This window comes from Podarcis pityusensis (assembly GCF_964106645.2).
Source record: "Podarcis pityusensis genome assembly, chromosome: 3".
In the NCBI taxonomy this organism is placed as follows: domain Eukaryota; kingdom Metazoa; phylum Chordata; class Lepidosauria; order Squamata; family Lacertidae; genus Podarcis; species Podarcis pityusensis.
The window spans coordinates 112,416,685-112,488,773 of NC_138026.1; the positions used below are offsets into that span (position 1 = coordinate 112,416,685).

Sequence of the window (72,089 nt, forward strand, 5' to 3'; positions counted from 1 at the left end):
ACGCTGCTCTGGTTTGCCAGAAGCGGCTTAGTTATGCTGGCCACATGACCCGGAAGCTGTACGCTGGCTCCCTCGGCCAGTAAAGTGAGATGAGCACTGCAACTCCAGAGTCATCTGCGACTGGACCTAATGATCAGGGGTCCCTTTACCTTTACAGGAGGGGATATTGCTCTTGTGCTCAGGTCCTGGCATCTGGTTGGCCACTGTGAGAATAGGATGCTTGACTAGAAAGGCCATTGGGACAATGGAAAATAGATTTTCCATGCCCTAAACGTGACCAAGCGATTGATATTGAGGAATTGGAAAAATAAAGATAGGATGCCCTTCAATCAATGGACTGACAATATGACATCACTGGCAATTGATGAATGAACTGCTTACGGGAGCAGACTCTGTATGGATAAATGCTATAACATTTGGAATGAGCTTATACAAACTATAGTAGGCTTTTAACATTTACATAAGCACTAGAACAAGAAGACTATACCAATTTATACAAGAATGTATGGGAATATCGTATATTGCTCTGTCTTATTTTGCATATTTTTGCTTTTATAGGTATCTTTGTTGTTGTTTTTCTCCCTCTCACTTTTCCTTCTTTTTTTCTGAATCACTTTATTTATTTTAACTGAAATCACCTTAATAAAATATAAATATTGGATAGGCCATGGGCCTGATCCCGCAAACTCTTCTGACCATGTACTCCTGGGGGGGGGGGGAGAATAAATTTCGCACACACAACTATGGAGTTCTTACCTGGAGAATAAAGACAATGACAGCCATTGGCCATCGAGATGTGAATCCCAGCACCAGCCCACGGGCCTGAATTCCATGCTGGGTACTGAATTTCCCCCAGGAATACTAAGTGCCAATTGCAGGAGCCTAATTGGTTCCATCCTCCAAAGTTTGCATTTGAAAGCAAAGCAATCTTCCCTCCACCTCTCTTCAACACACACACTGTGCCCTCCTGCAGGAGATTCCCAGGGGCATTAGAAGAACTATTTGCAATGCACAAAGTGTACAGGAGCCAGCTTGCTGGCAGGTGTTCAGCTGAGCGGTGCACTTCCACTTTTAAAGTTGGAAAAGAAAGGGAACAAACAAGAAAGAAGCCCTTTGCGCATCTTGAGATATAATGTGCAAATTCTAGTGGTCCCTTTCTAAACATTCTTCTTCTTTCTTCTTCTTTGGAGATCCCTTGTAGCAGAGTAAGATTGTCTTCCATGAACATGGTCTTAACAGTGAGTCTGCAAGTGACTGTGGAGGCCAATTCTGGGTCCACACATCCTTCCACAGTGGGGACATTGGTTTCCGGGTGAGAGTTGATCATGGTGAGGGTTTGCCAAGCATGCCTTCCTTTTAGCACGTTTCTCCCTTTTGTCCTGAGTTCGAGTGTCTTCAAAACCCCTGACACCTTTACCAAAGGCTGCTCTCCAATTGGAGCACTCACAGGCAAGTGTTTCCCAGTTGTTGTTTCCATTTTTTATTTTTTTTTAGATTTGCCTGGTGTTTATAGATTGTTGGTGTTTATACTACATTTTTTAAGATTTGTCTTGAGACAGTCTTTAAACCTCTTTTGTTGACCACCAGCATTACGCTTTCCATTTTTAAGTTCAGAATAGAGTACAGTCATACCTCGGGTTGAAGTAGCTTCGGGATGAGTATTTTTGGCTTGCGCTCTGCAGCGACCCGGAAGTAACAGAGTGCGTTACTTCCGAGTTTTGCCACTCGCGCATGTGCAGATGCTCACAATGACATCACGCGCATGTGCGGACTTGGCTTGTGTTCACTTCAGGATGGGAACGGGGCTCCGGAACGGATCCTGTTCACATCCAGAGGTACCACTGTAGTTGCTTTGGAAGACGATAACCAGGCATCTGCCCAACATGAGCAGTCCAGTGAATCTGATGTTGAAGAATCATTTCTTCAACACTGGTGATCTTTGCTTCTTCCAGTACACTGACATTAATTCACCTGTCTTCCCAAGTGATGTGTAATTTTCTTTGGAGTAACCGTTGATGGAATCTTTTGAGGAGTCGGTGATGGCATTTATAAGTGGTCCATGTTTCACAAGCATCTCAATGTTCACAACCCCCCAGCCTACACACCTACCTTCCTTCAGTATCTCCCATTATTTGGGTGTTTCTTTTTCAAGGACCTTCCCAAATGTTAAAAATCAAGGGAGATCAGGATTTGGATTAGCCCTAAGAAATGTTGCACCCTCTTCCAAGGCACAGCACAAACACATAGGAAACCCACTCTAAAGACGCAAAGAAGAAATTGCAGTTTGCAGCTGTTTCTGGAGAAGTAGCCATGCACTCTTCAATTCCATCACTCAGGAATCGAATTGAACTGAAACACAGGATTTTCAGCACATTGAATATTTGTTAATATTGCCAATTACCAATGACAGGATGCCTGTACCAGCAATACCTGTTTGGTGAATTACCACTGTTAAGTAATTTTCACTGCCTGTAATTTTCTGCATTTTATTTCCCTCTGATTTTGTTTTTTTCCTTCCCCAAACCATGCCTTTACATCTGATATGGTGAATTGTAGATTACAGAAGCTCATGCCATAATAAATTGGTTTGTCTTTAAAGTGCCCCAAGATGCTTTGTTGTTTTCAGCATACAGCCAGACGCTGGCGTGTTTTTTCTTGAGTCATTTCCATTTTTCCTCCCCAGCCTTCCTTTCCTCTTTTTTTCCCTGAGACATGCTGACGGTAGCATTTCTTGACATTTCAATGTCATATTGATGGCTGGAAGATTAAAGACTAGTTTGTATTGCTGGCAAATACAGACCTATGAAAACATCAGAGATATTATATTACAGGATGCAAACATTTAAGTGGGTTTTACAGTAGTGTACCTTCTCCTCTGACACGGCGATCCGCTGACAAGAGCACTTTTCAATTTTCAACAACATTTGAATGGCTGGGGGATAAATATCGGTTTGCATCACTGGCAAATATGGGCGTATTTTGAATATATCATTGGGGAGGGGGAAATGTAGTCTCAGGGTATGCACATAAAATGGTGCAGAACTTGAAGTATGCCACAAACAGTCTTCAACCTTGTGCGTTCCAGATGCTTCGGTCTACAATTCTGTGCTGGCTGTGGGTGATGGAAGCTGTTGGCATGACTGTGGGGTCAGACATACCTTCTTCAGAGGGTAATGTTGAGGAATTTGAGTCAGAGGGGCAATTGCACCTGGGGCTAGCGAGGTTTTCCAGCAGGGGGCTGGTCCACTGTCCCTCAGACCTTGTGGGGGGCCGGACTATATTTTGAAGAAAAAAAAAATGAACGAATTCCTATGCCCCACAAATAACCCAGAGATGCATTTTAAATAAAAGCAGTGTAAAAACACACTGATTCCCGGACTGTCCGCAGGCAGGATTTAGAAGGCTACTGGGCCAGACCCATGGGCTAGACCCAGAAGTTATCTCTGGTGAGTGCCCCCTGACTCACAGAGGATGTTGAATTGCTCAGAGGACTCCATCACAGTATCCAACCACACACAACCAAAGCCTATTCAGGTCTGTCAGAGTCAAAGATTGCTTGAAGTGGCACCTTTCAGCAAAGGCAGAGTTTTCTTTTTTTAATATATAAATGATTTTTATTGGTTTTACATATAATCACATTACGTAACATCGTACCCTTTTATTTTATCTCTTCAGCTCGACTGAGCCTAACGACTTCCCTCCCTCCCGTCTGATGGTTTACAAAATTAAACTTTACATCTTTACATTTCGCTTCGTTTCCTATCCTTGTTATATCATTACCTAAAATATTACATTACTCAACCTGAAGAGGTAGCAATTTCACCTTACAAATCTTCAGATAACCCTGCTGCTGATGTTAATTGCTTACAGTTGTCTTTCAGATATAATATAAATTTGTCCCAGTCCTTTTGGAATGCTTGTTCTCGCTGGTTCTGCATTCTTCCCGTCAGTTTCGCCAGTTCTGCAAAGTCCATCAGCTTCACCTGACCCTCTTCTTTTGTTGGTAACTCCTGTTGTTTTCATCTTTGGGCTAACAAAATTCTTGCCGCAGTTGTTGCATATAAGAATTTTTTTTTTAATCTTGTCTCCGTATTTCTCTACTCACTATACCCATTAAAAAAGCTTCTTCTTTTTTTCAACAAAAGTGGTTTTAAACATTTTCTTTAACTTATTATATATCATTTCCCAGAAAGCTTTCCCTCTTTACATGTCTACCACATATGGTCAAAAGTATCTTCCTTTTCCTTACATTTCCAACATTCATTTTTTGTTCTGTACATTTTGGCTAGCTTAACTGGTGTTAAAAGGTAAAGGTAAAGGGACCCCTGACCATTAGGTCCAGTCGTGACCGACTCTGGGGTTGCGGCGCTCATCTCGCTTTATTGGCTGAGGGAGCCGGCGTACAGCTTCTGGGTCATGTGGCCAGCATGACTAAGCCGCTTCTGGCGAACCAGAGCAGTGCACGGAAACGCTGTTTACCTTCCCGCTGGAGCGGCACCTATTTATCTACTTGCATTTTGACGTGCTTTTGAACTGCTAGGTTGGAGGAGCAGGGACCAAGCAACCTTCTGATTAGCAAGTTCTAGGCTCTGTGGTTTAACCCACAGCGCCACCCGTGTCCCTTAACTGGTGTTAAATACCACCTATACATTATTTTCATAAATTATTTTCATAAATTTTTCTTTAAGCGTACTGCATGTTGTAAAGTTAATACCTTCATTCCATAACCTTTCCCATTCTTCTAATTGTATATTATGTCCAATATATTTAGCCCAACATACCATTACTAATTTCACCTCCATTCCAATAATAGTGAAGGCAGAGTTTTCTTTTTTAAAAAAATATAATTTTTATTAACAGGCCAATCAAATCACATTAATTCCAAATCACATTAAATCCAAATTATACAGCCGGATTTTTAAAATTTTTGTTGGGGGTACCCATACTTCAAGTTCCGAAAGGGTTCAAAACATCACTCTTGCTGCTGCCTTGATCAAACAGTTCTATCCAGTTCTGTCCAGATAGTCTTTTTGTTATTTTCTTCATCTTCTTGTTGTTATCATATATTCCTTTCTTTGTGGTCTCTGATAATCTTCACAAGCGGGTGAAAGACAAACATCTCCTGTGTGGGTTTTACACTCTCCAAAAATCATATCACATAAAGGACAGACACCATTTCCACACCTCCATTAAAAACATTCCCACTGTCTGTCCATTGATTCACAAGCTTGCGAATCTATATCTCAGAGGGCTCTGCCAGGTCAAGATGGCGTTCCGATAACCATGCATTCACATTCCAATGACCCTGGTCCTCCTCCTTCTCGTCCACCTTAAGCAAGCCTGTCTTCATGAAACTCCATTTTTTAACTGCGTCATAAAACTTCCTTTCATTCCCCGGTATTTCCACCAGTCCTCTCTTCAATCAATAATTCACTCCCACACAGTTCTTAGTCTCCTGCTTGTGATTAATAATAGCAATGATTCTTCTCTCTATCTGGAGGGGAGGATTATTGGTACTCACATAAGGCAAAAAAAGAAAAGTTTTTTCCTCCCCTCCCTTTCCGTTTCACTCAACATACCAGTGTCTTGATGTTGATTCTTGACTTGATTTATTTTCACGCCCGTCGCTCCACTCACAGAGACCCCATTAATCAGCAGTCTTTACTCCTGATCTTCACTTGATGTATGTGCATTAGCTTCTTTCCAATTATATATTTCCAGTTAAATATTTCAAGCTAATGCGAACCAATGTGCTAACTGGAGACAGCGTCAGGAAGAGCCGACTTCACCGAGGGCTTCGTGCCAAGTGTCCACACCCCCTTCTTTCGAATCCGGGGGTGCATTATGGACACCGCTGGCAAGGCAGTCCCCCCCATCCCCTTGGGGGGGGCAAGGAAGGCTGCATACTTCCCATAGCAGCCTCTTAATTACCTCGTGTGGGTCGGAGAGATGTTATTGTCGGCCATCTTCCAATGCGCCCCCTGGTGCCTCCCCCGTGAAGGCAGAGTTTTCAGCTGGCGCCAAGCTTCTGCTCCTGGAGAGGGCTCAGTCTAAAGATGGCTGTTGCTGATGCAACATCAGATTTCTGCTCTGTGCCCCCCCAGAAGATAGCCCTGCCACACCTCGGCACAGAATCATTGCCGTCCAAAACATCTGGAAAGCTCCAAGTTGGAGAAGTCTGCATTATATAAAGTGAGGTGGTAAAGTATTTGGGGCTTTAAAGCCCTATACGGACCCTCGTACCTACGGGACCACCTCTCCTGGTATGTCCCACGGAGGACCTTACGGTCTTCAAACAAAAACATCTTGGAGGTCCCAGGTCACAGGGAGGTTAGGCTGGCCTCAACCAGAGCCAGGGCTTTTTCAGCTGTGGCCCCGATCTGGTGGCACTCTCTGTCACAAGAGACTAGGGCCCTGCGGGACTTGACATCTTTCCGCAGGGCCTGCAAGACAGAGCTGTTCCACTAGGCCTTCAACCAAGGCACAGCCTGACCCCCTCCTTTGGTAATCCTCATAGAACTCTAGCCCAATGGTTGCCATTAATCTGATTCTGAATTGATTTTAGAATGTATTTCAATTAATAGATTGTGATTTTATGTACACTGTGTTACTTTTACTGTTGTTAGCCGCTCTGAGCCCAGCTTTGGCTGGGGAGGGCGGGATATAAATAAATTATTATTATTTTTATTATTATTGGTTTGGGAAAATAAATGACTAAGGGACAGTACGTTAGCCGCTTTGCAGGATTCTGAATCATGTGGAGAAAACGACACACACAGGTCACAGTCACGCGAGACATTTAATGCACTGTCATGCCACCTTAAAGAGTCACGGCTTTCCCCAAGGGATTCTGGGAGCTGCAGGTTGTAGGCCAGAAAACAGGGAATTCTGGGAGTTGTAGTTTGTTAAGGCTGCTGAGAGTTGTGAGGAGGCCCCCATTCCTCCCCCCACATAACTACAATTCCCAGAGTTCCCCAGAAAGGGGCCAGGGAGGCAGCAGCTAATGCCTGTTGGCCATTGAGGTACTGCCCTCCAAGTGGGACCTCCAACTGGCTCATTCAAAGTTTCACTCTTTGGCAGGAAGGCTGCTCCTTAATACCGCCGTTGGAGGGGACTTCCCACAAAATGGCCGACAGGTGAGTGTGCTCTGACCACTGGGGATGAAGGTGGAGGAGTATGAGGGGCTGCAACTGTGGAAATGGTGAGCGGCCACTCTGGGAACATCTTCCCGGCCATTATTGTAAAACAGATGGTGATCTAGCATGGGTGGTAGAATCTGTCAGCAAGCATCTCCATTCTTAGGAACAAAACCCTCTCCTTCTCTCCCTCTCTCTTGGCATTTCAAGGAATAATCAATAAATATAATAACATTTTCAGTTCAGCATTGATAAAACGTAACCACCTGCCCAGTTGTAGCTGCTGATCTCTTTAGAAATGAGGGTAAAAGGAGAGGATTAAGGAGTATCTAGAGAACATCAAAAAGCTTCAAGTAATTGTCTTTTTTCAGGCAAAGAGAGTCAATACTAGGATGACAGTATACTGGAATCTGGCCTGTAAAGATTCCCCCCCTCCACCTTTCCATAATGTGGTAATGCTTAGTCAATAGTGACAAGATGACTCACGTTTGTAGGCCAGAAAACAAACAAAGGGAAATCAATCTTCTATTAGCCTATTTCCTTCATTGGACACATTGCATGCATTGCCAGCCTGGTTCTTCAGCAATTTAGAAATTAAAGCAACTGTGGGATACAAGAATAGCAAATTAAACCTCTGCCTCAGGACAAGCACCTTAACCTTGGGGCATTGCCGGACTTTGGCTACTTTGGGGTGGGATTCTTTACAGAGTGGCCAATTCAGGTTGCAGCGCACAGTTAAACTGTGGAACTCATCCTTGCAGGAGGTAGCGATGGCCACCAACTATTAAGCTGTGAGTGGGCATAGTTGACGACATAGAGATTTCTCCAAGTGGTTCTTTATAGTAAGCTGGAACTGAACTGAACAGCTCAGCCGGCCTGATTTTATAGGCAGCCGGCTGTCAACACTGTAACAACAACAGCCGAGGGTTTCCCACCTAAATTAACTGACGTGGACCTGAGTGAAAACTATATACAGTGGTACCTCAGGTTACATACGCTTCAGGTTACATACGCTTCAGGTTACAGACTCCGCTAACCCAGAAATAGTGCTTCAGGTTAAGAACTTTGCTTCAGGATGAGAACAGAAATCGTGCTCCGGCGGCACGGCGGCAGCAGGAGGCCCCCATTAGCTAAAGTGGTGCTTCAGGTTAAGAACAGTTTCAGGTTAAGTACGGACCTCTGGAACGAATTAAGTGCTTAACCTGAGGTACCACTGTACACAATACCCCTGGTGGCCAGGGTGAGAACTTCAATACATAACACCCCTCCCCACCAAGATAAGGCATTAGTTACAATCTAATGCCTTCCATTACATACAGCAATACCTTTATTGGTTTCTGTAAGGCACATAAGCATATCGATTCCAATATTACAAGTTCGCAGGCATAACTGTTTCACTATCAGCTATATCACCCGTAAGACTCACTATCAAATACTAATTTACCCTATTCACCATACAGCTTTACATGTGCAGTTTGTCCGATGAAAATAGTCTTTTAAATAAGCTGGGCGCTTGGAAACCCTTGCCAGACCGCCGAGGTCCAGTACCAGAGTCTGGGTGGCCGCCCGATTCTGGCTGCCACTGTGGTGTGACCAATTGTGGCGTTGAGCCCGAGTTCCCTGGCTCCTGTCGAAGGAACCGCCACAAGCGGACTCAGTGGATGGTCAGGCACGGCAGTGGTCCGAGTCCCTGGAGAGCCAGGCAGACCCATTGAAACGGCTCAGCTCCATGCCTGCAGTTTGTGAGGAAGATGTAGATGGAGCCTCGCCTTCCATTAGCGACCGCTCCTGAGCTGGGGCCACAGTTGGGGGCACAGCGGTAGTGTCCAAATCCCCAACCCTGTGCCTTAGCTGGTCTATGTAGCAGCGCCGCAAGCGTCCATTCTCGAGGGCCACCTGGTACAAATGGGGCCCCGTGACTCCCACTACCATGGCCGGCACCCAAGGAATGTCCCCCACAAGAGGGCGAGATGAATTCATGGAGGAGGGGGCTGTTGGGGGCTCCAACCCATGATGGCTATGCTCTTTGTCCATAGCTGGAGGCAGTAATACTTCTGAATAACAGTTGTGGGAAACCACAGGACATGAGAGTGCTCTTGTGCCCAGATCCTGCTCATGGCTTCCCAACATGCATCCGGTTGGCCATCGTGAAAAGGGAATGATGAATTAGATGTTCTTCCTTAGTGATCACTCGTAGCCGGATAAGATTGCCTTCCATGAATATGATCTTAACAGTGTGTTAGCAAGTGACTGTGGAGGATAATTCTCGATCTGGACATCCTTTAGTCAGATCCATCAAGGTAGTTCTTCTGTTCTTCTGTTCTATCGGCCTGGAGAAGTCCAGCATGCTCGGATCTATCCTTATGGAGTTGTTGTTGTTGTTTTAATGAAGAACTTTGTTCCTTCCACCAGGAGCTGTTTCCATGCAGGGTGTCTATACAGGAGCCTGGAATGGATCAGAAGGTAATTTTCCTCCAGGATCACATCCAAGTACAGATAGTCATCAGCTCAAATCTTTTTGTGAATTTATGCACCAGTGAGGTTTCTCTCCCTCTTGGTGACTTCGTTGCTCAGTAGCTACTACCAGAGTGAATTATGCCTGATCGCTTGATGTCATCCTTTCTGATGTTACACTTCAGGAACTCCAATTAGTACAAAATTTGAACTCTGGGAAGCTCTGGTAAGAGTCAGATCAGTATCTCACCCCCCCACACACTTGTTAGAAGCATGGGAATAGATTTGGTAAAGCACAGAAAAGGAAGGAGACGAAAGCTCTTCAGTGTCCAAGTGTTGTTGCTGTTCAGTCGTTTAGTTGTGTCTGACTCTTCGTGACCCCATGGACCAGAGCACGCCAGGCACCCCTATCTTCCACTGCCTCCCGCAGTTTGGTCAAACTCATGTTTGTAGCTTCGAGAACACTGTCCAACCATCTCATCCTCTGTCGTCCCCTTCTCCTTGTGTCCTCCATCTTTCCCAACATCAGGGTCTTTTCCAGGGAGTCTTCTCTTCTCATGAGGTGGCCAAAGTACTGGAGCCTCAGCTTCACGATCTGTCCTTCCAGTGAGCACTCAGGGCTGATTTCCTTTAGAATGGATAGGATTGATCTTACAGCAGTCCATGGGACTCTCAAGAGTCTCCTCCAGCACCAGAATTCAAAAGCATCAATTCTTCGGCGATCAGCCTTCTTTATGGTCCAGCTCTCACTTCCCTACATCACTACTGGGAAAACCATAGCTTTAACTATATGGAGCTTTGTTGGCAAGGTGATGTGTGGATCAGTTTTATAACAGTTGGACTTCCCCTAAAGAATTCTGGGAGCTGTAGTTTGGTGAGTGTGTTGAGAAGTAACTTAGAAGCCCCTCGCCCTGTCGCAGAATGGGACATTTGGAGCTCTTTAGCAGTCATGCCTCTTCTCAAAGAATCCTACGAACTGTAGTCTACCCCTCACAGTGCTACAATTCCCAGCACAGGTCCCAGGATTCTTTGGGGGAAGCCAGGCACTTTCAAATGTGTAGACATGACCCAAATTTATCAAGGTTTCCAGGATGGAGGAAATAACATTTAAACTAGTTGGGGTGTGTGACATCCTAAGTCTTACCTGGATTGAACCTGGAACCATTTGCAAGCAAAGAACTGATTCGTTGGTTGCTTGCATTTGTAGCCTGCCTTTCATCCAAGGAGTTCATGATGCTCTCGCTCCCATTTTACCCTAACAATAACCTTGTGAGGTAGATTAGGTGATGTAATAGAGGCTAGCCCAAAGTTTCCAACTGAGGTTCATGACTGAGTGGGGACTTGAATCTGGATCTCTGCAGCCCCAAAACCAAAAAATATAATCCAGAAACAATGGAAATGTTTAAATGATTATTTATGTAGACAAGGATTAAGTGTAAGGTATTGGCTGCGTTTAGAATAGATTTATGAAAGATTTAGAAAACTTATTGATTAGAATATTTGTATGAGATTGTATGGGAAAAATACGGAATGACAGATACAAATTTGCTTAAAATGTATATAAAAAGTGCAGTGTAAGCAATGGAAGTCAATCAATGAAATTTTATTATTGAGATATTCTTCCAATTTTTCTTCTTATTTTTTCATTTTCTTTTTCTTTTCTTCCTTTTTTCTTTTTTGTTGTTTTTTATATATGTGTGCTTATCTGAAAAATATATGTATGTATGTATTTGTATGTATTTTGCTTGTATTTTGTAATAATAAAATTTAACTTGTATAAAAAAAGAATCTGGATCTCTGCAGTCCTAGTTCAACACTTTAAGTACTACAGTACACCACACTGCTTCCCTATCAATGAGTTATGGCCCTCTCCTTAAATAATCCTCCGCTTTTATTTCCCTTAAAGAAATACATTGTTGAAGATATAGAATATATTATTTTAAGAGAGGGAAGGAGATGGAGACTTTGTGGCTCTGTGCTACTTACTGCTACAGTTTTTAAGCATGGTTCTGGAAAAATATGCATTAAAGATTATATTTTATTTAATGGTTCGACTGCATTACGCCAGGAAATATGCTAATGCTTCCTCCAGATATACAAACTGTATCAAAGTGCGGCTTTTATTGCAAAATTTTCATATTACACACAGGGGGAAATATACAGCCTTAGTGCTATCGCACAATAAACATACTTTGCTGATATGCAATCTCTGGGGCTTATGTTTGTGCAGTTGTAGGACATGGGCTACATTCATGCTTGTGGGGGGGTAGTTTTGTTCGAGCTGGAGATTATTTTATGCACAACACTCAATGGCATTCTCTAGATTTCGTTCATTGGAGCTTCCGCGTTGTACCTTAGCGATAGTGGCAATCTAGCTCTCATTGTGCGACTGATACAGAACTTCAATGCAATCCCATCAAATGTTGTGCACATAAATCTCCTGTTACCATAATGTCACACAATGTGGCAGAGAGGCTTGAAATACATGGCGAAATCTATATATATCCAAGGAATGCATTTGGAAAGGTTTATCTTCTTCTCTGCTGGCTTGGCAGCCATCCAAGATGGATGAAGGACACCCGTCTATCAGGACGGAAATGCTCTTCAATGAGACTCTGACGTGTGTTTGCATCCGATAGCTGACATTGTTAGAGGAAGATAAACAGTGAGAATAGAGGCTTAATAACTGGTATTAATTAGTGACAGCAACTGCAGCACTCTTTATGCTAACTGGAAAATGGTACTAGTGAAAAAGTCTGGCTTTATAAATGGAGAGTTGATGGTTCTTAACCCCTCCTCCTTTTAATGAAAGGCTGTACATCAAAGAAGATGCAATTCTTTTCCATTCATGGGGGTTGATCTATGTATTCCTGTGAGGAGGAGGAGGGCTTTATGTCTTCTTGAGATAATATTGTCTTATTTGTCAGGCAATTTGGAGGAAGAGAAATGCCCTCTGTTAGCATATCAAAAGCCGGTCTAAAATCATGATCGTAATAATAGCATCAATTGTCCTCCCTGCCAGCAGAGGGCGCTCCCAGTTGTTGTTGTTTAGTCGTTTAGTCGTGTCCGACTCTTCGTGACCCCATGGACCAGAGAACGCCAGGCACTCCTGTCTTCCACTGCCTCCCGCAGTTTGGTCAGGCTCATGTTTGTAGCTTCGAGAACACTGTCCAACCATCTCGTCCTCTGTCGTCCCCTTCTCCTTGTGCCCTCCATCTTTCCCAACATCAGGGTCTGTTCCAGGGAGTCTTCTCTTCTCATGAGGTAGCCAAAGTACTGGAGCCTCAGCTTCAGGATCTGTCCTTCCAGTGAGCACTCAGGGCTGATTTCCTTAAGAATGGATACGTTTGATCTTCTTGTAGTCCATGGGACTCTCAAGAGTCTCCTCCAGCACCAGAATTCAAAAGCATCAATTCTTCGGCGATCAGCCTTCTTGATGGTCCAGCTCTCACTTCCATACATCTGGCGCTCCCAGTATTACAGCGCAATTGAAATAGCTGACAAGCCAACAGAGGATGCTGGTCTGCAGTGAGAAAAGTCCCTTCATATCAGATTCCCTTCACACAGCTACACTTTCCAGAGTTCCTTGTGAAGAGGGATTGACTGTTAAACCACTCTGGGAATTGTAGCTCTGGGAGGGGAACAGGGGTCTGTTAACAACTCTCAGCAAGCTACAGCTCCCAGAATTCTTTGGGGGGAACCCATGACTGTTTAAAGTAGTATCACACTACTTACAATGTATGGTGTGGAAAGATACAGCTTGAGCAGACAATAGCGAAGTCCTAGTTGTGGCTGGAACTCAATCAGGCACACACATTGAATAAAAGATGTGCAATCTTCTAAACATCTTTCACATTTCCTTCTTCTTTTTCTGCCCACTGCTCATTATGTTTTCGGTTGGTGGAATCTCAGCCCACAATTTATGGAGAGTTCTTGATTCCATCCCCTGCCCCACAGTTGGATTTCCACATCAAATTTTGCAAGCAGAAGTCGCAAATTGGAAGAGAACTTTGCATCTGGATTTCTCTGCTGTACGTCAGTCGCAGTTAAGGAATGCAAATCTCATCTTCAAACATTCTTCTGTGTTCTAAATACCTCCCACTGCCCTGCTAAAACTACAGGCAATTATTATGATCCTCATCTTTAATACCCAGAGCTTTCTTCCCCAAACCCATGGCACACAGTTTGATTGTCTCATAAACAAGATTACAGATGAAACAGAAGCAAATATTCATCTATCACCTCCCGAGAGGAGATAGGGAAAAGCTGGCATTCAGATTCATTGTCAGTGGTTGATTGCTGAGATTTTATGAACTCATCTATCTCCTTCTCTCCATCTCTTACAGTACAATTGAAAATAATCTACAATGTAAAACTCATCCCTTGCAATCAGCTTGCTGATATGGCGTCACTAGACAGAAGATCTTAAAGGTGTCATTCTCAGTTATATTTACTTATTCAAGCCTGCCTGAGGAATTTGATTCTTTGCAGATTCTGATACCTGGTATCCTCATCTAATGTGTGGATCGTAACCTAGTTATCCATTAGCTTTCACACTTCCCAAATGTTCCACTGTAGTTGCAGGCTTTAAAAATATGTTTTGAAATGTATTTTTAAATGTGCATGTAAATGCTTTGTGTTGAAGGGGTTATTGCTTTGCTGTTTCTGTTTCAACTACTTATTTGTGCTTTCATCTTGCATTTTTGTCTTGTGAACTGCCCTGAGATCTTTTGATGAGTGGTCGTATATCAACCAACCAACCAACCAACCAACCAACCAACCAACCACTCAAACAACAGCAACAACAAAACAGATTAATGCAGGGAAGAGAAATAGTCTGATTTGACTATGCCTAGTCACAGTGAGCCTTTCAAAACCAAGGGAAATGGAGATTAGCCAAAAGGATGTTGTATAATAGGGACATGACTGTGGCACTTCAGAAAGGATTGGGAGGACTGTAAGTGTGAAGTCAGCCCCACATCAAAAGCCTGTCCCCAGCAGGTGGGAAACTTGCATATCAGAAAGAAAAGTAGACAAAAAGTCTTCTCTCTCCCCTTGTCTTTCTCTCTCTCCATCCAGAACCACATCTAAAATGGACCGTCTGAGATTTCTAACATGTTCTGTATATAAACTGAGCATTGCTGCTTCCAGCCACGGAGGCAGATTATAGCCATCGTAGCTAGTAGCCACCAATGCCTTTCTCCTCCGTGGATTGGTCTAAGTCCTTTCTTATAGGACTTAGCATCTAGATCAAGGGAAGTAATAGTGCCACTGTATTCTGCTCTGGTCAGACCTCACCTGGAGTACTGTGTCCAGTTCTGGGCACCACAGTTCAAGAAGGACACTGACAAACTGGAACGTGTCCAGAGGAGGGCAACCAAAATGGTCAAAGGCCTGGAAACGATGCCTTATGAGGAACGGCTAAGGGAGCTGGGCATGTTTAGCCTGGTGAAGAGGAGGTTAAGGGGTGATATGAGAGCCATGTTCAAATATATAAAAGGATGTCACATAGAGGAGGGAGAAAGGTTGTTTTCTGCTGCTCCAGAGAAGCGGACACGGAGCAATGGATCCAAACTACAAGAAAGAAGATTCCACCTAAACATTAGGAAGAACTTCCTGACAGTAAGAGCTGTTCGACAGTGGAATTTGCTGCCAAGGAGTGTGGTGGAGTCTCCTTCTTTGGAGGTCTTTAAGCAGAGGCTTGACAACCATATGTCAGGAGTGCTCTGATGGTGTTTCCTGCTTGGCAGGGGGTTGGACTCGATGGCCCTTGTGGTCTCTTCCAACTCTATGATTCTATGATTCTATGATTTTGTCTGCCCTGAATCGTCTAACATTCAGCTTCCTTGCATGTCCATGGGTTTTCGTGTGATGAGAGAGGAAGAGAAGCTTTTGCGTGACCAGGCGGCGACAGCCCCAGCCCCCAGGGATCATAAGGGAGGAATAAAGACTCTGACAACGTTATATGGAATTAAAATTAGGCCACAACTTTATTAAACTTCTGAATGTAGGAAGACCTTGGCTTAGGCCTTGGGCGTGTATCCCTCCCAGCCTCCCAGCCGGGGAGAACTGGGGCTCATCAGGGTAAATGGGATGTGGGGGTGCTCTGCGAGACGTAAGTGTAGCAGACAGCCAAGCCCATATCCTCACATACAGGTAGTTCACTGACAACCTTTCAGTGTATGGCCAGTGACGCTCATATATATAATCCCTTTAAGAGGAGGACCCTGGAATCGCAGCCACAGGGGGGTGAGTCATCACTTCACGCCCCCCCCCATAGGGAAGAAAAGTCTAAAGGATTCCACCCAAGGCCATAACCACCCAAGTTGTGACGAATTGCTACGGGGAAGACAAAACCTGCCAATGCGAGAAAATTTCTTCCCAGTCCTTCAACAGCAACCAGTCAAAGACCATAGCAGTGCCTGCTAAACAGGAAGAAAAAGTTAACCTTCAAACAAGAAAACATTAAACAAAGGGAGGGTAGGGAGGGTGAATCTCCAGAGGCGACTGCCTGGCTATTGTCGGCTCCACCCCCTATTTATAAATGGGGCTGGCCCCACCTCCCAGCAAGAAACTTGATTACTGAGGCTGGGCGTGAACCTCCAAAAATTAACACTGAGAGGCAGGCCAGTCCCTGTTTGCCAGTAAGTTCCCTGGGAATTGTAGCACCATGTGTGATCCCGCAAAGGGCACCCACAATGGAAAGTGTGAGTGCTCCTTATCTACCCAGCTTCTCCCTGACATTCATCATTTCACACACTTCTATTTGTTTCTCTGTTGGTGAAATATACTCAGAGTCGAGTGCGGATTTCATGCTCTTTATTCAGCTCATAGTAGTGAGGAATGAACCCCCAAAATATCTGCTTTATATACATTATTTACACAATGGGCCGCACGTGATTGGCTAATACTAGGATTCTCCCATGGGCCAATCAGGTTGAGGATTCATTTCCACCTGGAGCTGGATTGGGTGGCTCCTGCAGACCAATCATACTGCTGTATTGTTCTAGGACCAATCAGACTGCTGCATTCTGAATCCTATTGTTCTAGGACCAATCAAACTGCTGCATTTTGGATCCTATTGTTCTAGGACCAATCAGACTGCTGCCTTTTGGATCCTATTCAACTCAGTACATAACAGTTGGTCATCTCAAAACCGGTTTTGCTTTGAACTCCTCTTTCCTCCAAGTCTTCTTGGTGTTTGATTTCTCCCGCTGTTTCCCATAGTCAGCCTACTGCCAAGGCAAATCACTTCGTATCCATTTCTTCTGGGGACAAAGCCAATCCTCAGCGCAAGAAGATCTTCTCCCCCTTCCAATTCTATAAGTTCCCTTCTCATATATGAGCCCAATGTAGCCAGGCTTTTGCTCCTCATGGAGGTGTAGAGGGCCCCCAGATCTTGGGAAATTTGTGTGGGTGACTTGTAGGGTGCGACCATTAGGGGAGAACAGAAACCCCCCCCCCCCCAATGCAGAAGTAGTATACAGTCTGAAGATCTTTGGACCCAGCCCCAGCCAAGCATGTTTGGGAAAGATTGAGTGCTGTGCCAGCAGAGAAAATATGAACATCTTTGTCTGTTGACAGGAATAAAATGTAACTTGTCACACTGGCTGATATCCTGTATTGATGGCCCTTTGTAAGATACACAGATGCTACTGAGTCAGATACATAAATATTGATGGGATCATGCAGTGTTTCCTAGCTGTCTTATGATTCCTCCCCCCCTTTTTTTGATAAAAAAGAGGTAATTGTCTTCAGGGTTGAGAAATCTGAAAGCAGCTCTAGGTTCGCCACCTGGCAAACGGTGAGTGGAGAGTTTGTCAACACTTTTGTAGAACTTTAACCACAGACATCCTCTAGTCATACTGGGGTGGATTCAACTAGCCTGGCACACTAGCAGAAGCCAGTGCCATGAGTGTAATAGGACTTCCCCACCTTTTCTCCTAAATCAACTCAAGAGAAAACCCAGAACAGCATGTGTGAGGAGGGAAGGAAAGACTGTTCTATTTGGTAATAAAAAATGCTCACACCAACAGAATGATCAAAAGAGCACAACACTGATGTCTTCCCAAGTTTGTTTGTGTTTTTGGTTTTGTTATTATTATTTTAGCTATTCAGCAAGTTAGCTATTCAACAACAGTTAGCTATTCAACAAGTCATGGATTGTTGTTGTTTAGTCAATCAATTGTGTCCGACTCTGCGTGACCCCCTGGACCAGAGCATGCCAGGCACTCCTGTATTCCACTGCCTCCCGCAGTTTGGTCAAATTCATGTTGGTCACTTCTATAACACTGTCCAACCATCTCGTCCTCTGTCGTCCCCTTCTCCTTGTGCCCTCAATCTTACCCAACATCAGAGTTTTCCCCCAGAGAGTCTTCTCTTCTCAGAGAAGTCATGGATAAAGATAAAGGTAAAGGGACCCCTGACCATTAGGTCCAGTCATGGCCGACTCTGGGGTTGCTGCTCTCATCTCGCTTTATTGGCAGAGGGAGCCGGCGTACAGCTTCCGGGTCATGTGGCCAGCATGACTAAGCTGCTTCTGGCGAACCAGAGCAGCGCATGGAAACACCATTTACCTTCCCGCCGGAGGGGTACCTATTTATCTACTTGCACTTTGACGTGCTTTCGAACTGCTAGGTTGGCAGGAGCAGGAACCGAGCAACGGGAGCTCACCCTGTCATGGGGATTCGAACCACCGACCTTCTAATCGGCAAGTCCTAGGTTCTGTGGTTTAACCCACGGCGCCACCCTGTCATGGATACCTGATGATAAATATTCAGACTCATTTGAATATAAATGGGCTTTGATTTTCTGCCACAAAAGTGACTCTGCTATGTAGATTAGTGGTGGAGAGGCCCAAGACTGGACTCCCTTGTGGACAACCTTCCCCATGGCACTGGGGGGCGGGGACAGAGACAAAAGTGGGTGGAGCAACAGGTATGACTGTCATCTTTCCAGCCATGCAAATGCAAGAGGTTGAAACAAAGAGAACCTTTGCTCAATTTTGCACCTGGACCTGCCCACCCTTGTGATGTGGCTCCCATAATATTGTCCAGAAGGAAATGTGGCCCTTGACCTGAAAAAAGCTGGTGGGAAGAACAGGGCATGTGAAGGGAGGCAGTGTAAGGATTAAGGAGAATTTGGTTTGGTCCACATTTTAAAGCAAGCCAACCTGCTACATGATTCCTCAACTTATATGTGGATCATGACAGAGTTAATAATCAGACTGTGCACTTCTCCTAAATTTGTGAGAGAGCTTTGGTTTAAAAAATGGATGGAGATGTCTATTTTAATGGAGAAATGCATGCAAAAAATCAGATTTTAGGAGGAAACACATAGCGAAGCGGGTAAAAAACAGTATTTTGCAGGAGGGTGCATATAAAATGTGCGTTTTAGGGAACACTGCATACAAAATGTGTGCCACTTAAATGCATTTTTTGTGTTTTTTAAAAAGAAAAGTCCACAGAAAATAGGGTGGGATCAGACATGTGGATGAAAACATACAAGACTGACATGGAACACAAATGTGTTGAAGATCTTTCCGTTCCTCCTACCCTGCTCCCTCCCCCATGCTTTCATGGTTTTACCTGGGATGTTAAGAATAGAGTAACAAAGTTTGTATTTCTCTATCATTTTACCCCAGTCAAATGACCCACAGTATTTCCTGTCTGTTCGTGCCATATGCATTTAAATACCTTTCATAATATCTTGGAAGCATCCTACCAGCTGGTTCTGGTTCTATTCCAGTGCATGTTTCCTTAGCAGCAGGTAAAAAAGGGCGCAATGAAAAATTAATACGCATACAGCAAGAAAATCCATTTAAATCAGGAATGACATGGGACCAGCAAAGCCATCTTTGTCGGTAGATGTAATGGTCCAATTCTGTGTATATGTCTTGTAGTAGAAGTCAAGAGCTAGGGAAAAGCTTGACAGCCCTGTCCTTTCCATGTTTGGTAGGACGTAAGTACCACTGTACTCAATTGGATTTGCAGTGCAATCCTGTACCTGCCCAGAACATCATCCCAATGGATTGTAACTACTATTACCTGGTCAGAAATATCCGTTTTTAGGAAGGCGATTCAGAGGGTCATGGTGGAACAACTGTAGCCATTCTTGGTTGGAAGTGATGATCTGAATCCATGCCAGTCTGGGTTCTGGTAGGGGGAGTGAATCAGCCTTGATTGCCTTTATAGAGAGAAGGGAGTATGACCTACTCCTTTTTCTCAATATCTCATCTACTTTTGATACTATTGCCCATGGTATCCTCCTGGGCTGCTTGTGTGTGTCACTGTCCGGGTTACATGCAGTTGGAGTCCCGGCTTGGTACGTCAGGACCGGGGTAGAGGACGGGATGCAGGAATCTGCAGTCCAGGGTCAGCAGTCCAGGGGTCAGGAAGCCAAGAGTCCACGAATCAGGAAACCAGGAGTCAGGAAGCCAAAGCACAGCTAGGTGGGTAGCAAAGAGCCAGAGGGAAATGCTGGTCTTATATACCCCTCCTGGCCCTTGCCACCAGGTGCTACGCGTCTTCTGTCAAGCCTCACCTGTGCGGCCGTGCCTTGCCCTTCCAGGCCAAACTCAGGAAGGCCCCAGTCCTGCGAGGCCCTACCAGTCACAGGGCCTGGCTCCTGCATGCACTCCTGACAGTGTGGAGTGGGCATTGGTGGTTCTGTGCTATAGCAACTCAGTTTCTACCTCCAGGTTTGTGTCCAAAGAGTAGCTTTCATGTTTATGGAGTGCCACAAGCCGCTATTTTGTCCTTAGTGCCATTCAGAAGTATTGCTGCCTTCAGTTGTGAAGGAAGAGCATAGCCATCCCAGCTAGTAGCCATTGATAGCCCTTGCCTTCAGGAATTTGTGTCACCCTCTTTTAATCCCATCCAAGCTGGTGGCCATCACCACCTCCTCTGGGAGTGGGTTACTAAACAGCCTCTGCCCAGTATACCTGAAGGAGCGTCTCCACCCCCTTCGATCAGCCCGGACACTGAGGTCCAGCTCCAAGGGCCTTCTGGCTGTTCCCTCACTGCATGAAATGAGGTTGCAGGGAACCAGGCAGAGGGCCTTCTCGGTGGTGGTGCCCACCCTGTGGAACGCCTTCACATCATATGTCAAGGAAATAAACAACTATCTGACTTTTAGAAGACAGCTGAAGGCAGCCCTGTTTAGGGAAGTTTTTAATATTCAATGTTTTAGCCACTCAGAATGGCTGGGGAAACCCAGCCAGATGGGCGGGGTATAAATAAATAAATTATTATTATTATTATTATTATTATTATTATTATTATTATTATTTGCTTTCTTCTTCTTCATATTCTGTTGGGAGTTGCCCAGAGTGGCTGGAGAAACCCAGCTAGATGGGTGGGGTATAAATAAGAAGTTGTTGTTGTTGTTGTTGTTGTTGTTGTTGTTGTTGTTGTTGTGTGAAGAAGTCCTTTCTTTCATCTGTCCTGACAATCTTCCAACAATCAGCTTCATCAGATCTCCACAATTTCTAGTGTCATGAGAGAAGGAGAATAATTTTTCTTGATCCACATTCACCATGTCATCCACAATTTATCATGTCATCTCCAACTCACCTTTCCTCTAAACTAAAAAGTCCCAAACACTGCAACCGTTCCTCATAGGGTAGTCTCTCCACCCCCTAGGGAAAGTGGCTGACCTTGAGTCTACCACCTCCTTAGATACTTCATTGCTCTGTTGGACAGCTCTCTCCGTCAGAACGTTCTTCCTGATGTTTAGTAAGAATCTATTTTCTTGTAACTTGAATATATTGGTTGGGTTCCTACCATTTGCAGTGGCAGAAAATAAGCTTGCTCCATCTTCCATGTGAAAGCCCTTCAGATGCTTGCAGACAGCTGATGTGTTTTGCTAACGTGTTTGACATTCATCCAGTAAGGCTTTCTCAGCTATTGCACCTACACGCTTAAAGAGCTTTCCCTGCTGAAGTTCTGCTTGTCTTGTAGTAGTTCAAGGCAACTTTAACATCAAAAATGTGCTACACAACTGATTTGGGTACAAATCAAATCCAGCAGCCATTGCTAAACCTCCTCCTTGCAGTCTCCCTCATCACTTTGCACCACCTGTTCCCCCCCCCCCGATACAAATCAGATCCTTTTGTGTGCATTGTCTCTGCAATTAGTTTAATTGCATAACATCCATCAAAATTTCCTCCCCCGCAACTTGTGGATGCAAGGATTTTGCCATGCTTGCCTCCCGTTCAGGACATTTATCTGAGCCTTCTGTAGCAGCAGCAGCAGCAGCAGCAGCAGCAGCAGCAGCAGCAGCAAATATTCCATGTTCATATAAGGCTCATTCAGACTGCCTTTTGTGCTGTTTTTTAAGACACAGGTCTGGGTGGGATGTAAAGTCAGTGTCCAAGTTTTTATTTTTTTGCCCTGCTCTTTCCTCATGAAAACCCTGTGTTTTACCACTGAATCAGAGCAAACAGCCACAGATTGCCATTTGCTTGGATTCAGCAGTAAAACACAGGTTTCCCCAGGTAAAACGCCAGGAGGAAACAAAAAAACACACTTGGACACGGAGTTTTCAAGCGTGGACCTGTTCCTGGAAATTGTGGTGCAATTGCGGTATGTTTCTGAGCACAATTCAAAGTGTTGGTGCTGACCTTTAAAGCCCTAAATGGCCTCGGTCCTGTATACCTGAAGGAGCATCTCCACCCCCATTGTTCAGCCCGGACACTGAGATCCAGCGCCGAGGACCTTCTGGCGGTTCCCTCATTGCAAGAAGTAAGGTTACCGGGAACCAGACAGAGGGCCTTCTGGGTAGTGGCGCCCACCCTGTGGAACACCCTCCCTTCAGATGTGAAGGAAATAAGCAGCTATCCTATCTTTAAAAGACATCTGAAGGCAGCCCTGTTTAGGGAAGTTTTTAATATTTAATGCTGTACTGTTTTTAACACTTGATTGGGAGCCGCCCGGATGGGCGGGGTATAAATAATAAATTATTATTATTATTATTATTATTGTTATTATTATTATTGGAAGTCTGGTTGTGCCCTTCATGAGTAATAATCATGGATATTTGTAGCCTCAGCCTGAGGCTGACAGAAGTGGCAATATTTTCATCCATTTACCAAGTTGTTGTTCAAGAAGCAAAGACATTTGAAGAAGCTGAAAAGTGTCTGCTTCGTGATGCTTGAAAGAGGGGGAAAGCCATTACCTCTGTCACAAATCACAATACACTTCTGTTTTGAATCCGTCCTTTGAGAAACATATGGCCAGTTGGGAGTGTGCCAATTTGTGACAGAAAGAAATCAGAGCAATTATTAGGCTGGACAGGGGAAAAAGGTTTTGGCTTTGTGTGTATTAAGTGCCAGTCATTCCAGCAGCCCTTTGAATCCCTCTTGCTGATGTAAATTTGACAGTAGTGCAGTAGAGGTGCTTTATTATTCTCTCTGGATCACTTTTTCCTGTAAAGGGAAACAACAACAACAACAACCATCAGTTTTCTCCTCTGGAGGGATTGCAAGAAAGAAAGGCACCCACAGAAAAACACAAAGTCATAGAGAATTCAACCATCACTGTGAATACTTTTGACCCTTCTTCTTTGCTTTCTCCATCTTAAGTCATATGCACTTCATGTTGTGAAAGGCTCTCTGGCCCTGTGGCTCACATGCCTGCAATTAGAAGGCACACATTTCACTGTAGGAAGTTCCAAATTGTTACTAAAAGGCTATGAGACTTTTTAAATTCATCAGTTTATCAAATGTCTTTTAAATAATAAATACCGGTATACAAACCTAGACAGCATCTTAGAAAGCAGAGACATCACCTTGCCAACAAAAGTCCGTATAGTTAAAGCTATGGTTTTCCCAGTAGTGATGTATGGAAGTGAGAGCTAGACCATAAAGAAGGCTGATCGCTGAAGAATTGATGCTTTTGAATTATGGTGCTGGAGGAGACTCTTGAGAGTCTGCAAGAAGATCAAACGTATCCATTCTGTTGGAAATCAGCCCTGGGTGCTCACTGGAAGGACAGATCCTGAAGCTGAGGCTCCAATACTTTGGTCACCTCATGAGAAGAGATGACTCCCTGGAAAAGACCCTGATGTTGGGAAAGATGGAGGGCGCAAGGAGAAGGGGACAACAGAGGACGAGATGGTTGGACAGTGTTCTTGAAGCTACCAACATGAGTTTGACCAAACTGCGGGAGGCAGTGGAAGAGAGGAGTGCCTGGAGTGCTCTGGTCCATGGGGTCACGAAGAGTCGGACACAACTAAACGACTAAACAACAACAACATACAAGTGGGACTCATAGAATCAGGTCATCTACTCCAACCCCCTGTTTGCAATGCATGAATGACAGCTAAAGGATTCCATGGGATCCCTTCCAACACCACAACTCTTTGTGGTGCTGTAGGCTTGATAGGGAGGCTCCAGGGGACACACCTGACTCCTGGGCTGGTGGTTCTCCACTCCTGTTCTAGGCTCTTAGCTCAGTTCAGGACTCAAGTTGAAACCCTTCACTTTTCTGCTGCGGAGACATGAGGGAATAGGAGTCACGACTCACAGAAAGGGCGCATTGGCAAAAGCATGAACAACCTATAAAAAGAAATGGAGGCCTTTGCTGGCCTTTCATCTTTGATATTTATAACTGGAGCCCTCTTAAAACATATTAGTGGCTGTGAATCTCCAAACGCCTTGTTCAGTTCTGATTTATTGACGGAGCAAGTCACAACAAAATCCCGCTATAAAAATAATGCCTGCTATATTTCATTGCTTTCTGTTCAGGCTTTCCTTTCCTTCTGCTTTATTTACCTCGATTTTTAAAATGAAGACCTGAAGGTGACTAATAATTTGAGCCGGGACATGCTGTGCTGACAACCGAAGATCAGGTCCCTGAGTCAGCATTCCGTCTGGAGGCAACAGAAGGTTTCATTTAAATATGTAGGAGAAGAGCAGCATTGGGGAATGACTGCTTCCATTGTGAGAACTACCTCTTCCCATCGTGGTCAAAACAGAACACATGACCACAAATAATTTGCGGCCCTATTTAGGGAAGTTTTTAATTTCTGACGCTGCATTGTTTTTAATATTTGGTTGGAAGCCACCCAGAGTGGCTGGGGAAACCCAGCCAGATGGGTGGGGTATAAATAATGAATAATAAATTATTGTTATTGTTATTGTTGTTATTGTTATTTGCATGCAGCCCTATATATGCAGGAGGAGTGGGCAGGCTCAGTCTTTATTGACAGCAGAACTCCCACCCATGGCTGTGCCAGCCCATTGGCAAATTGCAATAACAAGGAACAACAGATATCAAACTTAAATATTTTTCAGTAAACCCAAAGTATTTCAGTGACAGCAATAGATAGCAGTGCAATTTGATTAGTTTTGCAATATAGTGGGGATGGGGAACCAGGCACCTTCAGATACAGTGGTACCTCGGGTTAAGTACTTAATTCGTTCCGGAGGTCTGTACTTAACCTGAAACTGTTCTTAACCTGAAGCACCACTTTAGCTAATGGGGCCTCCTGCTGCTGCTGTGCCGCTGGAGCACAATTTCTGTTCTCATCCTGAAGCAAAGTTTTTTACCTGAAGCACTGTTTCTGGGTTAGCGGAGTCTGTAACCTGAAGCATATGTAACCCGAGGTACCACTGTACTTCTGTAGTTCAACCTCCTAATTTTTCTTGGAGACTCCTAACACCAAGCTTGGCCTCATTGCATATGAATAAAACAGCCTGCATTGTGTGCCTGCTCGTTATTTCTTCCATGGAATAAACTAAAACCTAAATGTCCCTACAATATTTCCTCTTCCCCTTCCTCAATTTGAATGATTGGCCACACAGCTCCTTAACCATAGACTGAGACTCTGTGGTCCTACAGGTGTCTCTCAGACTACAACTCCCATCACCCCTGACCATTGACTGTGCTGGGTGGGGCTTGTGGCAGCTGGAATCCAACACAACCTTGGTCACGACATTGACAACCCATGATAAGGAAATACACGTATATTTAACATCCTTCACTTTGTAAACTTTTTTTTTTTCATTTCTGTTGTTGAAGTTTACAAATCTTTGTGGCTCCCAGATTTAAAGAGTGAGAGAGATGCAAGGAGAGAACAATAGATGAGGTATGAAACAATCTTAAGAAAGTACACCATTTAGATTAAGATGGAAGTTGTTCCTTTGATCACACAGTGTCACATGAAAATGTGAATTCACGATGGGAGGAAAGTGTTCCAGTGTGAGTGCTTCCCTCAGCAGAAGTGAGGTGTGGGTACCATGGACAGCTCCCTACAGGGTTGAGGCTAGAGATTTCACAAGAGCAGAGCTCAGATGTTGCTTCAGCAGCAGTTATTCTCAGGCTGAGCCTTAAGCAGGGGCAGCAACTCAGGGGCCAGATCTACCTTCACTGAGAGGAGTGTCTTTGTCTTAAAACCAGCAGTTGTTGACTTTGACAAGAGTAGGGGGGACTCTGGTTGCACTGGGGCTTCTGAGTTTGCTTCCTTGAGTTTAAAAGAGCACTTCTTATGGCTGGAAGGGTACTGGCACTGTATGCTCTTATTGTGGAAGTTCTTCCAGCTGGTGAGATACTTTTGGGGCTACTCCTCATCCCACACTGAATTTCCAGCCTCATTCGTTGAAGAAGATAAAGTCTGACATCAGGGTCATAACAAAAAGCTCTCATTACAGTGGTACCTCACGTTAAGAACTTAATTTCTTCTGGAGGTCCGATCTTAACCTGAAACTGTTCTTAACTTGAAGTACCACTTTAGCTAATGGGGTCTCCCACTGCTGCCGCACCACCGTCGTGCGATTTCTGTTCTCATCCTGAAGCAAAGTTCTTAACCCAAGGTACTATTTCTGGGTTGGCGGAGTCTGTAACCTGAAGCGTCTGTAACCTGAAGCATCTGTAACCCGAGGTACCGCTGTAGTGTCAATGGGGGCTTTCCTTCCACTGTGAATGTTGTTTAGTCGTGTCCAACTCTTCGCAACCCCATGGACCCGAGCACGCCAGGCACTTCTGTCTTCCACTGCCTCCTGCAATTTGGTCAAACTCATGCTGGTAGCTTCGAGAACACTATCCAGCCATCTCATCCTGTGTTGTCCCCTTCTCCTTGTGCCCTCCATCTTTCCCAACATCAGGGTCTTTTCCAGGGAGTCTTCTCTTCTCATGAGGTGGCCAAAGTACTGGAGCCTCAGCTTCATGATCTGTCCTTCCAGTGAGCACTCAGGGCTGATTTCCTTAAGAATGGATAGGTTTGATCTTCTTGCAGTCCATGGGACTCTCAAGAGTCTCCTCCAGCCCCATAATTCAAATAATCCACTGTGCATAGCTATTTTTAAATTTATTCTGATCAGGGGGCAAAGGCTTAATGCCCTATGATGGTCCCTATACAGCTCACCACCTCCCCCACACTGACTTTCTAAAAAATCCAGATGCAAACTATGTGACAGCAGTCTCTTCACAACTGGTCCTGAACTAGTTTTGGACACTGCTTACAGAGACAGGTAACCCTGAAAAGCAGCCCAAACAATTATGTACCTAAATATATAACGAAATACGTGCTTGGATTTCTGCCCTGCTCCCGGGCTCAGCTAGCTGCTTACCTGCAGCCAACCTGACAGGATCCAGGTCTTCCCACTCTGAATCTGACACCCAACCAGCTTCAAAACACAAGTTCTTCCAACTGAAGCAGATTGCTTCTAATTTGGAAACAATCAAAGCATACCTTCCCCAAATACTTAGCAGCCACTCACTCTCCTCTGGCTCTCCATCCTTCATAATGATGGATAACCCATCTTCTATTCTGTCACTCCTGACATTTGTTGCTCAGCAGCCCAGAGAAGCGAAAACAAACACAGGGAATGGCCCTTCTCACTCATCATGTGGTGCATATTTAGTGATGTGCCAATTCCCATGAGCATTATACAGAAATTAGCTTTCAGTATGGGGAGGCTAATTGTCGGGGAGGGGAGTATACCTTGCTTTGCCTTCCATCCAAATTCTAAACTTACTCATAGGGATGTTGAGCAATTCTGGGCATAAGGTGTTATGACAATGTGCATATCCCCCCCCCCCCCGGGTAAGAGATGCTTTGAGGAATTCAGTTTTCAGTACAAACTGACCCAATCCGCCCCTCCTGAACTAATGTGCAGATTGGAACTTAATTGTTCTTCGGATTCTGCATTTCTACGAATTTTGTAATACTGTTGTCAGCTCAGAAAAACAGAACAAATGGAAAAAATATATTTAAAGATGAGATATTGGGAGGAACCCAGGAAGTTGTTTTTATTTTTTATTTTATTATTATTATTATTATTATTACTATTATTATTATTATATTTTTTATTTCCGAAACCAAAAAATGAAAAATTACAAACATCAAATTCAAAATTACAAACATCAAATTCAACATCCATATTCATTTTCTAACATAAACCTATTACATAATTAACTAAATTAAAGTATACCTAATTACTCTAAACTTCTCTTTGCTGTATACAAATACAACACAGTTAAAAATTTTATGTTAAAGCTTTTATATTATAAATAATATTTCAAATTCCCCTGGGAGGAACCCAGGAAGTCATATCCCACTGTGTCAAACCATTGGCCCAACCAGTTTAGTGCTGTCTACACCAGAGGTGGTTAACCTGTATCCTCCTTTGATATTCTTGGACTGCTATTCCCATAGTCCTTGATTGTTGCCCATGCTGTCCCAGACTGATGGGAGATGGTGTCCCAAAAATCTGGAGGACCACAGGTTAGACACCCTTCATCTACATTGACTGGCATGGACTCTTCAGGGTTCCAGAGAAGGGACTTTTCCTTCCCAGCCATACCTGGAAATTGAACCTACATGCAAGACACGTGCTCTTTCACTGACCATTCCGAATATCCTCAGTCAAGACTAAAAACACCACTTTGGATCCCTGCCCTTGAATTTTTACTCATGATTCCAACCGGTCTCAGATTTATGATGATGTAGCAGAGTGCATTTTCAACGACCAGCCCTGAGATGGCATCTTTGACCATCGAATGACCTCTTTAGCTATGGATACCTCTAGGGCTTCCTTTCCTTATGTGAGGAATTGCTTTTTAGGGGTACATTTGTTTTCAGAGCAGCTACTGCCTTTAGGGATCTGTTATGCAAAGCAGTTGTTGCTCAGAAGAGAGACGGCAGACCTTTTGGCATCTGGGTTGTAACATGTCTGTTGCAAGAGGCAAGGGACATAATGGGAGATGACAGATGACTGAAAGGTAAAGAATCCACTGTTGGGAGAAGAAATAAACTTGCCGTGGAAGAAACTCTATTTTTTTTACAAGTTCCCATAAACAGTTGCTTACCACCATTGCTTCTCAGGGGACCTTCAGAATGTCTTCTGAACTGGACTGACAAGAGTCACAAATCTCCCACTGTAGGAGGAAACAAAACAACAGGGTTTTGTTGGTTTTTTTATTTATTTATAATATAAGTATATATTTATATCCCACCCTGCTTTCCAAAGGGGCCCGGGAAGGCAAGCAGCAAGAGATAACATGATCAAAACATCTTTCCAATGCAGATGCAAACTGGGAAAGGTCCCAACTTAGAAGGCTTGTGAAAGAGGAAGGTCTTCTGTAGGCACCAAAAGGACAACAGAGACTATCTAATATTTAAGGAAAGGGAATTCCAAAGGAGAGGTAACACATCATTGAAGGCTGGATTCTTATGTGGTGATTATGAACCTCCTGATAAGGTGCAGCAGCATTGTTTTATAAGTATTAATACAAGTATTAATATAAGTATTACTACAAAAGTATTTTTATATAGTTTTGTGCCATGCTTAAGGCATCCGTTTATGTGCTGGTAGCTAATTGACACCCAGTGTATACATTCTCTTGGGAGAAAAGCGATGACAAACCTAGACAGCATCTTAAAAAGCAGAGACATCACCTTGCCAACAAAGGTCCGTATAGTTAAAACTATGGTTTTCCCAGTAGTGATGTATGGAAGTGAGAGCTGGCCCATAAAGAAGGCTGATCGCCAAAGAATTGATGCTTTTGAATTATGGTGCTGGAGGAGACTCTTGAGAGTCCCATGGACTGCAAGAAGATCAAACCTATCCATTCTGAAGGAAATCAGCCCTGAGTGTTCACTGGAAGGACAGATCCTGAAGCTGAGGCTCCAATACTTTGGTCACCTCATGAGAAGAGAAGACTCCCTGGAAAAGACCCTGATGTTGGGAAAGATGGAGGGCACAAGGAGAAGGGGTGACAGAGAATGAGATGGTTGGAAAGTGTTCTCGAAGCTACCAGCATGAGTTTGACCCAACTGTGGGAGGCAGTGGAGACAGGAGTGCCTGGCGTGCTCTGGTCCATGGGGTCACAAAAAGTTGGACACGACTAAACAACAACAACAAGTATACATACTCCAGATGCAAAAAACATCAGGTAGGCTCTGTAACAAAACGTCATAATATCAAGTGCTCTTGTACAGGTTTCTTTCCATTCCATTTGTCCATGCATTCCCTACTCCCTACTCCTCCCCGATCCCATTGTGCATGTTCAGTGATCAAAATGCTGCAGGCAAGTGTCTCCTAAAAGCAAAACATAATGTCTATAAGTTTCTTAAATGGGGGGGGGGCATGAGACTGTGTGGGGAAGGGGAGATGAGTCTTTGGTCTGATCCAGCAGGGTTCGTCTTATGCTTTAGACTGATCCATCCATCTCACGTTTCAAGCAACACCAGCTAAGAAGATACCCTGAATGCCAAGGTCGCTGAAAAGTCACCGTAAGGGTGGGTGGGAAGCATGGATGTGAACGTAAACTATTTTGCATTCCTGTAATGGTTTTCTGAACTATAACCTCCAAGCTAGTGTTTTCCTCCTGTAGATCCCTCTCCAAATTGTTGTGATGTTAGGTTGGTTATCCAACATCTAAATAAATCCAATAAGAGCCAATGGCTAAAAAACTGTTGTGGAAGAAGTTGAAAAGCCTGGAGGCTGATGTCAATTTGTATCATTATCTCATCCCCACTGTGAGACTATGTAGGTTGCTGATGGAGAGAACTTGCTCTATGGTCCCTCTGGACAGTCCTCTGGCTTTGTTTTGTTCTTTCTGATGCACATGGTTCTTCTTCTCTGATCATACAGAGCCTGAGTTTTTCCTCTGACATCTTCACTGATCTGGCACTTGTCTGTTTGATGGCAACTTCAGAGTATGCAGAAAGGTTCTGTGCTTTTCTTTCCCACCCTTCAATGTTTGCTTGCCTCAGTAGCCAGGGTGGTGCACTTCATCTGTTGTCAGGCTCCAATTCCCATCATCCCTGATCCTTGATCAGGCTGGTTGGTGAAGATGGTTGTTGTAGCTGTCTCCTTTTCTCATTATATTCCTTCCCTTCCCTGCCCTCTGTTCTCAAGTCCTCCTCATCTGTCTCTGAGTCTTCCAGTGTTGTCATCTGAGACACAATTCAAAGGAATTTTGACTTGGACATTTTTAAAAAGGAAGTTATTTTAAAATTGGGCAATAATTCAGTCCATGCTAAAACACAGAAGCATGAGTAATTTAAAGACATTTTCAGTGGCGGCCATTTCTAATAATTGGATCCAAGGATGGTCTGAAGGCACATGAAACCACCACCTTGGTGTAACCAAGCAGATCTGGGTCTCATCAGTTCCTGGAAACAGACCATCAAGGAATAAGATTGTCAGATCAGAAGTATCCTAGACTCTGAGATTTCAGGGTCCAAACCTGAGACCTAGGAGCAGCCACTGGTTATGTGATGGGTGGTGGTCGCCGGTAGTTTTTCCTCTGTGGTCCCTCAAACCCCAGAGCCCTGGAGATGGAGGTTAATTGGGAGAGGGGAGGAGAAAGCAAAGTAAAGCAGATCTACTCCCTGAAATTCCATGCAATAATTTACAACAGGCTGTTGCCAGGCTGAAACTTGAGAGCTTCACACGTAGTCCATATATATCTGGCAATTTTATCCATATGTATGCTACTCTGAGTTCCATGATGGAAGCAAGGCAGGATTAAATATTGGAGGAATATATCTGATGGAATCCAGCCCTGCAAAACTGGAGAAAAGGAGGCAGCCATTAGCCTTGATATGTTTCAGAGCAGATTCTCTTGGAAATGTTGTTTGAGAGAGGAAATGCCGTGGAACTTTGGGGGTGTGTGTGTCAAAAGAAGATTAAACCTAGTTATTAGAACATTTAGGAACTGACACTCTCACTAGACATGTGTATATGTAATAAAGACTGGTGTTGATGCAGACTTGCTGCAATTATCTAGTTGATCCACTTATCAGCTTACATTTTGCAGTGCATTAAAGCGCATTAGTACACCAAGTGCTCCTTATCTAGAATACACTTATTATTGTTCCCAATGATGTGTGAAATTTGCCCCTGTCGGAAATAGTCTTCAGTATTTATGTATCGTTGGAGAGTGGGGGCAGCAAGGTGGGGGGATGGAGAAAGAATAAATACTGACAGCTTGAGTTTATAACTCTTAACTCTCCCATATAACTGATGTCCAGCCCTTCTGTGTTTATGGCCAATAATCCGATACACTAATATGTTTACGGGGGCCAGGTTCTTGTATTAAATTACAGTCATACCTCATGTTATGTTTGCTTCATGTTACGTTCTTTCAGGTTACGTCCTGCGGCGACCCGGAAGTACTGGAAAGGGTTTCGCCACTCACGCAAGCTCAGAAGCTCAAAATGACGTCATGCGCATGCGCAGAAGCAGTGAATCGCAACCCGCTGTGCGCAGATGCGCCACTGTGGGTTGCGCTCTTTTCATGTTGTGAACGGGCCTCCGGAACGGATCCCGTTCGCAACCAGAGGTACCACTGTACAAGGTCCTTAACTTTGGTCCAGGATATTTAAGGACTTCCAGTTCACAGTTGTTGTTTTTTGACAAGATATGAAACTTCTCACGTGCACCAGACTTCTTAGGCCCATGAGCACATGTGGATTTTTGAGAGATTACTATTAGGTGCCACCCCTCTGCTCACTATTTCCCAGTCTCCCAGATCAGCCCTGCTGACCCAGAGAAACAGGAAGACAGGAAACAATTATGTGCACATGTCACTTTAAAATCCAGGAAACACCACCAGAGAAGAATGGCAAACTAAGCTATTGGACTACGCCAAAATGGCAAAACTAACCAGAAAGCTCAGGAACCAAGAAGACCAAACTTCAAGAAAGAATGGGGGAAATGTATAATTTATGTAGGAGACCACTGTAATCAGATGAAAGCATTAGCATGGTTTTAATAACACTTGTAATATATCAAACACTATGGACAATATGTGGAGATATAAAATATGGATGATGGAATAATATGCAGTTGAAAATGTTGACAATATGACCAGGGAGGTGATGGTGGGAAGTCTGGAGAGTCTGACAAATCTCTAAATACAGATATTTATTTGGTTTTGTTGTATCCTTACATTTGTAAAATCAAATAAAAAATGATATTTAAAAAATCCAGTAAACACAACCTAAGTTTTGGAAAGTACATAGAGATGAAAGTACATAGAGTTGAAAGAGGAAGTGGGGAAAGAGCCACTCCTCCAACTTCCTCCTTCAGCACTATGTACTTCGCAAGGGGGGGGGAAGGTAACCACCCTCACCACCTTGTGACCAAGGAAGCAGTAGTTGGATGAGGGGCTCAGAGGCTTTCTGGGAACCAGGTAAAGACCTCAAGGGCAGCATTGTATACATACGTCCCACACTGGTGACCCCAAAGATTCAGGCAATGTTATCTCTCTTCTTAGCTTCTTTCACAGAATACAATGAGATGAACCCTGTTCGTATTCTTGCAGGTTTCCCACTGGCCACTGTGAGAACCGAATGCTGGACTAGTCGAGCCATTGGCCGGATCCAGCTGGACTCTTCTTATGTATCTGATCTGAGCAACTTGGAAAAAGAATGAATGACAAAGAATTCCAGTAAGTTATTCTTCGAGTGAAAAAATACTTCTCTCTCTCTTTTTATATCTGTATCTGTGGCCAGTTCATTTCGTTTGGCAACCCCGGCTCTAGTATTTTCAAGCACGCCTTTTCTTTCTCTCTTCATTTTCTCTGCAGCATTCAACTCCAATGGAATGAAAGGCCTGGGGCAGACTGAGGTCGCTTGCAAGGGAGATGCGATCCCAGTGCCATTGAAAACAAAACAAAAACAGTGGCTCCAGGTGGATCCAGTTAGTTTGCTCCTGACCTCAGGCAATCTCTTCACCTGCAGATGTTGGTTCTGAGCTCAGAGGCTGTCGAAGGTGAAGGCAATCTTGGTGATGTCAAATATATCCCTTCCCTGTGGGCGCTGTGGAAAAGAGGAGATGAAAGTGTGGAAATAACCAACGGAAGATCAATAGAAGAGTGAGCAACACACAGGGAGGGGATCAAAAGAGCACAAATCAAGGCAAAGCACTTGTTCCTTGGCTTCTCTTGGGTGGTTTACTTTATTACCATCTTCTGTGACTTGCTCTAGATTGACAGCCCAAGTGGCTTATCTTGAATTTTGTGCAGTTCTTCACTGGAAAGGAATATGGAATTAGATCTCTTTCTACTCTCCACAAGCGCCAAGTCAGTATCCTGCTATTTCATAGGCTGAATTTTTGCATGATTTGCATTTAATCAGTATTCCATAAACTGTATTCTGTATTATGGACAATGCTATACATTTATTCATGCATTCAGATCAATAGCTAGCTAGCTAGCTAGATAGAGAGACAGATATAGATAGATAGATAGATAGATAGATAGATAGATAGATAGACAGACAGACAGACAGACACTTATTCTGGGGTTTTTTAAAATCAATTTTTAAACTGAAATTTTATTAAAGAAAAAAAAGAGAGAAGAAAAAAAAAAAGAAGAGAAGAGAGAGTAAAAAAAAGAAAAACACCCCCAATCAGCTCACATTAACAATGCAGTAACCATCAATACAGCCATCTTGATTTACACATATCGCTCAATATATGCCATCCAAATGTTTGAATACCTACCCAAGATAAGTTGATGTTTATAATAAATGTGTTCCAGGTCATTAAGGTCTTCAGACCATTGCATAATAAACAGTGGGTGTTTATACTTCCAGGATCACAGGAGCTTCACAGCCTCCTGGGCCGTGTTCAGAAAGTGGTGGTGGGGGATGAGTGTTCAGACCCTTGGGCTCTCACTTGTGGGGTGCCTCAGGGTTCTGTCCTCTCCCCCATGCTTTTTAATATCTATATGAAGCCGCTGGGAGAGATCATCAGGGGGTTTGGACTGGGTGTTCATCAGTATGCAGATGACACCCAGCTCTACCTCTCCTTTAAATCAGAACCAGTGAAGGCGGTGAAGGTCCTGTGTGAGTGTCTGGAGGCGGTTGGAGGATGGATGGCGGCAAACAGATTGAGGTTGAATCCTGACAAGACAGAAGTACTGTTTCTGGGGGACAGGAGGCGGGCAGGTGTGGGGGATTCCCTGGTCCTGAATGGGGTAACCGTGCCCCTGAAGGACCAGGTGCGCAGCCTGGGAGTCATTTTGGACTCACAGCTGTCCATGGAGGCACAGGTTAAATCCGTGTCCAGGGCAGCTGTGTACCAGCTCCATCTGGTACGTAGGTTGAGACCCTATCTGCCCGCGGACTGCCTCGCCAGAGTGGTGCATGCTCTGGTTATCTCCCGCTTGGACTACTGCAATGCGCTCTACGTGGGGCTACCTTTGAAGGTGACCCGGAAACTACAACTAATCCAGAATGCAGCAGCCAGACTGGTGACTGGGAACGGCTGCCGAGACCATATAACACCGGTCTTGAAAGACCTACATTGGCTCCCAGTACGTTTCCGAGCACAATTCAAAGTGTTGGTGCTGACCTTTAAAGCCCTAAACGGCCTCGGTCCAGTATACCTGAAGGAGCGTCTCCACCCCCATCGTTCTACCCGGACACTGAGGTCCAGCACCGAGGGCCTTCTGGCGGTTCCCTCACTGCGAGAAGCCAAGTTACAGGGAACCAGGCAGAGGGCCTTCTCGGTAGTGGCGCCCTCCCTGTGGAACGCCCTCCCACCAGATGTCAAAGAGAACAACAACTACCAGACTTTTAGAAGACATCTGAAGGCAGCCCTGTTTAGGGAAGCTTTTAATGTTTGATGTATCATAGTATTTTAATATTCTTTTGGAAGCCGCCCAGAGTGGCTGGGGAAACCCAGCCAGATGGGCGGGGTATAAATAATAAATTATTATTATTATTATATTATTATAAGTATAAGCGTCCTGCCCAATGATTGATGTACTGAGATGTAATGAATTTAGAGGTGCATGACAGCTTTTGTGTTACCAGAAACTCAAAGAGTGATTGTACTAACTTTTCCATTAGGAGTATAATTGAATAGTCTAAATTTGGTTCTCCTTTATAGTGTTAATTGTCTGACTTTGTTTTGGAAGCCTTGCTCATCTTGTGTGTGAACACTTACTATAGATTAGTGCTGCCTCTTAAACTCAACGTTAGTCCATTAGGAAGTTGTATATTGTATGTTGAGAATTTTCAAAAATCTAACCAGCCCTTACTTTGATCCAGCAAACTTTAATTTGGCGTAATTCAATCCGAGATTGATTATGAAATAATTAAATGTTCTACACATATGTGGACAAACCTAGATAGCATCTTAAAAAGCAGAGACAACACCTTGCCGACGAAGGTCTGTATAGTTAAAGGTATGGTTTACCCAGTAGTGATGTATGGAAGTGAAAGCTGGACCATAAAGAAGGCTGATCGCCGAAGAATTGATCGCTTTTGAATTCTGGTGCTGGAAGAGACTCTTGAGAGTCCCATGGACTGCAAGAAGATCAAACCTCTCCATTCTGAAGGAAATAAGCCCTGAGTGCTCACTGGAAGGACAGATCCTGAAGCTGAGGCTCCAGTACTTTGGCCACCTCATGAGAAGAGAAGACTCCCTGGAAAAGACCCTGATGCTGGGAAAGATTGAGGGCACAAGGAGAAGGGGACAACAGAGGACGAGATGGTTGGACAAGGTCTTTTCCAGGGAGTCTTCTCTTCTCAGGAGATATGATATCCATCTTCAAAGATCTCGAGGGCTGTCACATGGAAGATGGAACAAGCTTGTTTTCTGCTGCTCTGGAGGGTAGGACTCGAAACAATGGCTTCAAGTTACAAGAAAGGAGATTCTGACTAAGCATAAGGAAAAAATTCTGACACTAAGAGCTGTTCGACATTAGAATGGTCTCCCTCGGGAGGTGGTGGACTCTCCTTCCTTGGAGGTTTCTAAGCAGAGAGTGGATGGCCATCTGTCATGGATGCTTTAGCTGAGATTCCTGCATCACTGGGGGTTGGACTAGATGACCCTTGGGTCCCTTCCAACTCTACTGCTATCTCTGTTCTACAACCAAAACGATCAGGGGTATGGAGTGACTTCCCTATGAGGACAGGTTGCACCATTTGTACACAGGCAGTTTTTTCCCAAGGCTTCGGCTACAAGCAAGTAATTGATAGCATTGAATCAAGGGAAGTGCAAACAGCAGCCATACAGAGTTTGAAGAGGCAGATAATGTTTCTGTGAAATCTGTTGCTTGGGGGCAGGCTGAGAAAATAGATCTGAGGAGCCAGCTTCATGTCCCAGTATCCAGAAAAAAAACAGACCCTGAGGAATTGTGTTAACACTTTTTCTTTTTTTCTGTTTGGTACTTACTGAATCCCTGGCAGGAATAATTGCTTGAACACAGAACTTAAGCCAGCAGGAAGTTCTGATAGCCAGCTGTATAACATAAACTCACATGAAACTAATATAAAAAATAAAATAAAATAGATGGTTGAGCACTAAGGTTCAATTGCAGCCTATGCTTCAACGAACGCTCATGCACACACACACACATATATAAAGGGGGAAGTGGGCATGAAATATAATGCTATGAATACACCTTGCATTTACAGACCCAGATAAATATAGATTTGACCTTTGTGGCTGGAATTGAACCTTGAATACCACACTCAGGCTACACATAATAGTCCAGCGTCATTAGCCCAACCTGCACATTTAGAATAAAAAGCTGAAAATTGCATGCTATGTCTACACTATAGCTGTGACAGGCCCATTGAAAGCCCCCGAAAATCCAGCTTGGGAGAAAGCAGCAGGTTTCTGTCTATTATTTTGCTAAAAGCACCCGTATGCCTAATGAGATGTATCTCAGACTAATGAACATCTCTGCGTTCAAAATGATCAGAAGCTCTCAGAGAGCAATTCTTGATAGGATTTTTTAATAGGATATTTTGGGATGTTCCTTATGTTCATTGCAGTGCACAAGGGAAGATAGCCTGCAATTTTCAGGTTTTAATTCAGAACGTCCGGGTCAAACGTCAAGTTCATTGTGGAGCAGCTTTACCTAACAGCTTCCGTGGGCAGGGCTCTATAGAGCATCCTGGTGTGTTTCCCAACAGAGGCCGGCACATGGTTTCTTGCGTTCCAAGGGAAGAGAGGGATGGGGAAGTCTGGAGGCTGGTCTGTACTGAAAGAGGCCATCCACAATTAATTCCCTGTGCCTGGTTATAGCACACAATCCTACCTTTCCAATTTAAACCAGCAGTACCTGACTTCAGTGTTTCTGAGCCAATTAATAAGCTAATTGCAATCTCACACTTATTCTGTCTCCTTCCATACAATCCAGATCTTGCGAAAGCTTCGTTTCTCCACCTAAATCTTGCTCGCCTGCAGCTCAAGCATTTAGGAGAGAGATGGAGGATCTGTATGTCAGGAGCTCGTCCTACTCTCGAGTAGGACCCTGGCAAAGACACATGCCCGACTGGCATGTTCTCTCCCTCCTGGTCATTTGTTCGGAAGCTTCAAAAGCTTTCTTCTGCCCGAACATCACAGCGACCGATGCCAACAGACACCGGCACACTTAGGGATCTGCAGAGTCTTCGCAGCTTGCGTAACAGACCTCAGCAACTCAGCATTTTGGCTAATCTACTTTATTTACATAGAAACACACACGGAGCACTGCAACATGGCTCCCTCTCTCTCTAGGATCAGACAGCAAAGAGAAAAAACAAAGGACAATAGTCTCACTTCACAGAACACAGTAACACAAACATCCTGTCTCCGTCACTTCCCACTTTGTGGAGTCAAAACATATACCGTCATGTGAAAGACAGAAATCCCATGACTGCAATCATGGAACAGGAATTCTAACACTGTATTCAGCCTGGAGGCCACATTCCCTTCTGTTCTGTAGACCAGTTTGCTGTCATGGGCAGGTCCAGAGGTTAAAGTGGGAGGAGCAAAAAATGTACAGAAGGCTAGATTCGACATGCAATCACCCCCCCCTCTACCCAGCCAAGATAGAGCCCTGGTTAGAATCCAAGTACACATTCCCACCAGACCTAGATGCTCAGGGCAGGGGCAGTGAGGGGTGTGGCAGAATGGAAATCAAACCATGTCTGGTGCAGAAATGAATCCAGGAATCGGTGTCCGCTGTCGTTGCTTTCAGCTTGCAATTGATAAGAAATGGACTACACCCCTCCCAATTTGCTTTGCGTTTCTTCTGAATGAGGTGGAATAGCATAATGTGAATGAGACACGTAATTTGCCCAAATAATTGATTATGCAGTTAATTGCATCACTAGATAACTGTGTAAATTATGTGTTTTCTCCACATCTAGCAGCAAGAAGAACAATGTACTAGTAGTTTTGGGTGGAAGACAAACTGCAGCAGCAGGGAATCAGTGCTGTATGCGATGAATGAATGGTGGAAGGGAATATGATGTATTTATATACCCCAAATTGTTTAACATGTGTGTGTGTGTACGCACACACACATGTGCACGCACGCACACACATAATCCCTTGAGAACCATCTCTTAGACTGAACAATCCTATCTTCACTTTTGCATAATTTCCCTGGGTGTCCTTAGGCAAGTCTCACTCCCTTAACACCCCCGGTTTGTAAAAAGGAATATTAATGATCTCAGGGCTATTGTGTGTAGGTGAATGGGATAATTATCAAGCCTTCACTGAGTAAAATATCAGCCTGAGGTAACTGTGCATCCACTTCCAAGGCCTTTAACAAATGCCTCCTGGTCTTAATAGCTCGTGATTAATTCTCTTGGACATCTTAAAATTCAAGACTAGATCGCTTAAAAAAAAAGAAAAGAGTCTCTGAGACAGGGTGATCTACAGAAGGTGTGGGGGAAGGGCTGTTGGTCGGATATTTTAGCTGCTATCATTTGTACTGAGCTCACTCTGAAAGGTGGTTGTGAGCCGAATGACAAAAAGGGCAGCAAATACCACTGAGCAGGCATTTGACAGGCAATAGTGGACTGATTAATGCCATGAGCACTTGATGGATTTAAGACACATTGGGGTAAATTCTTCTTAGTGTTGGGAATCCAGAGATAAGATCAATACTTTCAACACGTCCAGTAAAATGTCGGTGGGAAATGCTTCCCCCAAAGAAGTGCCATTGTTTTAAAAAACCAAATCTGAATTATTCCTATTTTGATTTACACCCCACTTTCTATTACCATGAATATTCAAAACTGCTTACAGACCCATAAAAGTAAACCAGTCAACCAATTAAAAGAAGCTCAGATGGACCCAAAGCTCCCAGTTAGCAAGGCTAAGGTCACATTAACACAATGCATTCAAAGCATTCTGACCACTCTGAACAGTCATGGCTTCTCCCAAGGAATTCTGGGAGCTGTAGTTTGTCAGTGAGGAGATCCCAGTCCACAGAGCTACAATTTCCAGAGTGGTTTTACAATCAATCCCTCTTCCCGGGGAGCTTTGGGAACAGTAGCTCAGTCGGTTAGAGCCTGGTGCTGATAATGCCAAGGTTGCAGGTTCGATCCCCATAAGGGAAAGCTGCATATTCCTGTATCACAGGGGGTAGGAATAGGTGGTCCTCAGGGTCCCTTCCAACTCCATGATTCTATGATTCAAGGAATAGGGACCCCCTCACAACTCTCATTAAAGGTAAAGGTTTTCCCAGTAGTGATGTATGGAAGTGAGAGCTGGACCATAAAGAAGACTGATCGCTGAAGAATTGATGCTTTTGAATTATGGTGCTGGGGGAGACTCTTGAGAGTCCCATGGACTGCAAGAAGATCAAACCTCTCCATTCTGAAGGAAATCAGCTCTGAGTGCTCACTGGAAGGACAGATCCTGAAGCTGAGACTCCAATACTTTGGACACCTCATGAGAAGAGAAGACTCCTTGGAAAAGACCCTGATGCTGGGAAAGATTGAAGGCACAAGGAGAAGGGGACGACAGAGGACGAGATGGTTGGACAGTGTTCTCAAAGCTACCGGCATGAGTTTGACCAAACTGGGGGAGGCAGTGGAAGACAGGAGGGCCTGGCGTGCTTTGGTCCATGGGGTCACGAAGAGTCGGACATGACTAAACGACTAAACAACAACAACCCCTGGCCATTAGGTCCAGACGTGGACGACTCTGGGGTTGCGCACTCATCTCGCTCTACAGGCCGAGGGAGCCGGCGTTTGTTTGTAGACAGCTTCCCGGTTATGTAGTAGCACTATATTGTTTATATCATGTGAGTGTCTGAGAGCGTGAGACAGGAAGTTTCAGTACTGCTGGAGTACTGCTGGAGAAGTAACTTTCACTTCTGTGTGAACTACTGTTCTGTACTGCTGCTCAGAGAGCACAGACATGCTGATGGATTATTTGTATATAGACTGAAATAAAGTAGTTTTAGAACTACGATTGTCTCTTTCTTCTGCAACGAGATGCCAGAAGACGAGCGTGCTCCTCTCAGGAGGGAGGGGGTCGCTTATCACCAGTCTCTCTGGACTGAGGAAGATTTACAGCCAGAGGGTGACCACCGGAGAGACGCCCAGGTGTCTTGGGAAGGTGGTGGCCTTCCCAGGCGTATTTCCAACACCCGCCAGAGCAGTACCTATTTATCTACTTGCACTTTGACATGCTTTCGAACTGCTAGGTTGGCAAGAGCTGGGACCGAACAACGGGAGCTCACCCCGGTGCGGGGATTCGAACTGCAGAGCTTCTGATCGGCAAGCCCTAGGCTCAGTGGTTTAGACCACAGCACCACCCGCGTCCCTATCACAACTCTCATTACCCTTAGCCATCTACAGTTCCCAGAATTCTTTGGGGGAAGCCTTGAACGTTTAAAGTGGTACCATGTCGAATTAAATGTATGGTGTGAATGTGGCTTAAGTTCCCAACATCCCTGGCCTTGCAGTCAGGACCTGAATGTACCAGCACTCCTCCCACATGTGATTCGCAGCAGCAAGGACTGATGCTCACAGCCATCCTGCCTCCGACAGTGGAGGTGGTTACACAGTCATTGTGGCTCATTTTGACTGGAGACCCTGAGAACAGAACCTGGGACATTCTGCATGAAAAACGTGCTTTACCATTGAACCATCGGCCCTCTCTTGACTGAAATAGCTCTGTCATTAGAGCATAAGACTCTTAATTTCAGGGTTGTGGGTTCGAGCCCCACATCGGGCAAAAGGTTCTTGCACTGGATGACTCACATGGTCTCTTCCCACTCAACAACTCTATGATTCCATGATTGTATGGTTGGGGAGTTTGCACACTTGTTATTTGTTCATACGTGCATGGCTTGATGTAATAGCCAATGTGATCTGAACAGTCCCATGTTTGGGTGAAGAGCAACACACTAGGCACCTTGCATGACTTTGGGATTCCAGGTTGCTGATGATTCAGCATGTTGGTGGTTCCATCTAAAGTTCTCAATGGCTTATGTCCAAGATTCCTTGCAAACCACCTCCTCCCATATCCGGATGTCAGATTCCTAAGATCTGGTGAAGAAGCTTATTTCTGCTTTCTTTCTTTGGCAGGAGCACAATAGGTTGGGACTTGGCTTGACTTCTCCAGCTCAGAGAACACCCCTTCAGTATAGCCCTTGCCTATTCCAGCTTTAGGAAACGACCCTTTAAATTTATAGGCTAATAGGAGATAACTGTCTGGCCAGCCAGAGAGGCTGCAGAAAACCTCAGGATGCTGCTATCCTGCCATGTGTGTAGCAAGGCATCTCTGTAATAAATTCCAAATAACTAGCATCTAGAAACGTGGAATTTTACAGCTGGTTGATAGTTTGTGCATTTGTGCAGTACAGAGGGACCATTGCTTGTCTCAGTGATGTTGCATTCATTACCTCAGTTGTATTGTACAGTGGAACCTCAGGTTACATACTGTCCTCCTTATGAACGCTTCGGGTAACAAGCTCTGCCAACCTGGAAGTAGATGTTCCTGGTTGCAAACTTTGCCCTGGGATGAGAGCGGAAGTCACGCGCCAGCAGCGGGAGGCCCCATTAGCAAAAGCGCGCCTCATGTTAAGAATGGTTTCAGGTTAAGAACGGACCGCCGGAACGAATTAAGTTCTTAACCTGAGGTACCACTGTATCCCTGTATCCACTTAAGGAGCACATAAGGTAAAGGGTAAAGGGGACCCCTGATGATTAGGTCCAGTTGTGGCTGACTCTGGGGTTGCGGCGCTCATCTTGCTTTACTGGCCGAGGGAGCTGGCATACAGCTTCTGGGTCATGTAGCCAGCATGACTAAGACGCTTCTGGCGAACCAGAGCAGCATATGGAAACACCGTTTACCTTCCTGCCGGAGTGGTACCTATTTATCTAGTTGCACTTTGACGTACTTTCGACGTGCTAGGTTGGAAGGAGCAGGGACTGAGCAATGGGAGCTCACCCCGTCGCGGGGATTCGAACCACCGACCTTCTGATTGGCAAGTCCTAGGCTCTGTGGTTTAACCTGCGTTCCTTAAGGAGCACATACTGTTAGGCAAATACAGTCACAGCTTTATCAGTATTAAAAATTTCAATTCTTCCCAGCTTGTCCTCAGGAAAGCAAATGGAAAAGGGAGAGGTTATCAGACAATTTCATGTTATTTGGTAACATCAGTGGTTATTTTACCCCACTGCAGGAGCACTGTAGCAAACATTGGCATTTGAGGGAGATAAGCTGCTCTTCAGAGCTTTTCTAAGCAAAGATGTGATAACATAATAGACTAGGCTATTATGGCCTCGTTGCTTTCCAAGGGATAGCAAATAACCTTGGAAATCTCAGAACTGGAAATGTCTTTATTGCACTTTGAGGTTGATTGGGTTGTCAATCAAATGTTGACGCCTTACTCAATTTGCGTCATTTTTCACTTCAGAGGTGCTTTGACTCTCTTATTACTGTTTGAGTTATTTTTCAGCACCTCCTAACTAACTTTGGCAGAAGAGGGAGAATGCAGACATAGATCTTTTTGCTGAGAGGTTTTCCATCATGGGTAGGGATGGGAAGAGGAATTAACTAAATCTGGATTTGAAAGCAGACTCACCTCACTTGCACTTAAAGTGCCAATTGGGACAGAGTTCTGCTTTGGAATATTGACCCAGGAAACTGGTCCACATGGGAAGAAGCTGCCTTCATTCCCCATCTTCCTTTCCACAGGCAATTGCTAGTTGGTGCACCTTGAAAATGGGTGGCAGCTGTCTAAAATGGGACCGCTGAAAGGCCTGGGGCAGAACTCTTGCTTGGTTCAAATTTAAAGGTGAATCAACCTATTTTACACTTTCCCAAAAAATAAGAGAACTGAAATGCAGCCATCCTTTGAAATTCACGTTTCTCTGAATTTTGCAATGCAATTTGCCAGCCAAGTACAAAAACGCGCACCCTAAATGGTGCATAAAAATGCATGTGTTGGTGAAAGGGACATTAAAACGTGCTGTACTAGGGAAAATGGCTTTGCAAAAAAGAATAAGTCAATAGGCAAAATTGCATATAAATATTTGTATGTTAGGAGACGTTTGCACTGAGATGCTGGTGAATTTTCACAAAGACTTAGTTTTTATTTTTGCAAACTGATGTGGAGATCTGAACTGAAGCTTGGGAAAATAAGAAACTATGAGAAACTGGAGCTGACAGGTGTGCTTGTCTTTAGCTGCAAATGCTCCCTGGAAGCAGTGGGACAGGATGACATGGTGTCACTCACATTGACGGTGTCATTAGGACAGCTGGGATTACAAAAGAACCTTTCACTGGAGGCCTGATGGAGAGTACGTGGGCCAGTGTAGGGTTCAGCAATGGTTAAGTTGCAGTAAATTTGAGTCTTGCACGTTCTCTTTTCTGACTAGAGTTTAGTTTACATTTCCATATTCAATTTTGTTTCCCATATAACCATTATTTGCATATACTGTTTCTTATTTCATGTCCTGCATAATGCACTGCTGATTTCTTTTCAGTGTTATGCTCAGATCTTTTATAAACTGAAATGCTTTCACTGATCTCCTGCTAATGTATTTAAAATAAATCTTTCTAAACAGAGTATATCTTCTTGGGTCTTGTTTGGCTACCAGCTTCTCACACACTGGTGCAAATTTAGGACCTCATTTTCAAGCAGTATAGCTAAACAGATGGGTGACCCCATGGCCCTGTGGGGAGAGCAATCTATTTTTCCTCTATAGTGGTCCTGAGAAGCTTACAGGGATATTGAATATCAAAAAAATGGCAGCCTCTATTGGGATCTTTTTTGCCCAGGTCATTATATGTGTATTGGGAAGTCGAGAGGGTGGCGGAGAATATTTGGAGAACATTTGGAGAAAATTCGGCAAAAGTGGCTTCCGTTTGGGAGTGGCAGAGAGACAGACTTCTGAAATTTTCTCAGAAACCTATCAAAATTTGGCCATGCTCTTGCCACAATCTCGCATTGGATCCAGGAAGAATCCAAACAATGGGACAGATGGTTGTTCTCCTAGCAAGCCGGGCTCCCCCTCCCAGACCTCCCCACTAACCAACTGCTCCCCTAAAACACACAATTGCAGCTTTCCTTAAGAAAACTTCATCTTACACCATCCTCTGGGATTTTGTTGCCTCATTTGCTGCTAATCGGTGTAAACTGCCGGTCCTGCCCCCGTTTCACTTAGAAAGTAAGGCAAGAGAAAGGAAGAGGTAAGTGTGCTTGAGATGCTGGTGGGAGGAGCTGGTGAGGATGGTGGAAGCTGGTAGAGATGGATGCATATTATCAAGAGTCATCTAGTCCAACACTTGCAATGCAGGAATCACAGCTAAAGCATCCATGACAGATGGCCACCCAAGCTCTCTTTAAGAACCTCCAACAATGAGGAGTCCACCACTTTCATTGCCTTGATAGAGTCTTTGAATCTCTTTTGTCAACCACCAACATTACGCTTGCCACTTTTAAGTTTGGAGTAGAGTAGTTGCATTGGAAGACGGTAATCAGGCATCCGCACAACATGACCAGTCCAACAAAGTTGATGTTGAAGAATCATTGCTTCGACGATGGTGATCCTTGCTTCTCAAGGCAAATCTTAGAAAATGTAGTATAAACACTGACAACTGGGAAACACTGGCCTGCGAGAACAGCCTTTACCAAAGGTGTCATGGGTTTTGAAGACGCTCGAACTCAGGACGCAAGGGAGAAACGTGCTAAGAGGAAGGCACGCTTGGCAAACCCTCACCATGATCAACTCCTCCCCAGAAACCAAGGTCCCCACTGTGTAAGGACGCGTGGATCCAGAATTGTCCTCCACAGTCACTTACAGACTCACTTTTAAAACCGTGTTTATGTAAGACAATCTTACTCAGCTATGAGTGATCGCCAAAGAAGAAGACCACCTTCCTAGGGAGTCTATTCCACTGTCAAACAGTTCTTACTCTCAGAAAGTTCTTCCTAGTGTTCAGTTAGAATCTCCTTTCTTGTAATGTGAATCCATTGTTTGGGGAAGGTAGGATGCAGATGAGCTATTGCTTTTGACTTTGGAAACTGTTCTGGGCTCTCCTGATTTGTGATGGAAGAGTGTGGATCAGTCTCAAGTTAAAAAGGGAATTTGCCCATGTCTGGTACCAAATGCTGAAGCCACTTAATAATAGATATTTTTGTGATGCAGGATTCATTCATGTTGATGATCTATTCTCATGACATATTAAAGAATTTAAAGGGACAATAAACTGAACTTCCACGATACCTTATTTTCGCTGCAGCAAAGCTTTATGATATAGAGCTTTATGGTGTAAATATCTAATACAACTTATGCTATCAACTTCAGAGACAGGCATATATGATTAATGAGCACTAGAGGCGTGTGATGACATTACTATGCCCCTTAGACAGAAGATATAAGTCTGGCTCTTTTCTTTCATAAGCCCAGCAGCGGCAAAAGGGGGAGATAAATGAACCACAGTCACAGAGTATTGCAAAGATTGCTTCTCTTCTAAATCACCAGCTTACAGTGTAAATTGCAGCATTTCACATCAAATATTCCAGGCGTTAATTCTCCTTCCTTTTTTAATATTTAAGTTTAATTTGTGCAATTTGATCAAGACTTATACAAGGTAGAAAAATAGAACTGTGACATTTTGGGAAGTATTTGTGTAACCTTTAGGATTTTTGGAGGCAATGGGATGTTGCCGAACGTTTGCAATGACAGAAATGTTGAGAATTATAAGTGTGGTGAAGCAAGTGTAGAGAGAGAATTCTCTCTCGTAACGATAGAACTCAGGAAAGGGTGTAAAGAAAATCCTCCAGGCATTGAAAGGATGTGAATGAGGATTTCCTATCCTGCACAGACTATCCCCAATACCTGCCCCAGATAAGAAAACAACAACAACAACAACAACAACTGTCTCTCATGCCTTGTTACACTGCCATTTCTACAGGGATATACGCTCAGTATTTATTACCCCTGCTATGCAAAAATCTCCAAATGAATCCGTACTTCAATGTCTCAAATCCCTGGTAGAGGACAAGGATCCTGAGATCATGTTAAGGAATTCCTGGGCCAGCCTATGTAAAATGACCTGGCCAAGCTAGGGCCATTCAGAAATAATACAGGGCCATTGAGAGCCATTGACAATGCCAGAGAACTCCTCCTCACCCCCTTGCCCTGAGGTGTGAACAGAGGATGGGGATTTGGAAGGTTGCCTGGGTAACTGGGTGTGAGGTGACAGGAAAAAGAGAGTTTTTAGCAAGGTGTTCTGGGAAGAAAGAAGAAAAATGGACTGGGATCCATTTTGAGCAGGCTGGCTGAAGGCTGGCTGAGAGAGATTCCTTGGACTCAATCAATCTCCTTTATTGGCATAGTAAGAGAACGTTGTATACATGGCTGGGAACATGACACAGGTAACAAAACATAGGAAGTTCTTTAAGATAATCTTTCACCTTGGACTCCATGGCTGCACTGCTGTGGGGGACAAGCCCCTCTTGAAATGGCCCTGCTGTAAGACCTGGACTCCCTCCATATGGACTGAAGGAGTTAATAGGTGAATAAACACCTACAACAGCTACAACATATAGAGGGGGAAGCACCCAACTTTTCTAATAAAAACATTGGTCATGCTGCAGTTTGCATGGCTGCCAGTAGGACAACACTTCACACCACATACAGTGGTGGTCAATAGCTCGAATTATTGTTAACAAGCAATTGATGTCATGGAAGAAAAATTGGTCTATCAATGAATATTAGTCATGAGGGCACAACAGAACGCTATACTTAGCATCATCTGAATTTGTGCTGTGCTGAAACCAGTCCTGCAGTTCCAGATGTTTTCATCCATTTCCAAGGAGGCATCAGTTTTTCTGCCTCTTTCCTATGCCACTTTTGAATTTCTTTAGAAATGCCGCTTCTGTAATAGTGGTTTGTTATGCTCTCCCATTGTTTATCCCCTCGTGGGAGATGAACCTGCACCCCACATTTGACATTGGTTAAGTGTGGGAGGCATCCCACGTTTAACATCGGTTTCATGTGGAACCTCTAACTGTCCCCAAGCCGCGAGGGAAGAAAGGCACGAGAAACGGATCGCAGACAGAAACTCACATAAGCAGCTGCATTTGTGATACAACTAGATTTGAGGGTCTGTGTACCACAACATCATTCCAGTGTTCCGTAGAAAGTCATGAGCACTGTTCTAACGCCGAACCCAAGCTGAGCTACATAATGAAAGTAGTTGGGATGAAATTAACTCTGCGTTCAATATCCTGTTTGTAATAAGCAAGCGCCTCATTAAAACAGCCGCTGGAAATGAAGTGTCGTGCAGGCAACTGGCTTCTGTTCCCTTAAGGAAGATGTTGCAAGGGTCAGGGATTGAGAAATGAGGGATTAGCCTCTGGAGGAAATGCTGGAGTCCGCAGGAGAACTTCCTCAAGAACGGCTGCTTCTTCTTTGCTTTTAACAGAGTAACAAGATGACAGGCCCATGCACCAAATAGCTCACAATCTGAAATTAGGAAGGAAGGAAGTGACCTTATGCAAATCAGACCATCCATCCATCCATCCATCCACTGATCAGCAGGGAATCTCCATAGTTCAGTGTAGTCTTTCTCAGCCTTATCTGGAGATGATTGTCACCTGATCGTCAACCATCAATCGTGTATCTTAAGCATTCTTCCTGATAGCACATGCAGCATTATATATCTAATAGTTTAGTGGAGGAGGAGCATAGCCATCATGGCTAGTGACCATTTTTAACCGTATCCTCCATGAATCCAATCCATGAAGGCGTCCAGAAAGTCCCTGAAATAAATATAGAAATTGTATCGGCCAAGTGCACAGGCCCTGCGTAGCAGTGCCCGGTTTTGTGATATTGGAACTCCAGAGGTGGTTGTGTGGGTGGATAGCCAGCAGGGGCATAGCGTGGGGGTGCCAGGAGCACGGTGGCTTGAAGGACACAATTTTTGAGGGGGCATGAGCCAGGCGCTGTGATGGCCTGGGAATAGGATTCAGAGGCTGAAGCTGAGGAACCCCAGCCTGCACAGGAGTCCCCGCCTCCGGGACCGGCTGAGCCGGGGCTGGGGCTTGAACCTGAAGGTCCCTCACCAGTGCCGGATCCTCAGGAGCAGACACCAGCTGAATCCGCTCTGGCTCCGGAGGTGATCAGGGACCCATTGCCTGAAGGTGCTCCACTATCAGCCCTGTCAGGGGAAGGTAAGGTTGCCTCTGGGTCCAGTAACCCTCCAGCCTCTCCTGAGCTGCAGAGGCTCAGGGCAGAGAGGTGGAGGGAACTAAGTTCTCGCAGGAGGAGTGCTCGTCTCCAGGCCAGGAGACTTGCCTCTCGCAGGAGGAGTGCTCGTCTCCAGGCCAGGAGAGGCAAGTCACCTGTGAGCCGGGACCTCCCTATGCCTCAGAGGAGATAAAGGCCAGCCCGCCCAATCCCAGGTTGCGGGAGCAACATCGTTGGTAACCTGTTCCTGCCAGCACCCTGTCCTGCTCTTCCAGAGTTCCTGACCACGCCCAGCTCCTTGCCTTGGACCCCGCTTCGCCCTTGACGGACAGCCTCCATACCCTCGACCTAGTACCGGACTCAAACCACGCTGCACGGTACCCCCCCCGGGACCAGCACAGGCGCTCTCACACAGGTGACCCCAGCATGCCCTGGCCCTGGTGCTCCTCCCTACCTGCCAAGGGCTGCATCGGCCGACCGGGCTCCCCGCTGTGTGGGGTCAGTAGCCAGATGTATGAACTAAGCCGTTCGGAAGAGGAAGGAGTTACTGGGACCCAAGGAGCAAAAATCCCATAAATGCTGTAGAAGATATTAGCATTTCAGGTGTGGGTAAAGGCACCATATGCTCCCCAGCCCTTTGGCTTCAAGGGGGGCCACCTTAATGATGCTACGAATAGCACACACCTTTGCTGAGGTAAAGGAGGACAGATGGCATCTCCAGCTCACCTCTCTCTTCTCATTTCCTTGCCTCCCCCCCTCCCGCAACTTTGCCTTTTATCAGAAAACCTTTTGAGGACTCCCTTTGCCATGCAACATTAATCACTTTCCCCCTTCTCTCTTTTTGTTTTCATTTTCCAAGCGGCGAATTGATACGGCATGATGTAACAAAGGAGGCGAGGAAAGCAATAAATTGGTTCGAGGGCGTGTAGATTACACAAAACAGACATGCGATTCAATCAAACAAGGGCACAAATCAGAAATTATATCGGTCTAGTTTTCTTATTTCACTCTGTCTAGTCTGCCTCGTAAGCCTTAATATATTTTCCCAAACGTCCCTACTGAAGGTCTGATGTTAATCTTTCAGTAATGATAAGCCTCTGCCGTTCACTCTTGGATATTATGAACAGTAATACTTTGGGCCTCGGCAGTCCACATACAGTGGTGCCTCGCAAGACGAAAATAATCCGTTCCGCGAGTCTCTTCGTCTAGCGGTTTTTTCGTCTTGCGAAGCAACCCTATTAGCGGCTTAGCGGATTAGTGCTATTAGCGGTTTAGCGGCTATTAAAGGCTATTAGCGGCTTAGCGGCTTAGAAAAAGGGGGGGAAGCGAAAAAAATCGCAAGACTCGCAAGACGTATTCATCTTGCGAAGCAAGCCCATAGGGAAATTCGTCTTGCGAAGCGCATCGAAAAACGGAAAACCCTTTCGTCTAGCGGGTTTTTCGTCTTGTGAGGCATTCGTCTTGTGGGGCACCACTGTACATTATCTTAATAATATTAGTAACAACCCTGTAAGGTGGGTCAATATTGTTACTCCCTCCCCTTCTATATTGCAGAACGGGTGTGGGCAGGAAATTGGGCATTCCGCAAGAACATCAAGTGATGTCACAGCAAAGGCATTATTTCAACCACGGATTTTCGGGCGCTGCATCACTATGGCTTCATCCACATAATATATTCAAAGCAATATGAATGAAATACTTTATACTTTATTGTCACTTGTACAACTTGTATACTGTGAGATTACACGAGCATCCCCCACTCAGCTCTCTTAGTCTTAATTCCTCTCATTTACTGATGCACACCCACCAAACCCGAAAGTCAGTTACCCTGTTGTTATATTTTCATTCAGCAGTCTAACAGCCCACGGATAGAAGCTGTTCTTTACCCTGTTGGCACAACTAATCATGCTTCTATATCTTCTGCCTGAGGGCAGGAGATCAAGAAATTGCTGGCCAGGGTGTGAATCATCCCCAAGAATTTTCCTCACTCTCCTGAGGCAACGTTCTTCCACTATTTCATCCAGCGGATTCATGGGACAGCCCATAATATCTTGTGCTGTATTCACCACCCTCTGTAGGTGTTATGTACTGAAGTTCTCACCCTGGGCCAGCAGGGGGATACTCTAGATAGTTTTCACTCAGTTCCACATATACAAATAAGGGATTGAAAGTGATGTTCAGTGATTGGATAGTTACAGAAAATTGTTACAGTTGTGTTGTACTGGAGCTCTATATAAGCAGGCTGGCTGAACCCTTCAGTTCAGTTCTCTTCTGGCCTGTGAATAAACGAGAGCTGTTTCAAGAATCGCTGTCGTCTGATATGTTCACCCACAACTTAACAGTAGGCATTTCATTACACCAATGACAGCCATGGCTTCCCCCAAATAACCCAGGGAGCTGCGGTTTGTTAAGGGTACTGTCAGTTGCTAGGAGACCCCTATTTCCCCTCACAAATCTACAATTCCTAGGGTGGTTTAACAGAAAAAAACTACTTACTAGGGAGCTGTGGGAATTGTCATGAGACAAAAGTTCATAAGAGCAGAAGCAGTAAGGCAAGGCCTACACAATCATTTCAAGCCTGCTAGCTGTAACTGTTAGCAGTAAGCTGCCACGTCACTGTGACTCGTGACTCGTCTTGGGTTCCCTATAAATGTAACCAGCCATCTCTCTGGGCCTCAGTCTGTCTTCAGTTCAGAGTCTGTCGTTCAGAGCGACAGTGTGTTCCCGTATTGTTGCAGACAGAGCGGCTTCAGGACTCCAGTTAGTCAGTAACTAAGATTGGTGCCTCTGTGAAGACTAAAAGCACTCTGTGTATGCTGTTTATGAACAAGTATACAGTGGACGCTCAGATTGTGAACGGGATCCGTGTGGGATGCACGTTCACAAACCACAGAGTTCGCAACCCACAGCGGTGCATCTGTGCACGTGCGGATTGCGATTCGGCGCTTCTGCACATGCGCAAAGCACGATTTAGCGCCATAGCTGTCAATGTTTCCCTTTTTTTAAAGGGAAATGCCCTTATTCCTAATAGGATTCCTCTCAAGAAAAGGGAAAAGTGGACAGCTATGTTTAGTGCTTCTGCGCATGCGCGACCCCCGAAACCCGGAAGTAACCCATTCCGGTACTTCCAGGTTTCAGGGGGTCCCTAACTTTAAAAAACACAACCTGAAGCGTCTGTAACCCGAGGTATGACTGTATTTTCTCAAGGAAAAGTTTTATTCTGTTTATAAAGAAGACTCTGCATTGAACAACTGTAGCTCTCTGAGGGGAATAGGGGCACCCAACAGCTCTTGGCACTCCTCCTTTATTCCACAACCTCCCTCCTAGTTGCTGGACCGATGATGTACAGTGGGAGGCACCTGGTTCTTCAGCGCAAGGGGAAGATGCTCACAAGGGTCTGGTCTCTGGCCCCATAGGCCCTGGCAGTTCTGTGGGTCCCTTCTGGAAGTTCTTGCTGATGTTTCGGTATCAGAACATGGCATCTATCCTGGGCCACTTTCTCCTCAGAACTGCACCCAATTCAAAAGGACAGCCCCTGCCAATCAGAGGGAAATGGCATAAAAACAGTGGCGTGATCCATTAAGGATCATTCACAAATGGCAGGGTTTTTTCCTGGTAGTATAAAATGCAGTTTCATGAGTACATTGTTCCGGAATAGCAGCTGAACAATTTAAAAGTGTGTGTGTGTGGGGGGTGTTAACTGGGTTGTTTTTGTTTTTATTTTGATTATGTATTTTGTTGTTTTATATAGTATTTTTATCCTGAGAATAGCCCTGAGAACTGCGGGTATAGGGCAGTATACAAATTTAATAAGGAATGATAAGGCAGAAGAAATGAACAAAATGAACTATATCAAAATAAAAGGTCCTTTGAGAGGGACAACCAATCTTTATATTGTTTGAAAATGAGGCCGTTCCTTGAGGCCTCCATTTTGATGGCTACATGGCGACACCAGAAAACTAATTAAGGTTAGCTTTGTAGTGTTGTCATAAAGCTAGTTCAGACAGAGGCCATTAGCATTTCCCTTGTTCTGGATTAGGTTGGTGAGACGTCACCAAATGTACAAACCTGCATGTCTCTGTGGCACTGAGGTGACAAAATGCCATGGCCGACTGTCTGGATTTGCGCAAAGAGCAGAACAAGGTCAAAGGCGGATCCAGAGGTCTTGGATATCTGAGATTAACAGAAGACCTTTCTCTTTGTCTTCCTTAAACAAAGGTCTGTTAAGTAGAATGTGATTTCAGGAGTTATCCTGGGCAGATTGTTAGCAGAAGAGGAAGAAACCACAAGCACTCAATCCACAGACCCATAAAATACCAGTTCTTTCAATAACAGGCTTAAAAAAAAATATATTATTTTCACTCACTATCCTAGTTGCCCTCAGGAATAATAAATGCAACAGGAATTAATCTGGTGTGCATTCATGCAGGGGATATAGACTCTTAAAACATAATGCCGGCTTGTAACATTTATATAAAATACCAATAAAACACTTTTGGAAGTTTTTCTGCATTGCATTATATTTGAGGACAGAGCTTTGTTGCTTTGCTCGGCGCATAGTGTCAACAAAGATTTCTTTCAGCTAATAACCTCCTTTTGCAGGCATATTTTAATTCTTTAAAAGAAAAAGCAAGCTGGCGTCCTTTGTTAAGACATTCATTTATTTATTTTAAACTGCAACAGGAACATATTGAATGGGTTCACCTACTGTAAGTACGTAATAGCAATTGTTCACATGCTAGCCTATGCCTTGTGGGATATTTTCAGGAGAAGAAAAACTAAAGAGGCAACCCCAGTCTCTAAGATGGCTGGATGGCGTCTTGTAAGCCTCCTTCTGGCAACTCCTGCAGCCAAGCTTGTGTCAAATGCATTGCTCTGCTTTCCTTTGGACCACATCAGAGAGGCCGAGAAGGGGGACTTGTTGTCTGGGCAGTCCATATACACTGTCCAGGCTTGCACCCCAGAGAGTTCATTTCGGTGTTGCTAATGCAGCAAAAGCAACACAGGAGGCAGGAGTTACAAGATACGAAACCATATAACACCGGTCCTGAAAGACCTACACAGGCTCCCAGTACGTTTCTGAGCACCATTCAAAGTGTTGGTGCTGACCCTGAAAGCACTAAATGGCCTCTGCCCAGTATACCTGAAGGAGCATCTCCACCCCCATCGTTCTTCCTGGACATTGAGGTCCAGCTCCGAGGGCCTTCTGGCGGTTCTCTCCCTGTGAGAAGTGAGGGAACCAGGCAGAGGGCCTTTTCGGTAGTGGCACCCGCCCTGTGGAATGCCCTCCCGTCAAATGTCAAGGAAATAGACAACTATCTGACTTTTAGAAGACATCTGAAGGCAGCCCTGTTTAGGGAAGTTGTTAAAGTCTGATGTTTTATCGTGTTTTCAATCTTCTGTTGGGAGCTGCCCAGAGTGGCTGGGGAAACCCCTCCAGATGGACAGGGTATGAATGAATGAATGAATGAATGAATGAATATTAGTTACTGGTCTCTGCAGCCACAGCTTGCACTGTGATTCTCCAGTGATTTGACTTCACTCCCAGAGGCACACTCCCTTTCCTTTCGACAAGCTTTATTCCTTTGGTTTATCATGACAACCTTTATTAACATTGGGCTTCAGCAAAGCAAAGAATTCAATTAGACAGCGCTAAGTGGCTTCTGATTGGCACAACTGTTTGCATTTGGTAAGTGTTGGGAAGGGAATAATTTACAGCTTGGGTTGGCGCCCCGAGAGTGAGTGGCATTCTACCAGACTATTTACTAGATCTGATGGACCAAGCAGTGTTGTTGTAAAGCCAATTCAGAGGGAGGCCAGTAGCATCCCCCTCACTCTGTATAAGCTTTGTGAAACATCAACTGATAGCCAAACCTTTTGGCTGTGGCATCCATCTGGGAAGATAGGTGCTGGTGGAATGCTCTTGGGGGGCCGCAGGTATCATCCTGCCCATCCTCAGCCAGTGAGGGTGGGGCAGGGATCTCTCCCAGGCCTATTTCAAGATGAAGGAGATTGAATCTGGAACCATCTGCATGGAAGCAAGATCCCCTACAACTTTGCTACTTCGTTTGACTTTCTGCTACTCTTTTGCTTGCATAGAAACGTCTGAATTTTACAATACGTGAAATTTGGAGGCAGCTCTATAAACAGGCTTCATTACAAAAATGCTATCTATTAAAGCGAACTGCTGAATGAAGTCTGAATAAGGGATGCTCTTCTGAGCTCTGATGCGATTACCATGGTTACCAAAAGTGTCTAGAGCCTAGTACAATTTTTCACTTTATTTTTTTATATTTAAAAAAAATAGGAACATAAACAACAAAAACAACATTTAATTTTTGTGAGCAAATGACAAGCATGCTATAAGAGTCACTCTATGGGGAAATCTGCGGAGGTCATGCCCAGGGTTAAACTGTTGGTAGAAATCATTTTTCGTGTTTTAATTGAAAGAGAATATATTCAATATATTTCCACCCACCACAACCATTATAGTCTTATCCTTGGCTGAGATGACATGACTCAGGTTCCAACAATCATGTTTGCAAAGGATGAAATGGAAATGGAAACCTTTCATCCTCCCATAGAGTAGAATTGCCTGTGTTAAAAGACTCATTTGGAACATGGGAGCAGGAGAAAAAACACACAACCCAAACAATTTTTGTTACACCTTAGCTGCCGCTGCCATTTTCCCCAGGCACCACAGACGTTCTAGGATGTTTTTTCTTCTTCTTCACTACTACATGGCTTCCCCACTGCCATATTTGCACCTCAAAACAGAATATTGCAGATTATTTGTATCTCGGTGATACAAGATAGAGACTCTTGAACAAAACCGATGGATGCTGGCCAGAGGACACTTGGCAATGTGTCATTTGCAGTAGAGACTGGTCCATTTGGGCAAATGGGGCACTGCCCCGCCGATCTCAGCCTGCCCTCAGTTAGGCCCCACCTACCTGGACGCAGGTGGCACTGTGGGTTAAACCACAGAGCCTAGAACTTGCCGATCAGAAGGTCAGCGGTTCGAATCCCTGTGACGGGGTGAGCTGCCAACCTAGCAGTTTGAAAGCACCTCAAAGTGCAAGTAGATAAATAGGTACCGCTCCGGTGGGAAGGTAAACGGCATTTCCGTGCGCGTCTCTGGTTCGCCAGAAGCGGCTTAGTCATGCTGGCCACATGCCCGGAAGCTGTATGCCGGTTCCCTCGGCCAATAAAGCGAGATGAGCACCGCAACCCCAGAGTCGGTCACGACTGGACCTAATGGTCAGGGGTCCCTTTACCTTTACAGTGGTACCTCGGGTTACATACGCTTCAGGTTACAGACTCCACTAACCCAGAAATAGTACCTCGGGTAAAGAACTTTGCTTCAGGATGAGAACAGAAAGCGTGCTCCGGTGGCACGGCAGCAGCAGCACGCCTCATTAGCTAAAGTGGTGCTTAAGGTTAAGAACAGTTTCAGGTTAAGAACGGACCTCAGAAACGAATTAAATACTTAACCTGAGGTACCACTGTACCTGCCTTCTTACAACCAATCACAGATCAAGCCAATGGCTCAGCTAGCCCAGCATCCTGAACTCCCAGTGGTTAGCCTATGGGAAGCCCACAAGTAGATCCTGAATGGAACAGCACTCTCCCCGCCTGATTACCTTGGCAAGCATCCTGCTGTCCTCGGAGGGTTACGCAAAGGGATGGTTACAGGAGGCAGGAGTTACAAGCTACGAAACCATATAACACCAGTCCTGAAAGACCTACATAGGCTCCCAGTACGTTTCCGAGCACAATTCAAAGTGTTGGTGCTGACCTTGAAAGCCCCAAATGGCATTGGCCTGGTATACCTGAAGGAGTATCTCCACCCCCATCGTTCAGCACAGACACTGAGGTCCAGGGCCAAGGGCCTTCTAGCGGTTCCCTCACTGCAAGAAATGAGGCTACAGGGAACCAGGCAGAGGGCCTTCTCGGTAGTGGCGCCCTCCCTGTGGAATGCCCTCCCACCAGATGTCAAAGAGAAAAACAACTACCAGACTTTTAGAAGACATCTGAAGGCAGCCCTGTTTAGGGAAGCTTTTAATGTTTAATATTCTGTTGGAAGCCGCCCAGAGTGGCTGGGGAAACCCAGCCAGATAAATAATAAAATTATTATTATTATTATTATTATTATTATTATTATTATTAGAGCCAGCTTTGCCTACAAAATGGCATTGCTTTTTTAGGAGACAGAACAGGGCTTTGCTCCTCTAGGTTCAGGGAGCTGCATTTGCATTGGAAGGGCAACATTTATTTGTACATCACAGATCATTACAGTTCAGCAGAAGTTACAACCCTTAAATGCCACCAGTTTTGGTGCCAAGTTCTCAGTCTGGTGAGTGGACAAGAAAGACCTTCCTTTCCCGACGTCTCTGTTCAGAAAATTCCCAAGTCGTAAGCAAATAGACAAGTAAAACCCCTTGCAAAACACCCAGCCGATATACTTAAAATAAAATCAACAATTTATGCTAAGCACATTTCAAAAATTAAAGGAGACAACCTAATTATTTTGCCAGTGGGGAAACGACAGAGAAATGAGTCATGCTTTCATAACTCAATTGGGCTTTCTTAGTACTGGTTGTATAATTACTTTAAGAAACTGTGTTATTTGTTTTCATTAGCAGTAATTGAACAATAAGTATGATACGGAGGATTTCTCCCCATTTTGAAAGGAAGAAACCCAAGGAATAACATTCAAAAGGTGGATTCACTGCTCCGATAATGCATGAATACCAGCATTAATGCTATTAGAACAACGACAAAGAAGAAGACTACTTGACATACTTCAAAGCTGCAATGGTTTTAATTGCAGCAAATAATGTGATGCTTCATTTGCTCATTAATGATAAGAACATAAGAAGATCCCGGCTGGATCAGGCCAAGGCTCAAGTATTCTAGCAGCCTTTCCTCAGCAGATGCCGAGGGGATGCCTTGGCGGCCAACAATACATCCTAAAGCAGAGAATTTCATAGTCTGCACTCCATGAAGCACTTTCATTTGTCTGTTCTGAATCTTCTAACCTTCTTGGACGGTCCAAAGTTCTAGTATTAGGAAAGAAGGAGACAGACTTTTCTTCCTCCATACTATGGATAATGTTGCTCACCTCTACCATGTGCCCCCTTTTACTCACCTTTTTGTCTAAACTAAAAAAGCTCTGAATGTTGCAACCTTTCCTAATAAGGAGTTTCTGAACCTTTTCTAATACAGTGATACCTTGGTTCTCAAACACCTTGGTGCTCAAACAACTTGGAAACCAAACACTGCAAATCCGATTTATGAACTTTTTTGGAATCCAAACGTGCTCCCTTTTGAGTCTTACACTTCCGATTTGAGTGCCACACTTCCATATTGAGTGTTACGCTGAGGTCTGTCTGTTTTTGCTATTTATTTTGTCTTTTTGTGACTCTTTTTTTGTTTGTTTTTGTGACTGTGTGGAACCCAGTTTAGCTACTGATTGATTGTGTGACGGCAGTACATTTGTTTATTGCTTTCATTTTATGGATCAATGAGTAAAACTCATGTTAAATTGCTGTTTTAGGAGTTGTTTTTAAAAGTCTGGAACAGATTAATCCAGTTTGCATTACTTTCTATGGGAAAGCGCACCTTGGTTTTGGAAAGCTTTGGTTTTGGAACGGACTTCTGGAATGGATTAAGTTTGAGAACCAAGGTACCACTGTATCCTATTTGAGGTGAGGTCAGGATCTTGAAGAACTTTTTGCCTCACTTCCCACCACAGCCTACTAATCCGGCTCTTATATACCTATCTGGAGTCACATTTGTGAGGGGCTGCAGTTTGGGAAGAGAATGTTGGCTTTCTCTGCCCTTTTCTCCATGTACAAGTACTGAGAGACTGACATGCCATACTCTCCAACGCATCAAAGGCAATAACTGGGACACCATTTTCTGGGACGCCATCTTCCCTTTCTCTCTCACAAGAGGATGGTGGCCATTTTGGGCACCTTGAAGTGATGTGATTTCATGCCACAATCCCCCCCCCCAAGTGCTTTTGGGGAGGGAAATCATGATGTGAAATTGCGAGAGATTAAAGGTAAAAGGTAAAGGGACCCCTGACCATTAGGTCCAGTCGTGGCCGACTCTGGGGTTGTGGCACTCATCTTACTTTATTGGCCGAGGGAGCTGGCGTACAGCTTCCGGGTCATGTGGCCAGCATGACTAAGCCGCTTCTGCCGAACCAGAGCAGCGCATGGAAATGCTGTTTACCTTCCCGCTTTATCTACTTGCACTTTGATGTGCTTTCGAACTGCTAGGTTGGCAGGAGCAGGGACCGAGCAACAGGAGCTCACCCCGTTGCGGGGATTCGAACCGCTGACCTTCTGATCGGCAAACTCAGTGGTTTAACCCACAGCACCTGCGAGAGATTACAGCACCCAAAATGGCAGTTGTCCTCTCTCAAGAAAAAAAATGGGGCATCCTGGTTTTTCTGGGACTCTTGCAGGATGTGACATGTGTTTAGCAAAGCTGCACATGATCAGTAGGAACGTTGAAGCTGGGGGTGGCCACCATTATAGGCAACCAGCTCATTACCTCAGAGCAGTTTGCACAATGTTTGTTGTTGTCTCCTTTCTGTTAGGCCCTGAATCCTTCAAAACAGATTAGCAATGAGGTTCCCATTAAAGTTTAAAACAAGTTATTAATTTCCCCAGCCCTGTAAATTCTTTGTTGGTTGAAGCCTTTATGTTAAAAAAAGGGCATAAGTTTCAGTTTCTGAGTGCCAGTCCATTTGAGAGAACTGCTGTGGAGCTGAGGTAAATGAGATGAGGCCATTTTGCCTCCAGCCAACATACAGTTCAAGCTTCAGGAAGTCACAACCTGATAACTTTTGGGGGGAAGGGTCTCTGTTTCAGTGATGACACTTATATAAGTTATATCATTTATGTAATATCCTCATTCAGGGAGCCCTGACTGATGGTTGCGACAGCACTCCCATTATAAAGTGGGCACAAAGTTCAAGAGCTTTATAGGCTTGATCTATAACAGGCATCCCCAAACTCGGCCCTCTAGCTGTTTGGGGACTACAAATCCCATCATCCATTACCGCTGGTCCTGTTAGCTAGGGATGATGGAAGATGTGGTCCCAAAACAGCTGGAGGGCCGAGTTTGGGGATGCCTGATCTAAAATGAACCTTTGGTTTCTAAAAAAAATAAAAATAAAAATACCTCTCTCACTCAAACTCCACTTTCACTCGTTAAGATGTTGGAGATTCTCTTTCTCTTCTTTCTTGTTTTAAAAAGTTTTTATTATTAAAATAATTCAGCATTAATACACACATGTTACGAATATACAAACATACATTTCATATAATCCTTAAAATGTTCATACATACCCACACTCAATCCCACAGATACTTCCTTTTCCCATCACCATCACCATCCCTCACCCCTCACCCCACCTTTGTGTTAGACTTCCAATCTACTCAATTGCAATTTCTTTCCACTTCTATTATTTTCTTTCACACACCTTTAACCCAATTTTCTGCTTCTTTTTCTATTACACATTGTTATCCATCTTATTTAGTATTTCAGTATTTAAAACGGAACTTGTTTATTCTAATAGGAATTCTGATTTTTCAAAATGGTTTTGCAAGTATCCTTTAAACACCTTCCAGTCCCTGTCTATCTTCTCTTTTGAGATCCTTCCAATTGCTCCCGTTGTTTTGGATATATTGTAATACTCCAATAATTTGGCAAGCCACTCTGTTTTTGTCGGTATAATACCACTTTCCCAATTTTTTGCAATCAATAGCCTTGCGGCTACTGTTGCGTATAAATCTAATGTCTTGTCTTCTTCCTTTAGACTTCCTGGTACTATTCCCAATAGAAAACCTCCTGAAGGTTTTCAGATCAGAACATCAGGAGATTCTCTTTCATTACCAGGTCTCTCACAGAACTATTCCTGTTCTAGTCAGCAGTAACAAAACAAAACAAAAACAGCTCTGACTTTTGAGGTTCGAGTAATGTGGCAATGACATTTGTGTGTGATACCAGCAGTACAGAGAGCAGAGGCAGATTTAGGCGACCGGGGACCAGCGCTTCAGGGGTGCCACAGGAAACACTGCAACCATGATTTAGAATGGATTGAAAGACATGGAAAGGCACCAAATTTTGGTGTTGCACAGGGCACCTCTGAAATGTGAGACCCCGAGGTCCGCCACTGTAGAGGTCTGTTCAATGCCTATACCTGTGAGAGCCATCAAGTGTAAATCATATTTAAATTAAAGGTACCTATGAATGTGGCCTGTGACCAAATTTTCTCTAAAAACATGCCAACTGGCAACATTGAGTAAAGGCAATATCATGGACCATCTGCCCGATTCAATGGAAAGCTGCTGAAAGAATCTGATGTAATCAAAGTATACGCTCCAGAAGGAGAAGAAAAGTGAAATGGACCAATATGAATAATTGTGTCCCCTGCTTTCTTTCCTCTCAGGAAAAATCTCACTCTCCTTGATGCTGCGAGTGGAAGACAATGAGCAATTTTAGACTTGTCCACTCTCTGTTTTCTTTGCCACACTATTAACAGCACCGCTGACCCATTTGCAACAAATAAGTGTAACTTTCTCCAGAAAGCTGGAGGATCACGAAGATTCACACTCTGTCGGCAGGAAACCGTCCCTGTTTCTGGTTTCTTAGCATCTCTTTTAAGATCTTGCATAAATAACATATTGATTTCCGATGAAAGTAAGGACAAGAGCTCTTTCTCCAGTAGTGCCTCTAGGGTGTTTGAAGAAGATGCCTGGATTATTCGGCTCTTAAGCATCCTCCTCGTTGCAAATACGTCTCCGCCGCGAAATCTGTCTATAATCTCAATGTTATCAGGAGAGAATTAAATATTCCTCTTGTCCCTGATGGGCCCAAATGATCAGCTACCAGCAAAGGCAGCAAGTTCGCAAGGAAGATACTGTGGTTGTAAAATGATTTTCATGCAATGGGTGCTGTGCCAATGATAAGAAGACCACAATGCACAACAAATGTTTGTGAGGTGAAGCTTGCAGGTGACCAGTGTAGAGGTTAAGAGAGCAACCTGTGGGTAAAGGTAAAGGGTAAAGGAACCCCTGACCATTAGGTCCAGTTGTGACCGACTCTGGGGTTGCGGCGCTCATCTCGCTTTATTGGCTGAGGGAGCCGGCGTACAGCTTCCGGGTCATGTGGCCAGCATGACTAAGCTGCTTCTGGTGAACCAGAGCAGTACACGGAAATGCCCTTTACCTTCCCGCCAGAGCAGTACCTATTTATCTACTTTGACGTGCTTTCAAACTGCTAGGTTGGCAGGAGCAGGGACCGAGCAACGGGAGCTCACCCCGTCACGGGGATTCGAACCGCCAATCTTCTGAACAGCAAGTCCTAGGCTCTGTGGTTTAACCCACAGCGCCATGCTCAACCTGTGGACTAGCATGCAAAGACAACTTGCTAATTTTGAGAGTCTGTGTGTGATGGTGTTGGCTCCTGTATTCACCCAAGGAAATTTGGGTTCAGATCCCTGTTCTGCTATAAAACTTACTGCGCTTTTTTTTTTTGGAGGGGGCATCCCCAGGAGTGTACACATGGCCTCCATCATACATTTATTGGACATTTGGACATGTGATGGAATTGAGAGGGTGCATCAGTGTCACAAATACTCCAGCTCCCAGTCTAGGAATGCAGCTGGTAGCAGACCGCAGTTTGCAACCGACGGGATCAGATTTCTCTTAGACGGAGGACAGAAGGCAGATGCGGACCCGCCTTCCTCTTGACCTTGAGAGGCAGCCAGATAAGGTTGGAGTGGAGACTGTGCTGGAATGCAACCGCAGCTCACAAGAGGCATGGACAGGCGCAAAAGAGAAGATTGACAGCCTGTCTTCTCAGGGAGAAGTTGGAGGGGATCCAATGAACCCACGAAGTCGTAGCCGGGGGAGGGTGTTTGACAGGAAACAAAATAAGAAGCGCAAGGGTCATAGGATAAGTTTATTCTGCCAGAAACGGAAGGATTCTTTAGAAGGGTCAACTGAATGAAGATGCCAGAGGCTTGGCTAGAGCGGTCTGGAGCTAATTGCTTGGTTTTGTAATAAATCCTCCTTTTTAATTACGTACGTTTACTGTGTTATCAAGCCAGGAACCTGGACTCCCAACAATCAGGTAGCCCAACCACTGCCACGCCTGCTTGCCTCTATGCCTGCTGCCGTTGGCTTTTCATTTGGGAAGTGGCTGTGTGCACAAGGCAACACATGCGCATATAGTGCATGTGTCTAATGAGGGAGAATCCCGACTACTTCAGAATTTCATTCCACATGTTGATGATGCAGGAATGCCACTACTATTGCTGCTGTTATTGATACTTTCATGTGCTCCAGCCACATTCAAACACTTTGAAGCCCCATTCAGTTTAATGGGAGTAATTAAGGCTGCAATCCTAAACACACTTGCTAGGGAGTAAGCACCACTGATCACAATGAGATTTACTTCCAAGTAAACATGGACAGACTTGCACTGAAATATATTGAATTGAAGTTTGGAATTGAGGCCTTCTACCTCCCAACCACTCCGGCGGGAAGGTAAATGGCGTTTCTGTGCGCTGCTCTGGTTTCGTCAGAAGCGGCTTAGTCATGCTGGCCACATGACCCAGAAGAACTATCTGCAGACAAACATCGGCTCCCTCGGCCAGTAAAGCGAGATGAGCGCCGCAACCCCAGAGTCGTTCATGACTGGACTTAACTGTCAGGGGTCCTTTACCTTTACCTCCCAATTTACTTGTTGCTCCCCAAAAATTCACTATTCATGATTACATATCCTCCAACATTTCTCTGATGAAAATAGAGACATCCTATTCTATTATTATTATTATTATTATTATTATTATTATTATTATTATTTTCTATTCATACCCCATCTATCTGACTGGCTTGCTCCAACCACTCTTGGCTCCTTCCAACATATAAAAATAATATTAAAACATTAAACATTAAAAAAACCCTTCCCTATACAGGGATGCCTTCAGATGGCTCTGGTGTAAGATAACTTGATACCTTCCAACATTTCTTAGATGAAAATAGGGACATCCTAGGGGAAAGCAGGACAAATCAGAGGCCAGGACAACTTCTGTAAATCCAGAACTGTCCCTGGAGAAAGGGGGCACTTGGAAGGTCTGTGATTGAGATACCCTGCAGAGTGAAATTCATGAGAAGCCCCCTCTGTGAAAAATCTTCAAACACAGAAAGACAATTTCTCAAGAATGTGCATATTTTGCTGGAGTTACAGCTGCAAACTGGTTTGATTTTCTTGAAGCCCCCCTGCTGATAACATGCCTAGAAGTAAATATAAGATGTAATCCTGAAGCAATGGGGGTACTCCAAAGCAAATGATCTCAGGAAACCATAGTCTTCTTGGTTAAGATAACCACCTGGTGCAATATTTCACCGACGGGTGGCCTTTGAATGAAATGCAGAGCAAGACTCTGAGTTAACTAATCTCATGCAAGCTTTGCATGGGGTCCAGTGATACGGTACCCATCCATCATTGTTCATCTTGCCAAACAGCTGTGATATTTCCACATAGATTTAACCATCACAAATGGATGGAAGAGAAAATGCCTATCTCCTTTCATCTATCCTTCTGTTTGCAAGTTCAGGGGTAAGTGGAGATCTTTATGCGGCCAAAATGAGGAAGGTGTCAGCAGGCTAGGAGGAACCCAAAGGTTTGTGGAAATGCTGCTTCTGGGAAAATAGCAGAATATAGCACAGGTTTAGCACTCATTTCCATGGTGTTTGCTTCCATAAAAGAATTCTACTTCCAACTAACACAGAAATGAGTGCTATATTCCACTACATTTCTGGAAGTGGCTGTCTGCCTGCGCACTGTCTCACCAGAGTGATACATGGTATGGTTATCTCCTGCTTGGACGACTGCAAAGTGCTGTACGTGGGGCTACCTTTGAAGGTGACCCGGAAACTACAACTAATCCAGAATGCAGCTGCCAGACTGGTGACAGGGAGCGGCCACTGGGACCATATAACACCGGTCCTGAAAGACCTACATTGGCTTCCAGGACGTTTCCAGGGACAATTCAAAGTGTTGGTGCTGACCTTTAAAGCCCCAAACAACTTTGGGCCTGCATACCTTGGATCCCTGAGAAAGCACTCCCATCTGGTATTAGAGGGTGCATAATGGGTTTGGTGAGGGACGCGGGTGGCGCTGTGGGTTAAACCACAGAGCCTAGGACTTGCCAATCAGAAGGTCGGCGGTTCGAATCCCCGCGACGGGGTGAGGTCCCGTTGCTCGGTCCCTGCTCCTGCCCACCTAGCAGTTTGAAAGCACGTCAAAGTGCAAGTAGATAAATAGGTACCGCTCCGGCAGGAAGGTAAACGGCGTTTCTGTGCGCTGCTCTGGTTCGCCAGAAGTGGCTTAGTCATGCTGGCCACATGACCCGGAAGCTGTACGGTGGCTCCCTCGGCCAATAAAGCGAGATGAGCAGTGGTGTAGCGTGGGTTGTCAGCACCCGGGGCAAGGCAAGTAATTTGCGCCCCCTAACCCGTGGATTTGCGCCCCCTAACCCTAACCCCCAGATGTTGCGCCTGGTGCGGCCGGCCCCCCCTGCATCCCCCACGCTACGCCACTGGAGATGAGCACCGCAACCCCAGAGTTGGTCACGACTGGACCTAATGGACAGGGTTCCCCTTTACCTTTACTCTTTAATGAGTTTGGTGGCAACCTCTTTGATTGTGTCTGGCATGACTGGCCTACTCAAATTGGAATGAAGGGGGGGGATTATTTACCCACCCACCCCCTGACTTCCATTAAAATGGCAAGTATGAGGATGAGCAGGACAGAGAGGTTCTTGGGGTCAGCAGTGGACCCTTGCTGGATATGGGTAAGTCTCAACCTGTATGGAACAATGTCAACCTCTGATGCTTGCCCTGGCAGCCACACAAGTCCTGAAATGGGTAGTTCTTTCTCTCTTTCTTTCTTTCTTTCTTTCTTTCTTTCTTTCTTTCTTTCTTTCTCCCCCCCAGCTTGATGATTTGATGCAAGGCCAGAATTAATTTCAGGGTCTCAGTGAAAGTTTGAATTCACTAAAGTGAATGGACATTTTAAGACCAATGATTATGGCGAAGCCGTTATTGATTTCCGTGGCGGAGAGATGTTGCCCCCTGTGTCTTAAACTAAGAGAGCACACTTGTTCTCTATTAAAACCTTCAACCATCTCATTCCTTTTCTTTTCTCTTTAAAATGAACATACTAATGACAGATTTATCCCAGCCGGCGTTACCTGCTTGCTTGTTACATTGAACTAAACGTTGAAATTACAAGATGGGCTAAAAGTGGTGCTCTGTTCTTCTTAAAATTTGATGCCAGGTCCCTTTGGCCACTTATAAATAAAGAAAAGTGAATTGCCATTGATTCACCCCACAGCTGGAATAGCTGGAATGAAATTTGCTAGTAGCTACAAATCAATAAAACATTTCTAACTGAGAATATAATATTGAAATCTATGGAGAAAAAGTAAGGGTTGTTACATTACAGAAAACATCATGCTTTGAAAGGGAGCTGCCATGCCATTAATTTCTCAGCTCCTGAGAAAGATAAATTTTCATATGTCATATACAGAAGTCTAGAGTTGAATGAGCCTAAAAGTTATAAAACCTTGCCAACAAAGGTCCGCATAGTTAAAGCTATGGTTTTCCCAGTAGTGATGTATGGAAGTGAGAGCTGGACCATAAAGAAGGCTGATCGCTGAAGAATTGATGCTTTTGAATTATGGTGCTGGAGGAGACTCTTGAGAGTCCCATGGACTGCAAGAAGAGCAAACCTATCCATTCTGAAGGAGATCAGCCCTGAGTGCTCACTGGAAGGACAGATCCTGAAGCTGAAACTCCAGTACTTTGGCCACCTCATGAGAAGAGAAGACTCCCTGGAAAAGACCCTGATGTTGGGAAAGATGGAGGGCACAAGGAGAAGGGGACGACAGAGGACGAGATGGTTGGATAGTGTTCTCGAAGCTACCAGCATGAGTTTGACCAAACTGTGGGAGGCAGTGGAAGACAGGAGTGCCTGGCGTGCTCTGGTCCATGGGGCCACGAAGAGTCAGACACGACTAAACAACTAAACAACAACAACAAAAGTTATAAAATCTCTGTATCAGCTCTATTAATCCACATAGATGGGCAGGAATAAATGAGAGCATAAGAACATAAGAAGAATTTGCTGGACCATTCCAAAGGTACATCTAGTTCAGCATCCTGTAGAAAGCTTGAGGAAGGTGTTGACCCCACGTGCCGCAGCCCTCAAAAAGGCAAATTCGATGCTAAGGATCATCAGCAAAGGAATTGAAAATAAAACTGCCAATATCATGATGCCATTATAAAAACCGATGGTGTGACCACATGTGGAGTAGCGTGTAGAGTTCTGGTCTCCTCACCTCAAACATGATATTGTAGAGTTGGAAAAGGTTCAGAAAAAGGCCACCAAAATGATAAAGCGGTGTCAAGCTGCTGCCAGTAACTCCCATGGCTGGTTGCCCAGGAATGTACAAAGACAAGGAATGTTCTTATCATCCGCTTTTTATTCAGTATTTATAGAGAGAGGCTATAGATCCCAGCCTCTTGGATAACGGCATTGTCCCGAATGAATCTCCACCTCCCTGTCTCTCCCACTTCCTCATTCGTCATCCTCATCACCTCCTCTATGGGTGCTGAGAAGTGCCCTCTGTCTTTGAGCTCTTTGCTCTCCTACTTTCAAGGCTCACCGGGTTGTGAGAGATGGAGGGTCTGGACACTGTGTCTGTCAGCTGTCACCTGTCAGCTGGTTGGTTTGGATCGAAAGACTGGGGAATGCAATCGCAGGGAGATCAGCTCCCAACGGAAGAGGAGGGGAAATATTCACTTGCGCCCCCCCCAAGCCCAGCGTTTCCAGAAGCAGAGAGAAGGCAAACACAGAAGCTGCACAGTTGAGAGAGGAGCCGCCCAGCTTTGATACAGTAGCTAAGCAACCAGAAGGGAGGGAACAGTCAGGCGACACATCAATCAAGAGTGGGGGAATCCCTTCCCTCCCCCCAAACTCAGAGGTCCTAGCGTGTCAGAGAACGAAGGAAACGCGGGGAGTAGGGACTTCCCATGGGCGTGCTTCTTGCTGCAGAAATAAAGAGGAGTAAGATATCCTTGCATAATGCTGAAATAAAAGGACTATAAATCTACCAAATAAAAATAAAAATAATTTATTTGTACCCCGCCCATCTGGCTGCGGTTCCCCAGCCACTCTGGGCAGCTTCCAACAAAGATTAAAAATACATCAAAATGTCACACATTAAAAACTTCCCTGAACAGGGCTGCCTTCAGATGTCTTCTAAATGTCAGGTAGTTGTTTATCTCTTTGACATCTGATGGGAGGGCGTTCCACAGGGCAGGTGCCACTACCGAGAAGGCCCTCTGCCTGCTTCCCTGTAGCTTTGTTTCTCACAGTGAGGGAACCGCCAGAAGGCCCTCGGCGCTGGACCTCAGTGTCCGAGCAGAATGATGGGGGTGGAGAGGAGGGTTGTAAAGCAAATGTTTATCACTACTTAGACCTGCTTAATAATGTGAGCCAGACAAAGATATCCCACTCTTCATTGCTTTTTAAACCCTTTTCTTTTTGTTAAGACCTGTGTCGCTCTTTGTGATGCAGATCTCTCGGTGCAGCTTTCTGAAAGTTGCACTTCCTGATGTGCCTTGGGAGCGATGCTGCACAACACCACATCATCCTCGAGTTGCTCTGGTCCACAAATATTCCATAAGATTTATTTATTTTTGGCAGCATACCAAATGATACCACACTGACCGAGAGCCATAAACATTTTACATACTTTGCTGAGCGATTTGCAGGATAATTTTAAAGCTTAACATAACATTTTCCTGTGATTTTTATTGGCGCTTATGAGCAATCTCAAGACTCATAAAAAGAAGGGAGCTACTATCATTGATCTCAGATGTATGAATGAAGACTCTGCACTTGGGGTTCTTGTGGGGGGGGGAGACTTATACCATTGCAAGCGGTTTGAATATCTTGGGCTGAGTGAAGAATGCACCCAATTTCAATCAGAATGCACAAATGATTATAGAAGCCCTAGTTCTCTGTGTCCCAAGTGATAGTTATGAAACTACTTCATTTTGGGTAAGTCTATCTAATATATCTAAAGGTCCATATAGTTAAAGCTATAGTTTTCCCAGTAGTGATGTATGGAAGTGAGAGCTGGACCATAAAGAAGGCTGATCGCGGGAGAATTGATGCTTTTGAATTATGGTGCTGGAGGAGACTCTTGAGAGTCCCATGGACTGCAAGAAGATCAAACCTATCCATTCTGAAGGAAATCAGCCATGAGTGCTCACTGGAAGGACAGATTCTGAAGCTGAAGCTCCAATACTTTGGCCACCTCATGAGAAAAGAAGACTCCCCGGAAAAGACCCTGATGTTGGGAAAGATGGAGGGCACAAGGAAAAGGGGACGACAGAGGACGACATGGTTGGACAGGGTTCTCGAAGCTACCAACTTGAGTTTGACCCAACTGTGGGAGGCAGTGGAAGACAGGAGTGCCTGGCGTGCTCAGGTCCATGAGGTCACGAAGAGTCGGACACGACTAAATGACTAAACAACAACAAACAACAACATTTATGATTAAGTTTTGGAACATACTAAACATAAAATTGCAAATGCCATGTTTTCTCTCCAAGCGCACATTTAAACATGATTTTATTTTTTCACTTTTTAAAAAGTATGTAACACTCTGGATAACTAACTCCTGAGCTGCACGTTAGTCGGAGGGGGGTGCAGATCAGGTCTGTTCCTACTGGATCAGTTACCTCAGACATCCTTAGGCTCTGCTCCCTTGCTGTCTGCTTATATGTTGCTGGATTGCCATTTGTTCTTTGATATTAAACAGTCCCAACCAGTTCCCAGCTGAACTGCTCTTCCTCAGGGGATAACTTTAAGAACCAGTTTATACCAATCACTCAACATGAGCTTCATTCTAAAATTATATCTGCAAAGACATACAGTTATGAAAAAGGAAGTCTATTATGAAAACAGGAGGTTTACACACACACACACACACACACACACACACACACACATACACACAAAGATGTATTTGCGATCAAGTGGATGATTCAAGTAGATAAATAGGTACTGCTGTGGCGAGTTGGTAAACTGCGTTTCCATGTGCTCTGGCTTCTGTCATGGTGTTCTGTTGTGCCAGAAGCGGTTTCGTCATGCTGGCCACATGATCCAGAAAAGCTGTCTGTGGACAAACACCGGCTCCCTTGGCCTGAAAGTGAGATGAGCGCTGCATCCCATAGACACCTCTGACTGGACTTAACCATCCAGGGGTCCTTTACCTTTACCTTACTATTATGTAGTAGAAATCAGGTCATAACTGGTATCATGTGTAGCTCAGAATGCCTAGACAGTCTTCCTCACACACTTCTCAAAGCATTTGGGAACTTTCTTCAGCGTGAGGTAACATAAAAACAGAAAACTGTACCAACGGTTGCATGCTATTCCTGATTGATTCTGTCACCCCAGTACAGATGGGCACATCTGTCAATGGCTTTTCTTCATTTCACATTTTAAGTTCACATCACTTTGCACATCACTTTGCAATTTTTTAACATTACTTGCCATATTTTTTCCCCTTTATATGAGAGCCCTCAGTGTCGGAATCTCTGCTATGACCGAGCTACTCCTCCAGTCGAGCCTTCGGAATCTCCTCCGACAATGATTAATGACCTGAGCCTTTAATAAGGCTCCAGGCACATTCCCCATTCAGCAGAGTATCAATGCAGCAGAAGAGACGAGAAGTTTGAACTACATTGCTAGGTTTTATTTCTAACTACGCAGACAGAAAAGAAATATACATGCTCTCTCTGTGAAAGCAGAGAGCAACTGAAAAACAAAAGAACAGGAAACCAGTAACATCACATCCATCTCCTGTCTTCCATGAGACTTCCAACAGTATGCAAGACAGAGTCTTGTGACTCCAATCACTGCACAGTGGCAAAATCAGAAACCAACACTCAGAACCCCAGAGGGTTATCTTACACCAGAGTTCACCTGGTGGGTCCCTACAGCCCCAAGAAATAAGGCACACTTTTCATTGCAGGATCTCTAACTGGATCTTTAAATTATCTTCCTCCAGCCCCTTCCTTCCTATCTCTATATCTCCACTTGGTGTTTGCACCAATATTTGACTTAGGCTCCCAGTCTCCCTTCTCAGTTCCTTACTCCAATATCACATTTATAGGGATTTGTTGTTTAGGCATTTAGTCATGTCCGACTCTTTGTGACCCCATGGACCAGAGCACGCCAGGCACTTCTGTCTTCCACTGCCTCCTGCAGTTTGGTCAGACTCATGTTTGTAGCTTCAAAGACACTATCCAACCATCTCGTCCTCTGTCGTCCCCTTCTCCTTGTGCCCTCCATCTTCCCCAACATCAGGGTCTTTTCCAGGGAGTCTTCTCTTCTCATGAGGTGGCCAAAGTATTGGAGCCTCAGCTTCAGGATCTGTCCTTCCAGTGAGCACTCAGGGCTGATTTCCTTCAGAATGGATAGGTT

At 44.6% G+C, this 72,089-nt stretch overlaps 2 long non-coding RNA genes across 2 annotated transcripts; both read right to left on the bottom strand.

Annotated features, from left to right (window-relative positions):
* Positions 1-2,533: 2,533 nt before the first annotated feature.
* LOC308474754 lies at positions 2,534-10,829 on the bottom strand. The gene is made up of 3 exons (XR_013984929.1): positions 10,735-10,829; positions 7,623-7,739; positions 2,534-2,800 (listed from the first exon to the last, which is right to left on the bottom strand). It is a non-coding gene; the product is annotated as an uncharacterized lncRNA (long non-coding RNA).
* Positions 10,830-23,024: 12,195 nt separating this feature from the next.
* LOC308474768 lies at positions 23,025-52,073 on the bottom strand. The gene is made up of 3 exons (XR_013984943.1): positions 51,993-52,073; positions 28,901-28,969; positions 23,025-23,223 (listed from the first exon to the last, which is right to left on the bottom strand). It is a non-coding gene; the product is annotated as an uncharacterized lncRNA (long non-coding RNA).
* Between the last annotated feature and the right edge of the window lie 20,016 nt (positions 52,074-72,089).